Source organism: Chenopodium album, chromosome 23, assembly GCF_948465745.1.
Source record: "Chenopodium album chromosome 23, dcCheAlbu1.1, whole genome shotgun sequence".
In the NCBI taxonomy this organism is placed as follows: Eukaryota; Viridiplantae; Streptophyta; class Magnoliopsida; order Caryophyllales; family Amaranthaceae; genus Chenopodium; species Chenopodium album.
Window position 1 is genome coordinate 22036445 of NC_137856.1, and position 72089 is coordinate 22108533.

The 72089-nt window shown below is 34.6% G+C and overlaps 4 protein-coding genes and 1 pseudogene across 4 annotated transcripts; 2 read left to right on the top strand and 3 right to left on the bottom strand.

The window, feature by feature from the left end:
- The first annotated feature begins 15019 nt into the window (after positions 1-15019).
- On the top strand, positions 15020-21525 carry LOC145606819 (putative 1-deoxy-D-xylulose-5-phosphate synthase, chloroplastic). Its single transcript, XM_081662659.1, has 10 exons — positions 15020-15495; positions 16340-16468; positions 16556-16720; positions 17105-17255; positions 18684-18955; positions 19065-19338; positions 19590-19897; positions 20000-20281; positions 20390-20674; positions 20853-21525. Exons 1-10 carry the CDS (start codon positions 15382-15384, stop codon positions 21000-21002), a joined length of 2130 nt encoding a protein of 709 aa, XP_081518785.1. The 5' UTR covers positions 15020-15381; the 3' UTR covers positions 21003-21525.
- Positions 21526-21714: 189 nt separating this feature from the next.
- LOC145606820 (albumin-2-like) lies at positions 21715-23442 on the bottom strand. Its single transcript, XM_081662660.1, has 2 exons — positions 23304-23442; positions 21715-22989 (listed from the first exon to the last, which is right to left on the bottom strand). Exon 2 carries the CDS (start codon positions 22986-22988, stop codon positions 21975-21977), a length of 1014 nt encoding a protein of 337 aa, XP_081518786.1. The 5' UTR covers position 22989; positions 23304-23442; the 3' UTR covers positions 21715-21974.
- Positions 23443-32463: 9021 nt separating this feature from the next.
- LOC145607134 (protein FAR1-RELATED SEQUENCE 5 pseudogene) lies at positions 32464-32946 on the top strand (annotated as a pseudogene).
- Positions 32947-35404: 2458 nt separating this feature from the next.
- Positions 35405-50730, bottom strand: LOC145608462 (uncharacterized). Its single transcript, XM_081664077.1, has 8 exons — positions 50582-50730; positions 46927-47331; positions 46450-46570; positions 36526-36841; positions 36238-36310; positions 36076-36166; positions 35916-35995; positions 35405-35755 (listed from the first exon to the last, which is right to left on the bottom strand). The coding sequence occupies exons 1-8, from the start codon at positions 50636-50638 to the stop codon at positions 35621-35623; spliced, it is 1278 nt and encodes a 425-aa protein (XP_081520203.1). The 5' UTR covers positions 50639-50730; the 3' UTR covers positions 35405-35620.
- An 8014-nt stretch (positions 50731-58744) lies between these two features.
- LOC145608235 (uncharacterized) lies at positions 58745-68221 on the bottom strand. The gene is made up of 8 exons (XM_081663847.1): positions 68054-68221; positions 67358-67792; positions 64704-66907; positions 64358-64627; positions 64188-64268; positions 59682-59781; positions 59517-59583; positions 58745-59240 (listed from the first exon to the last, which is right to left on the bottom strand). The coding sequence occupies exons 2-8, from the start codon at positions 67767-67769 to the stop codon at positions 59147-59149; spliced, it is 3228 nt and encodes a 1075-aa protein (XP_081519973.1). The 5' UTR covers positions 67770-67792; positions 68054-68221; the 3' UTR covers positions 58745-59146.
- Positions 68222-72089: the final 3868 nt, after the last annotated feature.

Here is a 72089-nt window from a genome sequence, read left to right on the forward strand (position 1 = left end):
GAAGTAGCCGAGAAATGAATAAAATAATAAGAAAAAATTAAAAGTACGCATTTCTCTAAAATAATACAAAAGCACGCAAATCAAACTTTATTAGGTAAAAACACGAAATAAAAGGCTAAAAACATGCGTAAAAATATAAAGAAAACATAGCCTAAAGGTGCCATAAATGGCACGGATCAAATTCCCCCAAGCTAAACTTTTGCTCGTCCTCGAGCAAACCAAAATCTAACCCAAGGGAAATGATGACATTATTCAACCAAATAAAGAAACAAGAGAACTAGAGAAGAAGGGAATATACACTAACTCACTTTCGTAGGAATCACGGTCAATTTTAGCAACTAAAGACAAGCCATTTAAACCCCTAGATCGCCCTAGAGGACGAGTGATGCTCTCGTAAGGGTATCCTATGAGTTTACCCATAACTCTCATAATAATACAAACAAGGCAAAGCATGAAAAAGAAAACAAAATACAAGAAAAACAAACAAATGTTCATGAGAGGAATTTTGCAAATGCACAAGCACAAGAGGATGCAAATCTTCCTAAACAAGTAAGGGAGTGCACGTTCCAAGATACCCAAGGTTAATTGAAACATAAATATGCTAAGCATAGAAACTAGCTTTTACAATCCACTTTCATCCCAAACGATCTTACCGCGTTCTTCCTAATAGCTTAAAATCGACCTCAAATGAGCATCCCAATGATTCCACGAAGGAACCGGAAAAAGAGAACTTTTAGGCTACTCGACATCTTGACTTTTGCATTCCCTCTCCCTATTCCTAAAACTCACATTCCTCTCCACCGATGAGTGACTCAACCATTTAGGTCAAAAGGTCTTTCCCCAAGGTTGTAACGTAAGGCAATAAGGGTGAAGGTAGGCTAAAAATTTGAAATTTGGTGGTTTTCCTAAAAGTGAAGCAAAGAACGGCCAATTCTTAGAATCACAATCAAGTAGACACCAATCCAAACAAAAATACTCACACCCCCAAGCTTATTCAAAGCTATAAATCACAAACATATACACAAAAAGCGTGAGAACGCTTCCCCCCAAGCTTAAATGGAGCATTGTCCTTAATGCTCAAAAAGGGAGAAAACTCACATCAAAATATTTTTTTGAATTTTTTTCATTTTTCACTTTTTTTTTTCTTTTTTTTATAGTGCTTTGTCCTCGCCTCTTTTAACTTTGGACGGCTTTTTCAATTTTGCACTTATTTGTCCATGCCTTTTATAATGTAGGACGGCTTTTACTCATACTCATTTGCCATTATTCACAAAGAAGATATAACACAATCTTGCTTTCATTAGAACCAAACATTTCAACTTCTCCACCACAAACTCCATCAAGAATGATTAATTGCTTCACAAAAACCAAGAAAAGAAAGAAAATGAAACAAAAGGCCAAAGATCTAAAGATGTGGCTTGAAAAGAAGGGATAAGGCTCAAATGGTTGCAAGGAGGAAAATATAAACCCAAAAATAACAAAAATAAAACAAACTATCCTAAAAATGAAAAATACCACCCCGAAAAAGGTGCCTTTGTCCTCCCTAAATGGTTCGGTCTCGGATTCAAGATCTATGAGTCAAGTTTCAAGATTAGGTTTGCAAGAAGTCAAGGATCCATGCCGCTCATACAAATATAGGTAGAAGGCTTGAAAAACAAAGAACTCACATGGATGTAGCAAAAACTCACTATTGGCGTCAAATCGACTATAGGAAGCAACTACCAAACATGCCACAAACAAGTAGAATCCGGCTTCATGTTCCCACTAGTTCTAACCAACTACCTTAGCATGCTTTATCCTAGAATCAACCAAGCGTACTCTCAAACCGTGCACACCGTTACCATTTAGGAAGAAAAGCATTCAATTATACAAGTCCAAATGTTATTATGTCCAAAACAAGAACAAAACAAAACACATTGCAAATTTACCTTGATAAAAACAAAAATCTTTTTGGAGTTTTTCAAAATAAGAAACATGGAAAAGCATATACAAAGGTGCAAAACACATAAGAATCAACATTCCACCAAACATGAAAGAATACCCTCCCCCAAGCTTGAATGAGACAATACACTCAAACATAAATCATATAATCCATGGGAGGGGAAAACAAGGAGATTAATCCAACAAACCAACATATGTCCTACAAATTATCATCCACTAGAGAAAGAGCAAGGAAAGATATTACCGGATATTAGGTGGGTGTAAATACCCGCAAATGACCCAATTTAAACCTTTCAAATCTAATTTCTCAAGAATTAAACCTTGTCTCCATATGCTCGCAAAGATAGGAGTCAACCTTCCTTGATTCTTGATCCAAATCGAAGCACCAAAGTATATCAAGTCATGTACCTAGCAAAAGGCACACAAAAATTTCCATGAGAGAAAAATCTATTCTAAAAAGAAAAGGAAAATCTAATCTAAAACACGGGTTACTTCCCGAGAAAGGCTTGCTTAAGGTCCAAGCTTGACCGCTCTAGTAAAATAATATTGCAACGATCGCAAGAGCTTGTCAAATGCACTACTACACATTTCATAAGATAGAATGTAGGCAAATGACGGAAGAAAAACGTGCAACAAGATCATTGCACGCAAGTGAGAAGGGAGATGCCACAAGAAAGAAGAAGAGGGATCAAAAAGAAAAACAAGAAAATAAGAAGAAGGAGGGGGAATAAAAAAATGGAAAGAAAAAGAAAAAGGCAAATCCTCCTCACTAGAATATTTTTGGGTGACAATATCACCCCTTTCCTCAATCGGGGACAAATAAGCCACATAAAAACTGTCATAGACAAGAGGGTCCCCAATAGGCTCATTAACAAAGGAAGGGAGGGACATAGGAGTGTAGGGGATATGGTTGAAATTCCTCGAAAAAGGGACATGCGAGGAGGGAATAGGAGCTATGGTCTCGCAAATGAACTCTTCCTCACCACCATGCCTCAAATCACCAATTAGAGCATAAAAATCAATCATAGAATCCTCAAAAGAAGAACACTCATGATCAACATCTCCCTCAAACATCCAACTTCCAAGAGGAACTACATAATCCCCTCCATCACAACCATGAACAACAACTCCCTCAACTTCCTTAAAGCCTAAAGTCTCAAAGCCATGCATGAATGGATGTAAATTCATTTCAAACTCATCTCTCTCACATGAAGCATTCTTAATAAACTCACTCAAAAGGCTATAGGTTTTCATTTGACACTCAAAAAACATATTAGACATAACCTCAAGTGAATTCAAATACTCATGGATAGAAGAATCACAATCATGCACTAGAGACTCGTCAAGATGAGAAAGAGGGGTAGGATTTTCAAAATAAACACTCTCTTCATTCTCAACTCCTTCACCATCACTCAAATGCTCACAAAAGGGATCCTCACACTCTCTTGGTTGCTCAAAATCATCATCATCATCATCCTCAATACACACATTAAATTGGGATTTTTCACAAATAAGCATCAAGGATGACAATTGGCTTTTTAACTCTTCTTTTCTTCTCTTTCCTTCCTCAAGACGCTCCTCACTCTTTTTCATTATCTCTAATTGACCTCTCATAGAATTAAGAATCATCTCCTTACTAGGCCCAAACTCATTATCAAGCTCAATGTGCCTAATTTGAGATTCAAATATATCAACAAGAGATTCAAAAGATGTAGAAGATTGAGGCTCAACAAGAAGAGAAGAAATACAACCAAGATTGGAAGAATCAACATTAAGATCATGAGCATATACATCACATTGGGGAGTGGGGGCAAAATCAAGAACATGAGATTCATCATCAAGGGAACGAAGCACATCACAAGACGGCATGGTAAATAATGAAGAATATTGAAACACACCATTAGCATCAACTTGAGCATGTACTTCATCATTATGAACAAAAGGGGAAATAGAGTTGAAATCATGTGTTCTAGGTTCACCAATAGGATCATGTGACAAATCATGGGAATTCATGCTAATATTAGAAGAATCAACACATTGCATATCAATATTAGGATCATGATTACCCCTATTATAAACATCCCTAGCAAACCAAACATAGAAATCCCAAGCATCATCAATTGACAATGCTCTAAATTCACCATTATACATGCATTCAACTTCTTCCCTAGTTTGCTCATTCAAACCAAAATAACAAATCTCACAAGCCTCCCAAATATTACAACAATTACAATAAAGAAATTCCTCTAGTCTATTAAAATATTCACAAAAAGGCTCATTGTCAAATTGAGGAAATGCGAGACATGCCATTTTTTTCCAATGCAAACAAAAAGAAATAAAAGAAAAGTATACACAAAGACCTAGACTCAAGCAATCAAAAACACTCAAACATAGACACCGTTCCCCGGCAACGGCGCCATTTTGACGTGGGGAAAACTATGTCGTTGAACTAATCTTCCCTACGGTCAAACAAATTTATAATCACTCAACTACCTAAATACAAGTATAGAGGTAAGTCAAGGGTCGAACCACTAGGAACGGTTATGTTCAAGTATTTCTAATTAACGCCTAAGCTAGGTCGAAGTCCAAGGTGAAAGTTAACGCTATTCTACTTTCTAATCAAGAACCAAACAAATGAAACACTAGGGAATGGGGATCAACATGCATTCATGATAACCAAGGTAATTAGGGAGTCAAGCAATCCAAGCTATGCAAAGACAAATAGTAGGAGCAATTAGGGGCATTCAACTAATCATCCTCACACTCTCTAACATAGATTTCTCTAGTGCTAAACAATATGAAGAAACATAATCAAATACTCAACTAATTATTATCAAATCGATATCAAGTGGTCATGTCGATCAATTCAATCATGCAATCAATGCTAGCAATCATGGTTAGCTACTCCAATCAAACTTATGCAACATGCAAACCTCTATGAATCAATTTAATCACAACACAAGAACTACTCAAATTCCCAAATCAAACTCAATCCATCAATCATACATGTTTACCCAAACCCTAGCAAGTAAACTACTCAAGAAACATGATCAAATCTACTATCAACTATAGAAAACAAGAATTAACAAAATATCAAGAACAATTACTCTAATCAAACATCAAATATCAAAATCAAACCAAACAAACATCAAATTAAACAAAGCAATTAAATGAGATAAAGTTTAGAAATGCTCATTGATAATAGAGAAAATCTCAAACACAATTGTCACACTTGCATCTTCAATCTCTCAATTACCATTGAAATCTCTCACTTTCTCTCTCTAAAACTACTCCTAAAATAGCCTAATCTAGAGAGAGAAGCTCTCAACCTAAGAGAGAGAAAACTAAGCTAATTCAGAAAATAGAATAAAAGTTGGATCTAATAATCCCCAAAAAATGGGTATTTAAACTAAGCTAAGAAAAATAATAAAAGAAGGGAAATAAAATAAAATAAACTAAGAAAAGGAAAAATAGAAATAAGAAAGGAAAAATAAATCAAGAAAAGAAAATAAGAAAAGAGAAATAAAAATAAAAGAAAAAGGAAAAATAAAAATAACAAAAGATAAAAGAAAAAGAAAACAAAAAAGAAATAAAAGAAGTCAGCTTGATAATTCGCTGCTCATCCTCCATTGAAGGTCATCACCACCATCACCGTCCATCAATCATCATCAACTTCAATCACCGCCACTCATCTTCATCATCTATCATCAAGCATCAATCAAGGCCGTTGGATTTTCATTATAGTCACGTGAGGAGCTTGAGATACGGTTCAAATTGAACCCACAAAGCCGCGCCCGCGGTGGTCTAAGCCGCGCCTTCTCCATAGCCACCGCGTCCGCAGGAAGACCTCGGGACAACCGCGGCTACTTACTGCCTGATTTGTGACATCGAGCCCGCGTCCGCTCCTCTCACACCCGCGTCCTCGGGGAATTTCAATTGAATTGGGGGAAATGAAGGAGGTTGCGAGAGTGGTGGTTGAATGTGTTGCTGCAGTTGGTGGCGTGATGGTGGCGGATTTAGGCTGGTGCGAAGGTGGTAATTGGTGGTGGCAGGTGCTGGCGGTTTGGGCTGGTGGTTTCGGTGATGATTGGAGCTGGAAGCTACGGCTGGTGGTAAGGGAATTACGTGAGGTAGCAGGGGAGTTGTTGATGAATTTGGGGGAAATAAGGGAATGCGTGAATGGTGGTTGGTGATTGCTGGCGTTTGAATTGGGGAAATAAGGGGGTTGCGGTGGCAGGGAGAACAGGGGAAGTGGTGGTTGTTGGTGGCTGTTGGTGTGGTTGCAATAGTAGGGGCTGCTTGCGGTTGTTGGTGTGGCGGAATTGGAGGTGTGTTGGTGGCTGATTAAAGGGGCAGCAGGTGGTGATTACACTTGGGTGCTGCTGCTATAGTTAGTGAATTGGGGTAATGGAGGAGCAGGGGAGATGTGGGCTTGGTGGTTGTTGGGTGGTGCATGGTGGCAGCAGCTATGAGGAGGAGGTCGGTGCGAAGTTGTTGTGGCTACTGCTTTGGGACTCGTGCTTCCGAAATTAGCTTGATTGGCGTGACTTTGCATGTTTGGCTTCCTTATTTGGCTCCGTTAACTTCCTTGAATGCACATGAGCTTCTTTCTTGATAATTAAATCCCGAGAAGCTCGACATACCTACAAAACAAGTCAAACAAACGGAGAGGCGAAGGAAGTAGTCGAGAAATGAATAAAATAATAAGAAAAAATTAAAAGTACGCATTTCTCTAAAATAATACAAAAGCACGCAAATCAAACTTTATTAGGTAAAAACACGAAATAAAAGGCTAAAAACATGCGTAAAAATATAAAGAAAACATAGCCTAAAGGTGCCATAAATGGCACGGATCAAATACGAAGTTCGATAATACAAAAAGAATACAATAGTGTAGAATGTAAATATGTAATCATGTAATTATTATTGGTCGTCTTCGCCTTCGTCTTCATCTTCGTCTTCGTCTCCTAGAGGTTCAAGTTCATCCGCCAATTGAGTGGATTGAGAACTAAAAGAAGTCGACGTTCCTTCATCGTCGTCGTTTTGTGCATAAGTACGATCTTGAGAACGAGTTTCGGCATCCAACCAATCCTTGAAGCAAACACACATTTCAAGTGTTTCGGGTTTTAGTCTTGTTCTTCTATCGTCTAGAACTCTTCCCGACGCACTAAAAGCTCTTTCGGAAGCAACGGAGAAGACTTGGATAGCAAAAATATCACGAGCCATTGCCGACAAAATTGGATGTTTCACGGCTTGTGATTTCCACCAATCGAGGATGTCGAGGCCAAACTTCTCTTCATCGTCCATGCCTTTCATGAAGTCGTAACTTAAGTACATTTGCAACTCCGAAACATCGCTTTGAGTTCTCCTAGATGATGATGATTCTGTCCTGAATACTTAGACATCAAGTTAGCAGCTTGAGCAAATAAACCTTTGGCCCGTTTACTTACATTTTTGGATGTTTGAGAAGGGGCAAATCGAGACACGGTTCCATATTTACTTTCATAAACATTATATAAATTAAAAAACTCATCCGTCACCTTATTCTTAAAAGTTTCAACATCATCTTCAAAATTCATGTTACTATAATAAATATCAATTAATAAAAAGGTGCCATCATATTTTTGTCTAGGATCTAAAATGGAAGCAAAAATATAAATCATAGGAATATCGGTGTAATATTTACGCCATTTATCCTCCATGGATGGAAGATATCCACGATAAACATGTTGTGATCGGTGTTCCGCAAAAATTTGTGCAAGTAAACATGCATTGCTAAGAAAAGAATGAGCACAAGGATTATATACAGAAGAAAAACAATGTGTCATACCATATAGTAATTGTAAAAACTGCATATATTTTTCACAATTAGCCCAATCATCTTCAAGTAAAGCATTTTGTGGATATTTCATATTATAAAAAAGTGTTAAATGAACCTTGTACTCGATTGCCTGACTCAACATTTCATAGGTGGAGTTCCACCTAGTTGGACAATCCGGTGCTATTTTTATGGTTTTAATCCGTTGTTGCCTGCAAAAACCTTTCCATTCTTGATATCTCATGTTAGAGCTATTAATAGTGCAAATAGCACTCCGTATTTTGTGATAAAATGGACCAATTGCTTGTGTTCCATCCTTCACACACAAGTTAAGAACATGACAAATGCATCTAACATGAAGTGCATCTCCATCTAATATAACATCGCTCAATTGGGATTTGACCAAATTCGCACTATATGTCATAGAAGTTGCATTATCGAAAGTCATAGACATGATTTTATCCCTAAGACTATATGCATCAATGGCTTCCATTAAATGATGTGAAATGTTAAGACCGGTATGAGGGTATTCAAGCATTTTGAAATGAATGATGCGTTTTTGTAACATCCACTCATTATCTAACCAATGACAAGTAACACATAAATAGTGAAGTCCGTACCCACCATCCCATGCATCGGCGGGTAAAGAAACTCTACTAGGAAGATTAGCTAATTCATTTACTAATCTCAATTTGTACTCTAGATAAGTCTTCATGGCAGCAGATCGAACGGTTTTTCGGGAGATTTTTTTGTGTTTTGGTTGTAGTGCTCGGTTAATATAGTTGTTGAAGGCATCATTTTCGGCGAAAAGAAAAGGTTGTTCTGCATGTACAATCATTCTCCCAAGTTCATCCCTATCTCTCTCGTAATTGTAAATGAAACCTTGTGGATGGAATTGAGAAATTTTAGGTTGGGTTGGATCACTAGATGGTCCACCACATTTTTTTGTATGTCTACTAAGGTGTCCCGTCCCTCCCTTGGTATCGGCCGAGAAAATTTTACCACAAGTCCGACACTTGCATTTTTTTCCATCTTTACTTAATTGATAATGTGCCCAAACTTCACTCTTTCTTTTGGTTTGAGCAAAATCCTCTTCGGTACACCACTCTAATATGTTAACAACAATGAGATCAATGAGAATTAATTAGTAAGTAGTTTTTATATAAATTAAATTTTCAAAAATAATTATAATAATAGTATATTATCTAAATCAATGAGATCCCAGGTAGGAGAGGTTAGGAGCGACGTTGTCCAGAGCCCAAATCCCGCCTTAGACAGATTTCAACAATCCAAATAACCCACAATTAAAATAGAAAGTAGTTTTTATATAATTAAGTAGTTCCAAGTATACAATAATAATAATAATAATAATAATAATAATAATAATAATAATAATAATAATAATAATAATAATAATAATAATAACAATAATAATAACAATAACAATAACAATAACAAATTAAAATAAAGTTGAGTTAGATCTTACAATGACGCTTCAATGCTTTCCCAAATTTATAATTTCTCGAACTTATAATTTCCCGAATGTAAATATAACAATTTTTTTTTTTTTTTTTTTTTTTTTTTGTTTTGGTAGTAGACTAATAATATTAAAAATGTAAAATTTATAAGAGAGTAGGAATTTTTTTTTTCTTTTCACAAAAGAGAGGAAGATTGTATGATTTGTAGGAATTTGAGAATTGAGAATTTGGGAGTAAGAAAATTAGAGAATAAGAGAGAAGAGATGAGTTGTGAAAATTTTGGAGGAAAATATGAGGTATTTATAGGGGATTTGGGTGGGAAATTGGGTGGAAATTGGAGGAAAATATGGCCGTTTATAGCTGTTGGAAAACGGCCATAAACGGCTATATTTCCAACAGCTAGTACAAGGCACGGGCCGTGCCGTGCCACGTGCCGTGCAGGCGGGTCGTGCCAGCGTGCCGGCCGTCGTGCCGGCCACCGTGCCGCCCGCCGTGCCCGTGCCAAACCCAGAACTTTTGTTCACGGCACGGCCCACGGCCCACAGGCGGGCCGCCGTGCCGTGCCGTGCCGGTGGCCGTGCCCATGCCGGCCCGTGCCGCCCGCGTGCCGGCGCGGCCCGTGCCCACCTTTAACCACACCACAATCCTTAACAAAGGATCCTAAGTCCCTCTGCACACAACCATCCAAAATACTATAGTCAAAACAACTTAATAGCCCGGGAAACAACCAAAGGAGGCTAAAAATTACCATAAAGCAAACTAAAACAAGTAAAGTCTGATAAATACCAAGAATAAACATACTTAGGAAAGAGAAACAATTACCAGAGGAGAGCACTGTTCAAACCAAGAAACCCGAGACCACGAACACAAGGAACCTCGAAACCTTAGACCTAACTTCACCGTTTCCGTCATGAACTTCTCTTGACGGTGACGTTAGGCCTAGCCCTCCAGCACAAGGACCCACGAAACCCTAACCCTAACTTTACCGTTTCCGTCACGGTCAAAATTACCGATGACTCATGACGGCGGCGTAGCTTAGTCCTTAGGACTTGTTTCACCGACGGGGAGCACTAACCTTCCACGCAAAGGTTGGAAACGGCATTAATCACGAATAGAAAAACTCCCTCAAAACCTTCGAAAACTAGGCTCACACAAACACCTCACAAAGGATTAAAAATCCTCAATCAAGAAGGTGAATCTTTGATTTTCGAGTGTGAGAAAGGTGAAAGCAGACAAGAAGGGAAAAATTGAGAATAAAGGAAAAGAAATAAAAAGGAGATGAGGTGGCTCACCGGAGTATGGCCGCGGCGCCGGAGCTCTGGCGAGCTCCTAGGGTTTAAAAGGGGGAAACTTGAAACAGAGGAGAGAGAAGAGAGGATTTAAATGCTCTACTTATTGTACCCATGGAAACTGTATCAATGTAAGTATAATACTATAATTTTAGTAATTTTTATTCTAAAACTAGTAAATTAAACCAATACGTTTTTTTTCTTTTCTTTTTTTTTTTTTTTTTTTTTTTTTTTTTTGTTTTTGCAGAATGTAGGAAACACTTTTAGAGTAGAAAAACAAAGATTCTAGAGGCATATAAGTATTAACAAATTTGGTTCGTAGTGAATTTATTTTTATAATTTTTTTTACGCATGTTCATTTATATATTAGTATACTATCATATCATAGTTTGGAATGGATAAATATATTGATAAATGTTTATTTTTTATTTTGGTAGATGTTCAATCATATAATAGTATATAGTCATTCACAATTTCACATATTAACATACTATTATTAAAATTTTGATAAATATTCATGTCTTCTTCAAATATTTATATTTCAGGTTCATTTTAAATTTTACTTTTAATTTATGTCTTTTCTCATATGGATATATAGTCAATCACATATTGATAGCTTCAAGAGTGTTTATATATATACGTATATTTTTTATGTATATGTTCATTGATCATTATCTTTTATGGTCATTTTCAAACTAATATATGTTCATTTATATATTAATAAATGTTCATATTCATGTGGAATTATGTAAATATGTTCATTCTTGTATTAATAGTTGTTCATTTTAATATTAATAGATGATCATTTCCACACTAATACATGTTCATTTATAATTTTATATATATTCATTTATAAATTAATATATATTCATTTATATACTAATAGATGTTAATTTTTATATCGATCATGTCAATTGAAATTGTTTCATTTTAACATTTATTCTTGCTCAAATCTAATACAGTATTATTATTATTTTTTTTTTGCTAAAAAAGAATCGTACACATAGTGAGTTAGACCACACAATAGCAAGGAAAAAAGGAAGATGACAAAAAGAAGGAAACCAAGAAGGTGTGGAATCACCGCAACATGAACCTATAACACAATCTTGGATTTTTTCGAATTTGGATTGAGAAGTTTATTGTGTTTAATTGATAATATAAGTGGAATTGTATTGTATAGTTCATATCCAATTGTTCAATTTTTGGTGGTATACATTGATTTTATTAAGAAGGAAATGAACTTTTTCTTTGTCCTTGAGTACTAATATAAATAGTCATCTAAAAACACAAATACAAAACTACAATTATTTAAAATATTTCATGAAGTATCAGCATAATTGAACAATTAATAATTATTCTATAGATTTGAACATTTAATAATACAAGAGTGAACATTTACAGTGATGAAAATGAACATTTTATAGGTAATTTAGAACGGAAAAAACAACCCAGATGACGTCATTAGGAAGGAGTGGGGGTGCAGCCATCACTGCATGCTTCGGGGTGTAGGCAAAAATTTTCAATACAAATTTTTGCCTACACTCAGGGGTAGGCAGAGCTGCCTGCACCCCCACTCATTCCTAATGACGTCATCTTGGTTGTTTCTTCAGTTCCGAATTTCCTATGAAATGTTCATTTTCATCATTGTAAATGTTCACTTTTGTATTATTAAATGTTCAATTCTATAGAATAATTATTAAATGTTTAGCTATGCTAGTACGACATGAAGTATTCAAATTATTATAATTTTGTAATCGTATTTCTAGATGACTATTTATAATAGTACTCAAGGGGGGAAAATTTCATTTCCTTCTAAAAAAAAATCAAATGAAATTGTATACCACCAAAAAGTTGAACAAATGGATATTAAGTTAATGTAAAATAGAATTCCACATATATTATTAAACACGATAAACTTCTTGGTCCAAATCAAAAAATTCAAGCTAGTGATATTGGTTCATGTTGCATGGGGACTCAATGCCATCTTGGTTTCCTTCTTTTTTCCATCTACCCTTTTTCCTTACTATTGTGCGATCTAACTCACTTTATGCACGATTATCTTAAATGTATTGGATTTGAGCAAAAATAAATGTTGAAAATGAACGATATGAGTATAAACATGGATGAATATAAAACATGGTCGATATGAAAACTAACATCTATTAGAATATAAATGAACATATATTAATTAATATATTAATGAACATATATCAGTGTGGAAATGATCATCTATTAATATAAAAATGAACAACTATTAATACAAAATAAATATATGTTTACGTAATTCAACATGGATATGAACAACTATTGATATATACATGAACATATATTAGTTTGAAAATGACCATGAAATATTATAATCGATGAACATATGCATAAAATATATATGTAAATAACTTGAAGCTATGAATATGTATGTGCTTGACCATATGTCCACATGAGAAAAGACATATATTGAAATTCAAAATTGAAATGAACATGGAATATTTGAAGAAGATGACAAAAACATGAACATACATTTATCAAAATTTTAATAATTGTATGCTAGTATGTGAAATTGTGAATGGCCATATACTATTATGTAATTGAACATCTAGCAAAATAAAAATAAACATTTATCAAATAATTTACCACTCCAAACTATGATAAACAATGACCGTAATTACGTGAATGACTATGTACTAATATATGAGTAAACATTTATATATAAATGAACTTTTATATTTATATAAACTTTTATATATAATAAATGAACATTTATATACATTATTTATCTATTTAATATGTTAATGACTATATACTAATATATAAATGAACATTTATCAAAATTAAAATGAAAAATTTATTAATGCTTGCATTTCTCCAGAATCGTCGTTTTTCTTCTTTGAAACTTTTTCCTTTGTTTTGCAAATAAATAAATAAATAAATAAAGAATATTCTGGTTTAATTTAATTGTTTTTTACTAGAACTATTTTATTATACTTACCTTGATACATTTTCCAAGGTTGATTTTTCAATTATATTATTGAATTACAATCGCAACAAAAAGTTGGTGAAACCTAGGGTTTATACTCTTTTTCGTTCCAAACTTGAACAAAATAACTTACTCTTTTTAAATTTCGCCTTTATTTTGATGAATTTCGAAGTGAGTGAAAAAATTCTTGTGATAATTTTGTAACAGTTTTGCTATTAAAGCTTTTGATGAGAGAGAATATGACTGAAAAATGGGTGAGGAGAGAGAAAATGCAAAATGAGGTTTTGATTTTTTTTTCTTTGTATATATAGGGGTAAAATCAGTTTGTGTGTAGTGGGTATGGAGGTAGGTTGATTAAGCCTAACGTTTTAATAGAGGGTGTAGGTAGAGCTCCCGATTCTAGGAGGTAGGGATAGATAATTACTCATTGGAATTAGGCTTATAATATATTGTTGGAAAAATCTTTTCGAGCCCAATCCAACTACACTATTATTGGACCAAACTAAATTGGACGGACTATTTTCATAAATAGAATAGATTTTCAAAAACGGAAAGAAAGATATTTATTTAAAACAACCGCATCACTAGACTTTTCACACATTTGAGTGTCTATAAGTGTACATTAGTACAAAAATGAAAATGACACCTTTATTTTGAAACGGAGGGAAAATCAAAAGCAGATTCTCTCTTTCAAAAAAAAAAAAAAAAAAAATTCTCCCACGTTTCAAAATTAATGCCCTATTTTATTTTTGCACTTCACTTGACGCTTTTTTTTTTAATCCGTGGGGAGCGTAGCAACCAACTCGGAGTCAGGTAATGGCAGAAATTATTGATAATTAAAGATATATATTACGAAATAGTCAAAGTTTTACATTGATAAATGTGTACAACATTGTTGTTAAAATCGCGAGCCGAATCGTAGGATCGCACACTGTACAGTTTGATCGAGACATTTCTTTTGAAACAAAGTAGCTATGAAAACCCATATGGAGAGTTCAGTTGACAAGATTATCCAATGAGACAATTATTACTCACTATTTTATTTTTGCACTTCACTTAATGCTTTCTTTTTTTACCTGTGGGAAGTGTAGCAACCAACTCGGAGTCAGTTAATAGCAGAAATTATTGATAAATAAAGATATATATTACGAAATAGTCAAAGTTTTACATTGATAAATGTGTACAACATTGTTGTTAAAATCGCATTCCGAATTATAGGATCGCACACGGTATTGCTTGAATAAGACATTCTTTTTAAAACAAAGGGACTATGAAAACGCATGTGGAGAGTTGAGTTGACAAGATTATCCAATGAGACAATCACTAGTCACTATTCATTCCAACAAGGTAAGCTATCTTTTGGTTTTAAAAAAAAAAAAAAAAAGGTAAGCTATCTTCTCTCTCTATCCACTTAAAGATTTCTGATGACGTGGTCCAATCAAATGATCCCAAATCACCTCCTAATAAAATCTTGAGTTTTTAGGTGCATTGTATAAAAAACAAAACAAGGTAAACAAACATGGGCAATTTGGCAAATACTCAGTGCTCACTTTTAAGTGGTAACGCCTATGACAGCATTTCATTCATTGTTAGTGCACATTCTCCATTGCCTACCGCACAAATCATCCTCTCTTTTTTTCTCTTTTTACTTCAAATTTTAACTTCATTACCAAAGAACAACCAATAATAATAGTTTTATTTCAATTGGGTATTACAATAGTTCCCATTTTGTGAAGATTTTGTTACTTTAATTTTCTGGGTTATTTGATTATTGGTTGATTTTTGATCAAGAATTTAGATTGATTTCTGGGTTTGATTCAAATTGGAAATTTGTTTCTGGGTTTTGGTTGAATTTGCATTTAGAAGTTTTGAGTGTAAAAAATGGCGTTTTGTTTGAGTTCAATGGCTGTACATTTTGGTCCTGTAGTTAGTTCAGATCTGCTCAAGCCTCAATTATCAAGGAGCAAAAATCTGCAAAATCTACCTAAACAGCAGGTTGATTTTTTTATGTTTTCAAATTATGCTTGGATAATTTTGGAATTTATTGGTTGTTGCACGGCTTTTTCTTCTGAATTTCATAAAAGTCAAATAAATGATTAAAATTTTGTTATCATATCATTTTGCATGTGTTGGAAATTTGATATGCTTTGCTTTGTAATTTGTACTCCTTTAGTTTCTTTTTTGTTGTCCTAGTTAAAATCTTCGGTTTGAGGAGGGAGATTTGAATAAATATGGAGTATATTTATAGTACTGTAATATTTTATAATGAAGGTATCAATGCTCATTGCTCAAACATGTGTATTGAAAATTGTGAAAAAATAAATGTGATAAATAAAAAGGAATGGAGTAATTATGAATTATGGATAGTTTTGTAACAAAAATTGGGTTAATTCACTCAATTACATCAAACGAATGAATAAAAAGTATAACCCTTTTGCATGCATTGGATAAAACTTAGATTCTTTGTTTCAATGACGTGGAAGAGAAAAAAAAAAAAAAAAAATCATTTTTGCTTGGAATCAATGAATAATTTGGTGAAAGTAAGTGAAATTCATTGATTTGCATCAAATAATAATACGAGTTAAAAGTCTGCTCTTTTGGCTAGAATTAGTACATTGATGATTCACCCAATTTAATTCAATCTTGGTAGAATTAGATGAGTGGTTTTGTGACAAATGTGGGTTGATTCATTAATTTATGTTAGAAAACGAGGTTAAAATAATCTATTCATTAATTTGTTATAACGATTTGGGTGGTAATTAAATTTATTCTTGAGAAGTGATGAGTAATTAGTTTACAAAGTATTGTTTTTTCTATTCAACATTTCAACTTGGTTCAGGTGAAAAGAAGACCTGGTAATGTAAGAGCATCATTGACAGAAAGTGGAGATTATTACTCAGAAAGACCACCTACTCCCCTTTTGGACACAATCAACTATCCCATTCATATGAAAAACTTATCTGTTAAGGTAAATTATTCTGTGTGTATGTTTCTGGAATTAACTAAATTAAGTTGATTTAATTCAGTATAATTTGATGATTACTCGTCAATGCAGGAGCTTAAACAATTAGCAGATGAGTTACGGTCTGATGTGATCTTCAATGTGTCTAAAACTGGCGGTCACCTTGGTTCCAGCCTCGGGGTTGTGGAGCTCACCATAGCTCTTCATTATGTCTTTAATGCACCTCAAGATAGGATATTGTGGGATGTTGGTCATCAGGTATTGATCTGAACTTATCTAGTCATCTTTTGTTTTCGAATGACAAGCAACGTTGATTCCGACACTTTTACTCAAAAAATTTGTAGTGGCTACATGAATATTTTGAAACGAAAGATCTACTCTAATGATCCTCTGTAGTGTTTCATTATGCCTTGACAATCATTTATTACTTTGATTACAATAATTTTGTAGCCATTGTAAAAGCTTACATAGAAAATCCTTAATTCTAGTAAATGTGGCTAGCAGCTGAGTTCTATTTTTAAAAGCCCATTAAATGCATACTTATTATGGATGAAGTTTAAAACATGCTTTTAGAGGGTGTGATGTGAGAGGGGTTTTTCTTGATAATTACATCCGGTAATACGTGCTTTTCATTATTTGCAGTCTTACCCACACAAGATCCTCACTGGAAGAAGAGATAGGATGAGAACATTGAGACAGACAAATGGATTGTCAGGATTTACAAAGCGAGGGGAGAGTGAATTTGATGCCTTTGGTGCAGGTCATAGTTCCAACAGCATTTCTGCTGGCTTAGGTAAATTCCTATTCTTAACATCACATTTTTCTTTACTTGGATAATTGGTTTCAACAATCAAGGACGTAGGTTACATTCTCTTCAACTAAATAAGGTGTTGTAAATTGTAATATGAATTATCTAATCTTTGGTTTGGTCTGTATTATACTGGTTATATCTGATTTTTTGGTTTGACTGAAAATTGACTGTCATAATTTCATACTCGAATGCTTTAGAAAAATAATTTATAAGGATGTAGATTCTTAGATTTGTTTAAATATGTACTTTCGAAATATCTATTTGTTTCGTTATTTTTATTAAAAATGAATTGAATTTATTTTGCTTTGCAATAGGCAGATGTCAATCAATCAATCAATCAATCAAAGCCTTAATCCCAAAAGTGGGGTCGGCTAACATGAACCAAATTTGATTATTCCGTGTAGTCATCAACATAAATCTTTCTCCTCCATCCCTTACGATCCAAAACTTCATCCTCACGTAAATCCATGCACTTCATATCCTTCCTCACTCCTTCCAACCAAGTCATCTTTGGTCTCCCTCTTCCTCGTTTAATCCCTCCATGGTCCCACTCTTCCACTCTTCGCACCGGTGCACCCTCGGGTCTCCGTCTTACATGTCCAAACCAACGCAGACGATTTTCCCTTAATTTATCTACAATGCCCGCCACACCTACTTTCTTGCGAATAACCTCATTTCTGATTCTATCTCTTAAAGTGTTTCCACACATCCACCTTAACATGCGCATTTCCGTAACCTCCATCTTTTTAATATGCTCTTTCTTAGAAGCCCAACATTCTGTACCATAGAGCAACACTGGTCTTATGGCAGTCCTGTAGAATTTTCCCTTCAACTTTAAGGGAATGCTGCGGTCGCATAACACTCCCGTGGCCGCTCTCCATTTAAGCCACCCTGACTTAATCCTGTGGGTCACGTCTTGATCAATGTCACCATTCTGATACTTGTGAGAATAATGAATGTAATTCTTATTAAACTTAACTTTGATGTTATTTACACCAATCCTTAAGAAAAAGAATTGTCAAATAAGATGTCATTAGATTAGTATTCACGTGTATTTTTCAAATATGAAATGATCGTAATTAATTTTAATACAAAAAAAAAAAAATCTGGACTCGTGTATAGCTAATGATGCAATGCTGTATATGTTTATATTGCTTTCGAAACATCCTTTGATGCCTAGCTGAGTCATTGGACTCTGGCACTTTCTAAAAATATTTAAAATTTTCTATATCTTTGTCAATAGTGATGGGAGCATTTGACTGAAATAAAGTCTAATTGACAGTTGCTTTATACTTCGTACATTATTAACTTCTATTGCAGGTTAATAGAATTTGACCTCATTTAACTTGATATTTTGCTAGTTCTTGCTCGTTTACTAAAAAGATTGTCGGTTTGTTATCATTTGTATAGGTATGGCCGTAGGAAGGGATCTAAAGGGTAGACAGAACAACGTAGTTTCCATTATAGGCGATGGTGCCATGACTGCTGGCCAAGCCTTTGAGGCAATGAATAATGCAGGATACCTGGACTCTGACATGATTGTCATTCTCAATGACAATAAGCAGGTCTCTTTACCCACTGCCAGTTTGGATGGGCCTATTCCTCCAGTTGGAGCTCTTAGCAGTGCATTGAGTCGATTGCAGTCGAACAAGCCTCTTCGAGAATTAAGAGAAGTTGCCAAGGTATTGTATGAAATAGAGTACATGTTTAAACAAAAACTCAAACTTAGGGAGTAAACAAGGTATTGACTGGCATGATTGATGATTTTTGTCATCATTGACTTTATTGCAGGGAGTAACCAAGCAAATAGGAGGGCCCATGTATCAGCTAGCTGCCAAAGTTGATGAATATGCCCGAGGCATGATCAGTGGTACAGGATCAACTTTGTTTGAAGAGCTTGGACTCTACTACATTGGTCCTGTTGATGGTCATAATGTAGATGATCTTGTAGCTATACTTAAAGAGGTTAAGAGTACAAAATCCACAGGTCCAGTGCTTATCCATGTCGTGACAGAAAAAGGAAGAGGTTACCCTTATGCCGAGAAAGCTGCAGACAAATACCATGGTATACATATCTTTCCAAATGTCAGTTTTAGGCCACAGCACTAATAATAATGAATGAAAGGCTGGCCATTAAATTAACTATTTTTTTTTTTATCAAATTTTGATGTTGTCGTACTTTAAATTTTTGTACATTTTGTATTTTCATGGAATTTTTTAATGAATTTGTTATTAGAATGATGAAGAAACTAAATCTAATAATTCACTTGGATAATGTGCATGACTGTTGTTTAAAACATATTTCTCATCGTGTAGGGGTGACCAAATTTGATCCAGCCACTGGCAAGCAGTTCAAAGGCCAATCACCTACTCAGTCTTATACAACATACTTTGCCGATGCATTAGTTGCAGAGGCAGAGGTGGACAAAGATATAGTTGCTATTCATGCTGCCATGGGTGGTGGAACAGGCTTAAATCACTTTCTACGACGCTTCCCTTCACGCTGCTTTGATGTTGGAATAGCTGAGCAACATGCTGTTACTTTTGCTGCTGGATTGGCTTGTGAAGGTCTCAAACCTTTTTGCGCAATTTACTCATCTTTCATGCAAAGGGCATATGATCAGGTAAAACTTCTTGTCATCTTCATCGCATTCTTTAAAGATCACTTTATTTACTGTTCCTCTGGTAAAGCTTTTTGCTAAAAGTCACGTTGATTTTATGTACAGGTAGTTCATGATGTGGACTTACAAAAGATACCAGTGAGGTTTGCTATGGACAGAGCAGGCCTTGTAGGATCTGATGGCCCTACACATTGTGGCGCTTTTGATGTAACATTTATGGCTTGCCTCCCCAATATGATAGTAATGGCGCCATCAGATGAGACAGAACTATTCCACATGGTTGCCACTGCTGCTGCTATTGATGATAGACCTTCTTGCTTTCGTTACCCCAGGGGAAATGGAATCGGTACAGAGTTGCCACCAGGCAATAAAGGCATTCCACTTGAGGTGAGCCTTGGCTTTAATTTTGTACTCCTACTGTCCTACATGCTGATTGATAACGTTTTTTTCCTTTACATTAAGTATTCTCATTGGAGTTAAAATCTTATGTGACAGATTGGACGAGGCAGGATATTGAAAGAAGGCGATAGAGTAGCACTCCTAGGTTATGGTACAGCAGTTCAGTACTGCATGGCTGCAGCAGCTTTGGTTGAATCTCGTGGCTTGAATTTGACCGTAGCAGATGCCCGCTTTTGCAAACCACTAGACCATGCACTAATCCGTAGTCTAGCAAAATCCCATGAAATTCTAATCACTGTTGAGGAAGGATCTATTGGAGGTTTTGGATCTCATGTTGCCCAATTTATGGCTCTTGATGGCCTTCTTGATGGAAAACTAAAGGTACATATATGGTCAACATATTTTTTTTAATTTAAAAGGTGTAAACCAGTAAATTCATCTATAAAAAGATTTGAATAGCTGCATGTGGTAATTTACATACTAAAACTCTTGATAAGATGTAGAAGTAGTTATATTAATTCCCTGTGTTCTTACTTGCATCTTTTTAATTTGTGTGCAGTGGCGGCCTTTGGTCCTCCCAGATCGATACATTGAACATGGCGCACCAGGAGACCAGTTGGCTGAAGCAGGGCTTACGCCATCACATATTGCTGCGACAGTATTCAATATTCTTGGAAAAACAAGGGAGGCTCTTGAAGTCATGACATAGAATGAAAAACTTTCAAGCCATTATTTACAAGTGACGTACAAGTTGCACCGCTATGTTTTATCGCTTGTGATTGAATAGGTGACTGTTAGATTGGTACATAAGTAGTGAGTTTGTAGCATGGAAACCACAGATGATGTAGCATGGTAGCTATTTCGATATTTAGCACCTTCAGAAAGTTTATAGATGTCCCTAGTCGACGTAATACATGGAAAATATGTCGCAGCTAGTGGAGATGTACATAGTTTTATTGATGTAGCAATTGGGCAAAGTTATAACCTGCCTTTACATTAGCAAAGAAAGCGGAAACTATTTCAAGGTGGTTGAAGATTGTAAGTGCATATATGCTGACAGATAAATCAAATGAGCTTTGAATGAAGTTGTAAAACAGGAAGTTGGGGTTATTACTAAATGGTAGAGTTTGTAAAGACTGATTTGCCCATGAAACGTACGATTCAGAGGCTCTGGATTCGAATGAAGCTTTTGTATTGCATCGGAAAGCTGCAGGCTTTGATTTTTTATCCTACTTGTTAGACTCTTACAAGTACTTAGATAGAACAGATAAACAAGCTGGCGATAATTGAATTAGATCCAAGGAGGAAGAGTTACCTCCATAAATCACAATCGGAGATTTGCTACTCACTCCAAGAGTTCACATTATTCTATCGCTATTGCTAAACTAATCTAGGCTACAAGGGTAAGAAACTAAGAAAGCTTAAAGAAACATAAAGTACAGTTCGATTATATAGACATCTCAAAATTAAACTTAAATAATCCTCAAGGTTACATCAAAGATCACTAGTAGTAGCAGCTAACAACCCATTCATGAAGCACTATCGCTACAAGAAGAGAAGCACCTACACTAAATAGAAAGCTAAACAAAAGTATAAAGAACATATCTGAGCAAAAGAACCCAGAATAGTAACCCTGTAATCACAACGAACCCTCCAAACTCCGATACAACTATACAAGCATTCAATCAACATTAATTGCAAAAGGACCATACTTTTCGAGTATTTCCTCAGAGACATCACCCCCAAGCGGGGCTTTGATGTAACCGTATGACCCCCAAAGTGGAGTCCACGTTCTGGGCTCTGCAGAGTTAAATCCTATATTTTTGTAAGGCACAAAGTCACTTAAAGAAGGCCAGTTGGTGGGAACAACTTCTTCAGGGCCGAAAATTATCTTACTGTCGTCAGCATTGGCAGGGTTGTACTGAATGAGCACATAAGAATTACCTTTGAAAAGGTAAACTTGATTACGCTCATGCGAGGCAAAGGCAGCTTCAATGTCACTTGTGAAGAAGATTTTATGCAAACAAGGAAACAGTTCTGTTATGAGACCAGTGGCAATGAGTTTCTTCTCGGAATAGTTGAATAGGACATAGTTTGAGCCGTATAATATGTAAGCTTGATTGGTGACAGCGGATTCAAAAGCAGCAGTGTAAAGAGGATCCCCAAACTTAATCTCTTGTAGACAGGGAAACATCTCTTTGTAGCTTATACTTTCTATAATCACTTCACCAGTAAAGATTATTGGTGAATACTTTATCTTGGTGCACTTAAGACTTGAAAATAAAAATGCTTCATCAACATCATGACAGCCAAAAGCAAAGTCTACACCTCTTTCACTAAAATGAGTATTGTAAAGGTCCGGGAAACCGTCGCAAATCATGAGAGGACCACAGACAAGCTGATCCTTTGAAGGTGATTTCGGATCATAACTGATTACAACGTACTCATTTTGAATGAACATAAAGACACGGTTGGTGCACGATGAGCGGAATGGTGAATATCTATAACAATCCACATTAATTTCCTGATTGAACCGTTCCATAAACTTGTTTGCTTTTATTTGTTGTGTGGGTGAATCTGGATTTTTCATAAATGGAATAACTTCCAACAATTCATAATCATCAGCATGTCTAATATGTTTATTATCATCAACTGGTGCCTCACTCTTCCTCTTCAGCTTAACGTGGTACGGCATCCTACAAGATTAGATATATAAAATAAGAATATATCAAATTACAAACACAAACAATACATTAGCAACCAAGTATCAAATTAGGCTCATAATTTTATGGAGAAAAGGTACAATCACATAATTCCATCCAGAGAATATGATTCAATTATCAAATTGGGCTGATGAATTTTCTTCAAATCGAGTTTAGTAATCATAAACAATAGTTCAATAATCTCGACACTAAATTTACTATGCTGAGAATTGAAATAACAATTACCGTAGAATATGTAGCTGATATCCGATAATTACAAAAAACATAAAAAGAAGGCAGCATCTTACCTAACAAGCTGCTTCAATGGAAGATAGAAATTTCAATGGAGATGGTGAAGTGCGCTTCCGCGGAATTGAGAGAGAGAGAGAGAGAGAGGGCAAATCTATGTTTTTGGGAGGCGTAGCTTTATTATAAAGGTTAACAAAGATACACGGTGCACAAAGTTGGAAATATTATAGCCCACTACCTGATATAGGAGGCCCATGTCGAATAAAATAATACGTATAATATACTCCCTATGTCCCCAAAGTTTATAGGGCAAACATTACGGAAATTAAGAAACTTAAATAAAAATACTCCATATTAAAATTACATTGAAAAGATAAAATAGTAGAGAGATAAAGTAATAAAAGTACAATTGAAAAACAAAATTTACATGGGTAAGATAAATTTACACAAAAATCTAATCTAATCTAATATATCTAATATATATAAATAAACTAGGCATTTTTGGAGAGCATTCGGCGCGCCACATAAGCAAAGGTATATTTTTGACCAATTAAAAATTAGAATTCTATTTTATTTTAGAATTAAAAAATTCACTTGCCACCTAACTAAAAGCGACGAATGAGATTTAAGAAATTTGCCACTTAGGTAAAAACAACGAATAATGATTTATGAGGATTTAATTTATTTAAAAAACTAAAATTTATCTCTTAAAAAAATCACCTTAAGATAATCTTTATAGTGTTTATGATAAAAATTATTATTTAATTATAATTAAATTAAAATTTGTGATCCCTACCACTATAAATTGGCGCATTCTACGACACTCATAAAATCTCATATCAATACAAAACCAAATCAAGCGAATTTTGTGTCCGTTTTAGGTCATCAATGGTTGCGTAATTCTGTTTAATTTTTCAAATTCCATGTGTTAAATGTATATATTTGTGATTATTGCTTACATTGTGTTTATTTGGAAAACTTAATGATTATATGTTTATGTTTTGTTTATTGAATTTTGTTTTTACATGTAGATCTAATTAAATCAGAGAATTAAATTCAATCAAAAATAATTGGAAAATCAAAGTACGAAGTGGTATTATATCTTTATAAATCGTTTACATTTTTTAATTTTTTTATAGACCTTTTTAGTTTTTATTAATTAATTTATGGTTAAAACAATTTTTTGTGCTTTTGGTAGCATAATCAAGCCTTCAAATTAACTTAATTTTATTTTTAATTACATTGCGTTCATGCCTCAATTAAAGCCAACTTTATACAATTTCGTCCAAAATAAATTGAAAGAAAAGTTTAGGCCATTAGATATTTTTCAATCGTTACAAATAAGAAGCAATATCGCACACATTGTTAGTGACAACAAAATAATCTTAATTTTTTAAAATATTATTGTTCGGGCGATTGAGTATGATGATAAAATTCAATGTATAGATCTAGATTTGATTTTGTACAATTAAAATTTTTAGATGAATTTCACAACAATTTTTCACTTCCCGGTAGATATATATATTGATTTATTTTATAAGACTATAAAGATTAATTTTATATGAATTTTATTTTTGCTGACATGTTTCATTTATCCATTTTGATTATATGGAAGCGATATGGGTGTGAACGAAGGTGGTTATTTTATCTAAATAGAAGATAAATAGTATACATGATTTTATTATTTTTTAATATTTTATCTTTTAAAAACAACGAATAATGAATTGGGATTTTTATATTTAAAAATAAAAAAATAACTTTTCATATTAAAGATTTTATCCCAATATGTAATAGATAAAATATCACATTTACAAAAAAAATTTTGAAAGATATCATATTTACAATTATTCATATTTTTAAATTCAGTGGTCATATAATTAACAACTACAATAATATACAAAACAACAATAAAAAAAAAAAAAAGTCAAATTATAAATTACATTAAAAAAAAAAAAAAAAAACTTTTGTAATAGGCAATAACACTTTAATTAAAATATTATGTGTTTTTTGTCTGAAATTATTAGATAGTAAAATAATCAAATAATGAAAAAATAACATTAGAATCTATTCGAAAATATATTTTCTTGAGATTTATATATAAAAAAACCGTGCATCGCACGGGCTTTCATCTAGTCTAATATATATAAATAAAGTAGGCATTTTTGGAGAACATTCGGCGCGCCACATAAGCAAAGGTATTATTTCGACAAATTAGAAATTAGAATTGAATTTTATTTTAGAATTAAAAAATTCACTTGCCACCTAAGAAAAAGTAACGAATGATAAAAAATTATATTGACACCGAGATAAAAGTAACGAATTATATTTGACATCTAGAATTTTAATGCCACGTGGATTAAAACCACAAATCAAATTTTTGTATAAATTTTTTTGAAAGAAATTTATCTTATATAGTAATGGTAAAAAAAAATTAAAGATATGCGCATAAGTTTATAAGATAAAATATGATATGTTATGATTAAAATAAAAATTATTCTTTAATCATGATTTAAATTTTTTTTAAAAAATTAAAATTTGGAACACCTATCATTATAAATACGCATCATACGATACCAACAAAATTTTATATCAATACAAATCCACATCAAGTGAATTTTGTGTTAGTTTTAGGTCATGATTTAATTCTTAGCTTGATATTTAAAATTCATGTTTATATTTACATTTTTAAGTATTACTTAAATTGTGTTTATTGGGATACGTTACATACGAGTTTCTAGCCTGTTTGACATATTAAACTTCTGCAAATAAGATAACTTAATATGTTTCGATATAGTCCTATTAAACGAGAAGATATTTTTTATGAACTATTTACATTAATTAAATTTTTCCTTAACCTCTTTAGTTTTTTTTATTAATTTATTTTGTAAACAAAAATAGAATTTGTGATTTAAGTGGCTTCATCAAGATATTAAATTAATTAAATTATTTTACTAATAAATTTGTTTATATAAGTGTTAATTTTTGTATATAGTTAAACTTTAATCATAAATTACTTTTTTTTTTGTAGGTAAAATATTTTAAATGAAATGAGAATTATTTCCCTAATATAGTTCACAATCCTATCCCAATATCTCAACATGAGGCAAAAAAAAAATAAATAAAATAAATTAAAATAAAAAAACTGATTTACTGTTTTACATTAAAATCAATTGGAGTGTCGCCCAAAACAGAAAAATACACTACTCTTGATTATTTATACACCACATTAAGTTGTATCTATCATTGATGAAATAAAGTAAGAAATCGGATAGAAAAACACAAGTTTTATAACTTATTTAATTTAAAAATAACTAAATCCCGTGCATCACATAGGCAGCTTCAATTACATAAATTAGTAAAAAATATCTTTTTTAACAGTCAAAAAATAATTTTATCAAAATATTTATTTTTTAATTAATTAAAATAAAGACACATTATTACATAAAAATAATAATATCTTTTCTAATATAATATACAATAGTATTTTAATTAAAATATTATATGATTTAACTAAGAAAGTTATCTTTTCTTAGAAATGTATAAAATAACCGTGCATCGCAAGGGCTTACATCTAGTATATAAATAAAGTAGGCATTTTTGAAGAGCATTTGGAGCGCCACATAATCAAAAGTATCTTTTTGACCAATTAAAAATTAGATTTCTATTTTATTTCTGAATTAAAAAATTCACTTGCCACCTAAACAAAAGTGACGAATGAGATTTAAGAATTTTGCCACGTAGGTAAAAACAACGAATAATGATTTTTTAGGATTTGATTTATTTAATAAACTAACTATTATCTTTAAAAAAAAAAAATCATCTTTAGATATAGGATTTATATCTACCATTGTAAGATAAATTTTGATGGTGTTTGTGATAGTAAATAAAAATTATTCTTTAATTATAATTAAATCAAAATTTGTGATATTTATCACTATAAATTGACGCATCATACTCCATTAACAAAATTTGATATCAATACAAAACAACATCAAATGAATTTTGTGTCAGTTTTATTAGGTCATCAATGAATGGGTTATTTTTTAGCTTAATTTTTAAAATTCATGTTTAAATGTATATTTCTGATTATTGTTTACATTGTGTTTATTTGAAAAATACTTAATGATTAAATGTGTAATTACAAAAATTATTTTTTGTGTGATTTTTAATATTTAAAATCATGGGATATAAAAATTATCTTATAAAATTAATGGTTTTATCTAAATATTCGATTAATCTAATATCAAATATATGTAAATAAAGCAGACATTTTTTGGGAGCATTTGGCGTGCCACATAAGCAAAGGTCGTATCTCGACCAATTAAAAATTAGATTTCTATTTTATTTTAGATTTTAAAATTCACTTGCCATCTAAGTAAAACTGACGAATGAGATTTAAGAATTTTGCCACGTTGATATAAATAAATGAATAGTGATTTATTTTTGAAAACTATCTTTTTTAAAAAAAAAATTAAAATCATCTTTTGTTATTTTTCTTTTGGAGAAAACTAAAAATCAACTTTAGATATAAGGATTTAAATAAATTTTTTTTTAAAACATAGGATAAAATAATTTAAAAAGAACTCATGAATAATTTATATTTTGATATTAGAATTTAAATTATCAATTAAATAATACTTCGTATATACTTATAACAAAAAAATTTAAGTTTTATCAAAAAAAAAAAAAAAAAAAAAAAAGATTGAAAGATAATAAACATAAACTACATTCAAGTTAAAAATTGTGAGAGATAAAATGTTCAATTATCATATTTGAAAAGTTATAAAATACAATAATGATGGTAATAAAATTAAATTTATATAAGAAAGATAATTTCAAGTTAAAAAAGTAAAATTGTAATAAAAATCATGTTCAATTACTATAAAAAATTTTCAATTTTAGATTAGATAAAATAATATTGTAATAAGAAAAGTGATATTCTTTAAAAAAAAAAAAGTGATATAAAAAATATAAATTAAAAATAAAAATAAAATAAAAATTCAATTTTGGATTAGCTAAAAAAACTAATAAATCATTAAAATAAAAAATAATCCTTTCTTTTTATCTTGCAAATAAGATTAAGTATGCGCTTAACATTTATCATTTATTCTATTAACAAATAAAATATATTATATTAACAAAATTTATCATATTCAATGCTAATAATTTATCAGTACTTTAAATTTAGAAAAAAACATAAAATTTTATGGGAATCCCAAGTACCAACAATATTTATATGCAAAGAAGCGTATTTCAGAAGTTAAAACAACATAAAATTCTTGGTTTAGAACTCAATAACGGACACAATAAGTGATTCATTATATTTTATTTTAGTATTATAAGATTTAATATTGCCACTTAACTAACATAAACCGATAAGGTCACATTATAAATTACTATCATTAAAATATTATATGGTTTAAGTAAGAAAATTATCTTTTCTTGAGATAAAGCCACATTTTTACATAAAAATAATAAAAATTATCCTATTTGATAGACAATAGTAATTAAATTATACTCCGTGTTGTTTAACTAAGAAAGATAACTTTTCTTGAGATTTATATATGAAAAAAACACCTGTAAAAAAATGTATGAAAAAACCGTGCATCGCACGGGCTTTCATCTAGTATATATAAATAAAGTAGGCATTTTTGAAGAGCATTCGGCGCGCCACATAAGCAAAGGTATATTTTTTACCAATTAAAAATTAGAATTCTATTTTATTTTAGAATTAAAAAATTCACTTGCCACCTAAATAAAAGCGACGAATGAGATTTAAGAAATTTTCCACTTAGGTAAAAACAACGAATAATGATTTATGAGGATTGAATTTATTTAAAAAACTAAAATTTATCGCTTAAAGAAATCATATTTTAGAACGCCACGTAGGATTTTTATTTTTAAAAAATTATTAGAGCGCCATATAGGATTAATATTTTTAAAACACTACAATAGGATTATGCCACCTAAGATTAGTTAACGTGCCACGTAAGATTATAAATTATAGTTATATCCAATAAATAATTCAAGTGCTACATAAGCATAATTGACCAATGAGATTTAATGGTTGCATTAATTAAATACGAAATATTATCTTTCGAGATTAGGAATTTTATCTAATATTTTAAAACAAATACGGAAAAAATGATATATTATGTAAAACTAATAAAATAACAAATGTAATCACATAAATATGATTTTTTTTTAAAAAAAAAAATAATAAATCGACCCGTGCATCGCACGGGCTTCATCTAGTATTGTTGTAATTGGAGGGAAATTTGATAAAAAAAAAATTTGATAATAATGGTACTTGATAAAAGCAAATGGGACTTTGGGACTAAAAATAGGTTAATATGGGAGCAAGTAAGGGTTCACTAAGTGTACAAAGGTAGAGGAAGTAGTAATGCAGTTTTGTTATGTATATAGCCATACATAACGAACGGAATGGAGGAAAATATGCAACGGCTTGGTCCCACAGGCTAGGCTATACTGCATCACTTTCTCAAATAAAAAGGGAAATACAAGGTATAATACAAGTATATAATACAAGTGTACAAGACAACTTTTCCCTTTTTACTTTTTATCTCTTTTGACTTTGCAATTTTTACTTTTTATATCTTTTACTTTTTACTCCTTTTAGTTTTTACTCCTCTTTGTCTTCAACCTCACCTTCGCCATTTCAAGGTGAAAACAATCTGGTTAGGAGGGTGAAAACCTCGAGGCTGAAATGGCGAGGAAGAAGTTGGTGATGGAGGACTCGCTTTTTACAGACGGTTTTGACTTATCTGATGGTGACACATTTTTCATTGAAGACCCATTCAACGCCAATGCAGTGTACGAAACCGCCATTGAAAAAGCAGTGAATGAAATGTACATTGAAGACCATGCAACCGCCAATGAAGAAGTAGAAGATGACGAAGATCAGACGACTGTTCGTTAGCTCTTGAAGCTTTGTTGAAGGAGGTAATGTCCCAAGTAACCTTTTGAATTCAGGGTAGAAATCGCTGTTTTTATCAGGGTTTTGATTAATTAATCTCAAAATAATAACATTTGATATTAAATTGATTAAATTAAATTGATGAATTGTGACTGTTTAGTTTAAATGTGTGTTAGTTTAAATTGATGAAATGTGTTTGTTTTGTTAGTTGTTTAGTTTGACTCGCTCTGTTATTGTTGTTGTTTTATGTAAATAATGAGAATATGAGATGAAATGTGCTCTGAGATTAGTTGCTGCTGTTTGAATTTTGATATACTTTGAATAATGTTGGAAAAGGTGACTGTTGGTGAAGAGCCATACAAGACTCCAACCAAAGAAAAGAGTCGTGTGGCTATAAGCTTCGAGATCGAAGAGTTTGCAAATTGTTTCCCTTGATGTTTTGATGATAACACAAGTCAAATAAGTGGACTAATGCTTCTATAAGTCTTGCAGTTTGTTTGTATTAAGTTGCAGGATTAACTCGAGGCAAAGGAACAAGAGCTGAAAGAATAAAGAGATCAATAGCAGAGTTCCTGTGAAGGAACTAAAGCTTTGGAGTAGAAGCTAAGGAAAGAAGACTCGGAGCAGAGACTTCTTAGAGAAAATAAAGTCTGAAATATTTTCTATTTTAGGTTTCATGTAAGTGAAGATTAATGAGGGATTAATACTTAGTGGAATGCGTTTAAAAAGATAAGTATTATTGGCTTGCTAAAAATATAGGATAGTTTGTTTGGAAAAATATCTTTTCTGATTTTATCTTTTAAAGTTAATATTTTTATTTTCAAAAAAATATCTTTGAAAACTAACTCCCTAAACTTATGCAACTAATTATTGATTAAGTCTTCACCACTTATGCATAAGCTGCTTCCTTAAGAATCAACGTGCCCTGGTTTTTAGGATACGATTGAAAGGTTTGGAAGTGGTGGAAAGTAGTGGCGTTGATATGCAGCAGTGGTGGTGTAAGTGGTGGGAAATGTGGCGTTTTCATCAAGCAACGTTGTCTTATAAATATAAGAGTTATTCTTGGAATAACTTCACCTTGCTTAAATACATTTATCTTTCTTTCTTGTTTTCAATAGAGTCAAGAGTCGCATTCCACTTAAGTGTTTTTCTTAATTACTTTCACTAGAGTTTTATCTACTTGAGTTGTATTTTGGGAATTGGGAGTTTGAGTGAACTCTAAGAGAATTCAGTAGGGAAAGAGAGAGAAGAGAATAGAGAAACGAAGAGTGTCAAGTAGTGGGACTTGCTGTTGGAAACTTCAAGTTCATAGAGAAATTTGAAGATTGATTCTTTAGTTTGTAATAGGTTGTTTGCCTTGTTATAGTGAAGAATCTTTCCTAAAATCCCAAGTGGTCGTGGTTTTTCCTCTTGTTAGGGCCAAGAGGTTTTCCACGTAAAATCTCTCTGTGTTAACTTTGAGTTCCTGTAGCTTAGTTTTATCAATTCCGCAAATATTTCAATCAACTCTTTTAAACTACAATTCACCCCCCCCCCCTTGTAGTATTCTTCTAAAGTAACACAAATGTAGAGGTTTCCCTTCCTCCACCTGAACCAAGAATGGTCTTTGATAGTTGGCAAAAAATTGACTCATATTTTAGGGACTATGGGAAACAGGAAGGTTTCGGTGTAGGCCGTTCAAGTGGAGCCTCAATAGGGAAAGGTTCTAATGCTAAGGACAAGCGGAGTTTGACATGGACGTGTGAATGTTACGATATGCCTACCAGGAGGGGCAAGAAAACTGATGCCACGCTTGTTTCGGATTCACAAATATGTGACGAAGTTTGTGTAAAACGAAAGAGCAAAAAAGTGCAATGCTCGGTGAAATTATATGCAAAGGTGAACGAAGGTGGTGATTGGGTAATTGATAAAGCCATTCTAGAACATAAACGTCACTTACCAACCCCGGGGAAGTCCGAGAACATCACTAAATTTAGGAAGAAGTTCTTGATGGACAACCCGCACATTCTTAAACAAGTATTCAATGACCGTAGGGCGGGTATTTAAGTTGCATCAATATTCAATTGTATGGCCCGTCAAAGGAATGGCCGAGAGCATATGCAATTTACTCAAAGGAATTTGCATGATGAGGTTGCGAAGCAAAGGAGAATCATATTTGAAGAAGGTGATGCAAAAGCAATGTTTGCTTACTTGAAAAGGATAGTGGATTTTTTTTCCATACCCATCGAGTGGATGACTTGGGTAGGCTCCAAGATGTGTTGTGGGTTGATGCTAGGAGCCGGATGGCGTACGAGGAGTTTGGAGATGTTGTATGCTTTGATTCAATTTACTTGACAAATGAGTTTAAGCTCCCATTTTGTAATTTTGTCGGGGTTAACCATCACGGTCAAACCATCTTGTTCGGATGTGCACTAGTGTCTCGCGAGACCGCGGAAACGTTTGAATGGGTCTTCTCCAATTGGTTGAGGTGTATGGGTGAAAAACAGCCTATTGGGATCCTAACGGATCAAGATCCGGCGATGAGGAAAGCGTTGAAAGTGACTATGAAAGGAACCATTTATCGATGGTGTATTTGGCATATTACCCAAAAATTTGGCATGAAGCTTGGGAAGCTTAAAAATTACACTGAAATTGAAACCGATCTTGAGAGTGAAATTTATGATAGTCTTGATTGTGAAAAGTGTGAGGCTAATTGGCCTGAGGCAATCAAGAAGCATGAACTTGAAGATGATGAATGGCTTCAAGGTATCTTCATTACTCATTAATCAAAAATAGAATCACAGTTGTTCTTTGTTGCTGTTATAATGTTATGCTAGTGGATATTGTTATGATGTTGGTGTAAACCCTATTCAGTGCTATCTAGGAATTCATGATATATTCTGAAATTGGCCTTTTGTTTAATTTTGGGGAAATTCTCAATGGTACTCTTGAAGTTTCATTTTTTTTCAATGGCAAACACTAAAAAATTAAATTATCATTGGTAATCTTAAAATACTAAAACTAATTCAGTGGTGACATTAGTTAACAAATTTAAGTTAATATTAACATGGTTAATATTTTAAAGGGGAGGGGAAATGAAATGGCTAAAATACCCTATTCAAATAATAAAAAAACACCCACTTCTTCCCCCTCCCCAACCCAGCCCTGCCATTGCTTACCCATGACCCCGACGCCGGCGTTGACCCCGCCGGTCATTTCTTCTCTCTCTATCACTACCTTGACCACCACCCATAAAACCTTAAGAAACTAATGCGTATGTTGCTACAGTTTCGACGAGCAAACCTTGGTGCTTAACTAGAGAGTGAATCGGGGAATGGAGAGTGAATCGGGGGAAAGAGAGGGAATAGGGGAAGGAGATTTGATCCAACCAGCTGCAGTAGAAGGCGCTTTTTGCGGAGAAGACGAAGAAACTTCAAAGCCGAAGAACTTGTAGAGAAAAGCAGGAAACGCGAGGGAGAAGAAATGGTGATTTAAGTCGAGTAGTGAACGCGATTTTGGTCGGGAGTGTGAACGGAGAGGTGCGATTCAAAGGTGATGAATACGGTGGCGATTTGCGCAGGATTATTGGCAGAGAAGAATTTTCCGGTGAGGTCCGAGGATTTGGATTGGGAATCGAGAGAGTAGGAATGTGGAGTCATTGAGGAGAGAGAAAGAGATGAAAATGGTGATTTTCCTGGAAATTTTGAGATAGTGAAGAAGAAGGGAGGGTTCTAGGGCCCAGAAATTGGCCGCCGCTGCCATGGTGAGGGTCGTCGGCCGCCGCTAGGGAGTTGGGGGCTGGAGTGGGTTGGGGTTGGTGTTGGGTGGCTGGGGTTCTTAATTTTTTTAAAATAATTAATAGGGTCATATTAGTTATTTTGCCTTTAGTTAACTAGGGTTAGGCTAATAATTATGTATTAATATTATTATATTACCTCTGAATAAGTTTTAGTATTTTAAGATTACCATTGATAATATAATTTTTTAGTGTTTACCATTGAGAAAAAATGAAACTTCAAGAGTACCATTGAGAATTTCCCTAATTTCTTTTATCTTACCTAAGAGCATAATTCATTCAATGAAATAAGAAATACGGTGAAACATCATTTATGCATTTTTTTTTATATAAATTTATTTGTGTTATTATTCTAGGTTACATAATTTATCTGTTGTTGAGGAAAAAAAGTGATATTACATGTTTGTTGATACCAAATACCCTTATAATTTAGGTAGCTACAACTTATGTTTTATTCATAGCTGACTTAAATTTGAGGAAGAAATGGGAAAACGTAAAGCTCAACACCTGGGATCATATTAGTTGGGAAAATCCAAGTTACTCAATATGAGTAACAATAAAAGTTATTCAAGGGTTAAAATTGTCTTTTTAATCAATTTAGTTTGGGATAATGATGTAATTTCATTTCTCTTTTCCTCTTTACAAATTTTTACAATTTTCATCCTAATTTCTCACCCCTCATCTTGCCATTAAAGTGCAATGAGAATTCTCCATTGAAGCATGAAGTTTGCTCTCCACCATTACACTAGCTACTGAGTAAGATGATTTTAATTTTCTCATAAAAAATTTCAAACGGTGTTTGTTAACAATCGAGTTTCAATTTGACAATCTGGTGTTAATTGTTGGTCCAAAAACGTTATAATAAGGTTGCAGAGCTCTTCAGTTATTAGGTTTGTTTTTACTAGTAACTTAATGATATTCTTTACATAAAATACTCTCCCTAAAAAAAATTCCAGTATCTCTCACCATTAGAGATGGTCATAGGTGAAACTCCCCAATGCAAACTCTAGGTAAGAAACCCACATTCCTAATACATAAGAGCTTTTTTACAATTTCTTTCTGTTTAAGAACCCATTACTATACAAAAACAAGCGTTGCACGTGCTTGGATAGTTAACCACAACTCTTCATCCTCATTTTAAGTACTACCTCTTTTTATAGGCAGAAATGTGTATTTTATATGAGACAAAAAAATTCATTTGTTACAAGTAAAAAGAAACAGAGGTAGTATATCTAAAATTTATAAGTGTCTACAATATATAATAGATACAGTTCGAAAATCAAGGTTGGCTTGTAAATATGGACTAAAAATGAACAATTAAATTCTCTATATTAAAAGGAATATTTAAAATTTACAGACCATGCTTAATAAAGAAATCACAAGTAGGTCAGAAATATTGTACTGAGGCAAGCTCTCAAGTAAAACATTAAACAATGATATCATTTATAACCTTGTTGCACCCTTCTTTTATTCAATAATTTTGCCAATAATTCCTAGAGTTTTAGTACAGATCCAAAGATTAAGGAATGTTGGATTTTTACTGTATAAAAAAAGGTTAATCTCAAAAAATTATAATACACCACCATCCCTCAAAATAATTGTTTTTCTTTTTTTTTTTTTACAAAAATAAATACTTTACATTTCATCAATTTACTAACTTAAAATCATACATTGGTGGAGCTCTCAGCAGCACGAATCCTCCAATAAAAAAAATGAATATACAAAGCGTTAAGGCTCAAGGCGAATGAAAATCCCAACACTGATGAAAGCAGTACAGCATAGACTGCATTCAGATGAAGCTGCAACAGAGAAAGATATCAATTAGCAGCCTGTCCAATTTTTTCTGAGTAGTGGCTAAATGTAGTTGGAACAATGCATTTTCCATAAAAATTCAAGTAATATAGTGGTTAAGAAATACTTTTAGGTCAAAAGAGAAACCCAAAACTTTATAACACTCACCACACTGTAGAAAATACAAAGAATTACGGCCACAAATGCAAACTCTACAGCTGCATATGTCCATACATACTCTCTAATTGCTGAATCAAAGGAAGATTACATTAATAAGTTTATTGATAAATAAGTCTATTGTCATTCGCATTCAATAGGAATGTCTTACCTAGGAAGACAGCCAGCGTTGATGCCACAAGGCCCAATGCAAATGCAAATGGTGCTGCAATCACAACTGCTCGAGTCTTTAAATCTTGGATCTGCATTTGGACACGAAATTAGAGAGGCAGATGAGCATGGGAGTATCGTTTGTGTAGCAATAATGTCTTACCAACAGCTGTTCAATGAAGAAAAAATAGCATATTATGCTAATTATGGCCAGCACCACGAAATCTTGCCAAGCGCTGCAGAAAATGTCAAAAATATTACCAACATTTGCAAAAGTAGCATTATTATATAAACAGCAAAATGACTGCTTGATTCATACCTCTTGACACAAAATTCACATGTTAACTCATAAGAAATAAAGTTTTAGCCGAGCAGATCCATACAAAGACAATAACTGAACCAGCCAGCTAGGTAATACATGCTATGTTATACCCATCAAAAATATACTCACCTAAATGATCGAGAAGTTACAGCCTGGTGACTTTGGACTGGTCCATTGTTCCTCTGCACATCAGAGGAAATTCTAAGCAAGGTCACTGGTAAGTTAAGAACCTCTTGCCCACATACATCACATATCTTATTTCTCTTAATACTAAACCATTTCACTGCACAATCTTCATGTATTAACTGTAGGGCACCTTTACAACTACACTCCATCTTAAGAGTATTTTCTTCTTCACAAGCCTCGAAGCAAATCCTGCAAATTGCTTCATCTTCAGGAATCTCTTCATCATTATCACAAGCAGGTGAGGCAAGAGTTATTTGGTCTGACCACGGAGACAAAAATGAGCTGGTGTTATAGCATAAATAGAAAAATTAAAATTAAAAAATATATATATTACCAAACACTAATAAATCTATACTATACAATCTTAAAGCATTCCTAGGCAAGTCCATACACCGCCACTCTTCCTCCTTAGTTGATTATCATTCCACATCATCATACAATTAAATCAATAAACTATGTCATATTACACTTCATTTATTGTAAACAAAATTAATAAATGACCATATGATAAACAAAATTTGAAAAAAGTATTTACGCATATTTATTATTAAACATGATATAACTCAGGGCGTCACCTGGACCCAAAAATTAGTTATTACATTTAAAAACTTGTACCAGTCATAAATTCATAATTCTTACCCGGCAACAGGGAGCGAAATACTTATCGGTTGAAAATAGTATGCCAAATGGACATGTAAGTATGTAACCCATTACCCAAACAACAACAACAAAACACTAGGCTCTAAGTGATTAGGGTAGGCTAAAATAAATCATTATAAGGAACCGTCCAAGAATGAGAGTGGAAGATAACGAGAGAAAACACAGGGCGCTAATGGCGGTGTAATTGGAAATAAAAAAATAAGTATAATGTTAAAATTTGAGGAAATTTCAAAGGCTAAGAAGAGATGTTAATGAAGGAAATGTGGCCTCAACCTTTCCTACAATTACTAAATAAAGGATCATTATGGGGATAACAGGATAATAGTTCGGATATTTTGGTGGGCATAATGTCTTGCTAGATACCAATTATATCTGTGGACGATTAGCCCACTAATAATTAACTGGATCCTATATGAGTCACACAATAAGTGACGGGTCAAAGAAAACACATCAAGCCCATGTTTGGGCTTAGTGGTCGGTTGAGAGGAGTAAACCAAGGGAGTTAGTTCGAAATATATAATAAGATTGCATATATTGATGGATAAAAATGAGAGATATTGTAGAATTATTCCACAACACAAAGAATGTTATTCACTCTCTCTCTCTCTCTCTCACCCATAACCAGCGCTCCCTTTCTCCCTAAACGCAAGGTAGATTCATTGATCCGTGCGTGTGGAACAACAACAGAGGAGCAATGTGTAAGGCTCTAATCTCCAAGCAAGAGCTCGAACGTAACATTGGAAACATGCATCAAAGGTTGTATTCCTAATTTGTTTTATGATCCATGTTATTTATATGCATGCTGCAATGAACCCGCAACCTCCACCGATTACTCTGACTTACAGCAGGAGACACAAGCAGCAGGTGCAGAACAACACCAACAACAACCCTCCACTACATGCTCAAGCAACGGCTCTAAGGTTGGCAGACTTGGCCTATTGGCCTTAGTTACTATGGTAACTTAGAGTGAAGACAAGTTGTAGTAAAACGAGCAAATATTGTAATGTAGTGGTAGCATAAATAGTAGTTGTTCCTAAGTTAGAAGGCATCTTGAAATATTGTAATGACATTGGAGAGTCATGGTCTAAAGCCATGTTCGTTTTGACGCAAGCTTTAAGCTAATACGATACAATCTTCTTTCTATTTCTATCCTTATTTTTGAGTGAGCACACTAGTCTGTCCGCTGATGGTGACTTAGGAGAGGGGAAAAGATCGGGGATGGAGAAAACTCTATCCAAAACATCCTGATGTAGAGCCAAGCAGAGGAAGCCCACAAGAACCGTGACGCCATAGACGATGTGAGATAGAAATTCAAGGCTCGTGTTGACAGATTCCGGGATGAGTAAGGCCAATAGAACGCGGTGTTGACAAAGAACCAGGACAAATTCTTTGAGGAGATGAGAGCAATGATGGCAGCGCTACAGAACAAGGGAAAAAGGTCTGATTGGGGCGGAGGAGGAAGTGGACCAGCCGCTTGGAGAGGGAAACTTCAACGAAACACCACTGATCAATGAGATTTGGCAACTGGGATCCTGGTGCCGAAGGTGGGATTCGAAACTTGAACCACGAACCTCGAGATGGTGGCGGAAATTGGAAGTATAGAAAGCTAAAAATGCCAACCTTCAACGGCTATGACCCCGACGGTTGGATTCTCTGGGGAGAATAGTTTTTCCAGTTTTATCGGTTGTCGGAAACAGAGAGGTTCCAAGCCGCGGTTGTTGCAATGGACAGAGACGCTCTTCAATGGTATCAATGGGAAAGTAGACGGGGACCACTAATTGGGTGGGAATACCTCAAAGCCCAGATCTTAAACCAATTCCGACCGGTGAACGCGAGAAGTTTACACGAGCAATTCGGTGAGCCAGACCACCACCGTCGTGGAGTATCGAAGGATTTTTATCGAAAAGGCATTGCCACTGACAGATATCCCAGAGAGTATCATGAAGGGTCAGTTTATCCATAGATTGAAAGAGGAAGTTAGGTCGGAAATTCGAATAATAAACCCATTAACGCTCGAAGATGCCATGGATTTAGCAATTCGGTTTGAGGAGAGAAATCGGGTCGGCCAACTCAAGAAAACGGGTGGGGCGTTCTCAAGACCCGGACCCTATTCTTATTTCTATCGGAGCCCCACTACAACATTAAGAATTGGGCCAGCCTAAAATTCAGCCCCATTCCAGCCAACCTTTAACCCCTCAAAATTAAACCACAAAATACCAACCATCAAACACCAACCCACCTACCAGCCATACCCCTCAAACCTCAGTAGCATCTGTCATCCACCCCCTGCGAGTTATCAAACTCGAACCAACCCGAGTTCAACCCGGTTCAATGGTGAAGTAAGGAGACCGACCGAGAAATTCAGGAAAAGAAGGCAAGGGGACTGTGCTTTAGGTGCGACAGTAGGTGGACGGGCCCCACCCACGTTTGCACCGCTAAAGGACCGAGCGTTTTGTTGGTGGAGGAAGACGAAGAAGGCGAGATAGGGGAGTTCGCAGCTGGAAGCTCCGGCGATAGTGGAGGAGCAAATTCCGGCCAACATCTTCATGTGTTCCATTGTGGGATTAACTAATCAGAAAACAATGAAATTGACCGGAAAAATTATAGGGAAGTCGGTGGTAGTGATGATTGATCCCGGCGTCACTCATAATTTCATCATACTTAGGGCGGTAGAGGAGCTGAAGATTCCGGTGACCGGAGACAATTAATTTCGAGGTATCCTTGGGCAACGGGGAGACCATTAAGGGGCAGGGCCAATGTTTCGGTGTCAAGCTAAAAATTAATGAGGAACTGACCATTGAGGAGGAGTTCCTACCCCTGCAATTGGGCAATTCAGATGTGATACTCGGCATTTAGTGGCTAGAAAAGCTCGGACCGATGGTGACAAACTGGAAACTTCAAGAGATGAGTTTTATGGAAGGAGGGAGGTAGATTAAAATCAAGGGGGATCCTAGTTTGATTCGTATGGGAATCACACTCAAAGCTATGATCCGTACTTTAAAGAAAGAAAAAGAAGGGCTATTGATTGAGATGAATCAGCTTGAGGGTGAAGCGGAACAAGCAAGCAGTGAGCCTCCCAAGTTTCCATTGGAAGTATTAGGGGAGTTCAGTGGGGTGTTTGAGGACCCAAAGGGGCTGCCACCCGTGAGAGGTCACGAACACAGTATTATAATCAAGGAAGGGAGCAACCTCATGAGTGTTCGGTCGTATCGCTATCCGCAATTTCAAAAGGACGAGATCGAAAGGTTGATTGGGGAAATGTTAGCGGCGGGAATTATCTGACCATCCACGAGTCCATTCTCGAGTCCAATTCTCCTTGTAAAAAAGGACGGGTCATGGCGTTATTGCGCAGACTATCGGGCACTCAACAAGGAAACCGTCCCGGATAAATACCCCATACCGGTGATCGACGAATTACATGGGGCTCGAATTTTTTTCCAAGCTCGATTTAAAGGCCGGCTACCATCAAATATTGGTGAGGCCGGAAAACACTCATAAAACCGCGTTTCGGACACACGAAGGTCATTACGAATTCTTAGTAATGCCTTTCGGGTTAACAAACGCCCCGGCCACGTTCACGTTCCAGTCATTGATGAACGATGTTTTTCGCCCTTATTTACGCAAGTTCGATGATATACTTCTGTACTCTTCTAGTAAGGAGGAACACACTCAACATTTGAAGCAAGTTTTGGCTACGTTGAAGGAACACACTTTGTTTGCCAACATGAAAAAATGTGAGTTTGGGAAAAAGGTAGTGGCCTACTTGGGCCATGCCATATCCAAGGATGGAGTGGCTGTTGACCAAGAAAAAGTTAAGTCAATGACTACTTGGCCCACTCCCAAATACTTAATTAAGGGGCTTTTTGGGCCTCACGGGCTATTATCGAAAATTCATGTCATTATGCCCACATTGCCCAATCCTTAACCAATCAGTTGAGAAAGGACAACTTCGGTTGGTCTAAAGAAGCAGATTTTGCCTTTGCGAAATTGAAGAATGCTATGACCTCGGCCCCGGTTTTGGTGATGCCGGATTTCAAGAAACCCTTCGTGGTGGAGTCCGATGCCTCCGGCTATGGCCTTGGGGCGGTGTTGATGCAAGAAGGAAGACTGGTGGCTTATTTTAGCAAGGTTTTAGGGCCCGAAGGAAGGAGCAAATCAATTTATGAGAAGGAATTGATGGCGGTTTGCTTACCCGTCCAAAAGTGGAAGCACTACCTTTTAGGGAGGAGGTTCATAGTTAGGAGTGATCAACAAAGCTTGAAGTATATTGCCCAACAACGAGAGGTCGGATCGGAGTATCAAAAGTGGGTGAGAAAGTTGATTGGTTTCGATTTTAACTTACAATACAAGCCCGGGGTTTTAAATAGAGTGGCCGACGCTCTATCTCGAGGAGGGGAAGATACAAAGGAGTTGGAATTAGGGGCAATTGTGGCAGTTCAGGGCGTGAACTGGGCTGATTTGGAGCAGGAAATTCGAGGGGATCGAGTGCTGCAAAAATTGAAAGAAGAGACCGAAAGAGGTGAAAGTGGTCTGAGCTATACCGTGGAGGAAGGGCAACTACTCAACAAGGGGAGGTTGGTAAATCCACGAAATTCTAAGTGGAAGGCAGCCTTAATCAAGGTATACCACGACTCCCCGGAAGGAGGCCACACCACACCAGAGACACCAAGACATACTTGAGGATGGCCGGGGAGGGGGGAGTGGTCCTGGGCTTGTATGCGCAAGGATGTTGCAGAGTATGTCAGAAATTGTGTGGTTTGCCAGAGAAACAAACAGTCGCAACAATCCCCGGCGGGACTCTCACAGTGTGTTTGGATCGAAGGAAATGGAGGGAAAGAAAGAGAAGGGAAATGAAGAGATGAGGTATCTGGGAAATGAAGAGATGAGGTATCTTTCATTTGGATAGCAAATGAGGAAGGAAGGAATTGGAGGAGAGAGAAATGGAGGGATTGAATTGTAGGAAATTGATCCCTCCAACAATGGAGAGATTTGGAAGTAAAACTTAGCATTCTTCCCACCCCTCCCTTTCCCTCCCCTCCTCTTCTCCTCCCTCCCTTTCTTTTCCTTCCCCTTTCTTTATCCAAACACACCGCTACAACCGCTTCCTATTCCCGAGAGAATTTGGGAAGAAATTTCCATGGACTTCATCGAAGGGCTGCCAAAATCAAAGGGGATAGATACGATCTTGGTGGTGGTGGATAGGCTGCCAAAGTATGCCCATTTCATAGGGTTAAATCATCCCTTTACTGCTTATCGGGTGGCAGAGGTATTTGTAAGGGAATTTGTGAGGTTGCATGGCATTCCTAGTAGTATTGTTACGGATAAGGATCGCATCTTCGTGAGCAAATTTTGGCGAGAACTCTTTCGTTTGCAGGGCACTGATCTTAAGAAAAGCACATCGTATCACCCCCAAACCGACGGCCAAACCGAAGTGGTTACAAGCGGTTGGAGACTTATTTAAGGTGCTTTGCGGGGGAACAACCCAAGGCGTGGGCTATATGGTTACCTAAGGCAGAATATTCATATAATACAACCACCCACGCATCCACCCAAGTCTCTCCGTTCAAGGTAGTGTACGGGCGAGATCCTCCTAGACTCATGAGAATGGGATTGGGTCAAACAACTGTGGATACCGTGGAAGAGCTATTGCAAGAACGAGATGTGATGTTGGATGAACTCAAGCTCAATTCAGCTCGTGCACAGCAGATTATGAAAGCAAATTCTGATTCGAGAAAGAGAGAAGTAGAATTTCAGGTGGGGGATATCGTATTTCTTAAACTACGGCCCTATCGACAACGGTCTCACGCAAGGAGGCCTTTTGAGAAGCTTGCCGCGCGTTTCTATGGTCCTTTTGAGATAATTCAGAGGGTAGGGAAGGTCGCATATAAGCTAGCCTTGCCCGAGCAATGTAAGTTACACCCGGTATTTCATGTTTCTCAACTCAAGCAAGCATTGGGAAACCACTTCAGCACTCCAAATTACCCCCGAATTGGAGTTAGTCGTGGAGCCAGGGGAGGTGCTTGACAGCAGACCGAAGTTGGGTGGAAAGGAGGGGATTGATGTCCTCATTCAATGGCAAGGAATCCCTGTTTTTGAGCCTACATGGGAAGATGCCGCGGCAATACAGGAACAGTTCCCAGCCTTCCAACTTGAGGACAAGGTGGCGCTTTTGGGAGGGGGGGGGGTATTGCAATGAACCGGCAACCTCCACCGATTACTCTGACTAACAGCAGGAGACACAAGCGGCAGGTGCAGAACAACACCAACAACAACCCTCCACTACATGCTCAAGCAACGACTACTCTAAGGTTGCAGGAGACAGAGTTGGCAGACTTGGCCTATTGGCCTTAGATACTGTGGTAACTTAGAAAGAAAACAAGTTGTAGTAAAACTAGCAATTAAGGCTTCCTGCCAAAAATATTGTAATGTAGTGGTAGTATAAATAGTAGTTGTTCCTAAGTTAGAAGGCATCCAGAAATATTGTAATGACATTGGAGAGTCATGGCCTAAAGCCATGTTCGTTTTGACGCAAGCTTACGATTACAATCTTCCTTGTATTTCTATCCTTATTTTTAAGTGAACACGCTAGTCCGTTGCACATGCGTTCCGTTCAGGTGTTACAGATATGAATATTGAAATTACACTAATAACACCTAAACCCACATAATAATGGGAATAAATAACATTTAAAATAAAAATGTGGGGCGGTAAAAATTAGAAAGGTTTGGGAATACCTTAAGAAAGTAAATTATGCTTACAGGAGAAAGTTTGCACAGCAAACTAAAGATGGGAAACAGAATGTATATATATAAAGTTAAGAAGAAAGTATAATAAATTAAAGTAAAATAAAATAAACATATATAATTTACAATAAATCAAGACAGATATAAATGAGACCAGAATCCTAGTACAACAAGAATTTTAACAATAGCCGAATTCATACAATATAAAGTAGAATCTACAGTAGGATAAATGAGCGATTGACAGTGAGCTCTCTACACAGAAAAATATTTCAGATAATCATCAAACATTGGAATTATGAAAACAGTCCTTTTCTTTAAGAAAAATTAACTCGTATAAATCCTCCATTTACAATATTAAATTTTCACTAGAAAATTCAACCAACTACAACGAAGACTTCCTGAAATCACTTCCCTGAGTCCCTCTATCAATATAATGAATAGGATAAAGCCCCTTAACTCACATTGTTATAGACTCTTTTCTATCCTATATTACATTTTCCATTCTTTTTTTGTTGCTTAGCCCTGAATATTGTATCTTTTGGTAGTCTTCCGTTACTATTTGGTAAGAATTTGGTTCTGTTTAGGTTTCTGATGTGAAAACAGGGGATCCCATCCAGTCACACCACGAAAGTCAACTGCTTTAGGGGGAACAAGGGGTGTTCCCAATGATGCCCCTCCAACGGTCAAGTCAGTAAATGACTTTAGAGAGAGAGAGTTTTGAGAGAATGACTTTAGAGAGAGAGAGTTTTGAGAGAGAGAAAAAGTAGAAGATTAATTTTAGTAGACCCCTAAGTCAACATGTGATTAACCACATATACTTGGGTAATTTACTACTTTTGTGGTAAAATTCTTCTTTACACTCGTAATTCTTATGTAAGGTATATTATTAAAGGTGATACAGAGAGTACTTGTTTTGAAAGGTATATTATGTGATGATTAATGTATACTGTATGAGGCATGTGAAAGTGCCTAGAAAGTTGTTAATTAAGTTAAATATAATTGTGATATGTATCTTAGTAGCTTTAGGATGGCGATTTTCTTACTCACAGAGTTCAGATATTTGAAATGGAGATATTCATATTTCCCTTGCATACTGGATCTTTTTTTGGGAAATTCTCAACGGTAACCCCCAACTTTTGCTACGCACCAATGGTAACCTCCCTTTTTTTTAATTATACAAAATGACCCCAATTAACAACTTTATCTCACATATGACATTAATGAGAGTTAATTAATTAAAAAAAACTTACTATGGTTAGCTTTGGAAAACAAAAAAACAAAAAAAAATAAAAACAAAAAAAAATAAAAAAATAAAAAAAAAGACTAAAAAGAAAAACCACCACTTCTACCCTCATCCCCCCCAGATCTAGCCAGCACCACCACCTCCACCCTCATTGGAGCCACCTCCCACCCAACCCCCTCGTCTGAAACACCGACCTCACACCCAAACCGCCGAACCCCCTCGCACAGCAGCCCGCGACCAACCCAACTCCCTACCTCCACCGTTAGCCACCGAATTAACCACCAGCACCTCCAATTTGACCACAACAGCCACCATCACACTCAGTCCACATCAGAGCCACTACAAGACCCTTCAGAGCGGGCGCTAATTCCATTGAAGCGGTCGCTCCTAGTTCGATCTACAAAATCCAATTCGTGTTTGGGGTTCAGCGGTGTGGGGTTGTCGGGGTTCTGAGATTGGCGCTCTAGTGAGATGACGGTGAGAAGGAGGAAAGGGAAGGAGGGTTGTGGCAGGGGATTTGGGAATCTGGCTTGGCAGGGTTTAAGGTGGAGTTGGCGCACCGGCGGTCGGAGGAGTCTGGGTAGCATCGCCGGCGATCGGAGGAACTTGGGGTGGTGTGCCGGAAGGGAGATGGTGGCTGGGTAGTTTGTGGGTGGTTTTTGGTGGTTAGGGTTAATTTTTTTAATTTTTCTTTTTTTTTTTTTAAATATAAATCTAACTGTAGTTAATATTTAATGAAATTAGGTTATGAGTGAGATGAAATTTTTGACTAAGGTCATTTTGTATAATAAAAAAAAGGGGAGGTTACCATTGATGCGTAGCAAAAGTTGGGGGTTACCGTTGAGAAATTCCCATCTTTTTTTCTCTTACTTATCCCAATGAAGTGAAACCTAATGTATTTGAACGTAAACCAGCGCAATTTGCGCAATATTTTTCTTAAATTCAAGAATTGAGAAAATGTATTTCAGAAATCTATGAACTTTAGTTCTATAGAGCAGAAATTGTTAATTAATGTAGTTTACAAAGAAAATTATTGAGAATACGGGATATAAAGGCCCAGAATCTATATACTCCCCCATTTGCACATTTTTTATGTTAAAATCATGTTCCGAAGAGATAAAATTCATCAAGTGTTGTCTTTTGAAACCTGTTACTACTGCTAAAAACAAAGGACTCACAAAAAAAATTAAATTAAAAACAGTACAAAAAAAAATTACTTACCATCAGGATCATTAGGCTGATTCTGCACAATACTTGCCGCAAATGATGGGGACCTCACGATAACAATATTTCTGCCAGGTACTGACAATGACCTTGTAACGTTTTTATGAACAGCCCCTTTCTGCTAGTCCAAAACTGAATTAGAAATTCATCTCTATCACCGTAACTTTAAAATCAAGCTAGTTAGAGGAACATGAAGAAGAATCATTAATTTTTTGTAAAAAATTCCATGGTAGTGGCATAAGAACCAAAAGAAAATCTCAGAACCTAAGGGTGCAACCATGTAAATCATTAATTCTAATAGACAAAGACTTAAGTGTATCATTTTCATGAATTGTACATTATGTCTAGAGTAAGTGACCAACATGAGATGGAGAAGCTTGATCATACGGTCAAAAATTGCATACAGATGTTACATACTTTAAAAGCAGATAAAAAAAAAACACTTCGTAAAAGGGAAAGAAATTAATAACCTACATATGATCTCTGATTTTCACGTGCAGTTCTTGCAGAAGCAGGGGTAGTAACTGAAGGGGATGATTCAAATGCAGGGCCTGAAAGGGAATAACATCTTGTCCCCCACATTGCCCTGGACAAAGATGAACTTCCTGCGACTGCTTGTGGATTTGAATTTAAGAGGCGGCTTTTCTCACCATCAGGAGGATTACTTTTCTTCTTGAAGCTTAAACCACGTAGGATACTTCCTGGAGATGATGCGCCACATTTTGATGAAATTTGAGGCTGAAGTGAACCTTCACCACCTTGAAAATTTGTATATATCAGAGGCTTTATAGGAATTTCAAGAGAAAGTTTTGGGATTTCCCGTTTTGAATCTGAAGTTGACTGTTCTTCACCAACTGTATGCAAATCATAAGAATTCACCTACATGTAACACCCCTTTCAGTGAAATTCCTCTGATCTCATCATTATCTAATCAAAAACTGATTCTGAATTGAACTAAGCATTATCAAACTTTGATCATAGTAATTGCAAATCTTTAGTTGACTTTTACAGCCCAAATATCAGGTACACTATGTATATTGATAGAAGTTCATTCTTGAACCATTATCTATAGACCATATACAACACATTTCAAGTGCAAAGAACTATAAAGGGGTGTATATTGATAAAATTTCACTCCTGCACCAAAATCTGTGACTTAATCAACAAAGTTCATGCAAAAAGAACAAGGGTTATTTTGGGCTGATTGGTTTTTATGTTATTCTAATACTATTCAGTTTCCTTGAAAGTGGGCTGATTACTGCTACCAATTATCATAGACTAGCTAATTAATTGTGGATTTACATTTGTCTAGATAGGGGAATCCGGAGGGATCTATATCCCCTTGTTTGGAGATGATTACTGGGAAGGAAAGGGAAATAATCAGTGTAGGATTCACTTTCCTCTCCCTTTTAAATTAACGAAATCCTTCCAACGTCAAAAAGATATGAAATCCGTCATACTACAAATCTGCTCAATTGTGCTAGCTTATGGGCCATTTTGTTACCATCCCTCTCTGCATGACAGTACTTAATAGAGCATCACAGCTTTGCTAACTTAAAATATCACAAACAATAAGACCAAAACAACTGTTTTCATATTTCTTCTGGTCAAGGTGATGAAACAGTTTAAGACTGTCAGTCTCCAATTCCACGGGTGTAAGACCAGCCTCAACAGCAATTTGCAATGCATGTCTAGCTGCTATGGCCTCAGCAATTTTGACAACACCCCCACCCTTCACCACATAGCACATAGCAGCCATGATATCATCCACACAGTCCCTCATGACTCCTCCCAGACCAATCTTCCCATCCTTGAATTAGCATAATAAAAGGACTAAACTTGTTTTAAATCAGCAAAATCAACTTTTACTGGCCATTGGCTGTTTAGTTCCTATTTATTATTCCTCGTGTTTTAGATGTTTTACTTGTTTTATTTTTGTTGATTTGGCTATTAAGTTCTAGGTTGGTGCTTGATTTCTTAAACGAAATTTTGTTGACATGTTGCATATTTATTCTATTTGATTATTGTATCTTGGAGGCTGGAGCTTATGCTTTTGACATTACTAGTTGTTAGTTGAGGGCTTGAGGGTATTGGTTCACTTTTACAGAAGAGTAGTTGTTGTACCGAAAGTCCGAAACAACTCATCAACATTTTAGGCTGAGTACTGGTTATGGTAGTCGATAACATCAAAATAATAACGGTTATTTAAAGATTCACTAGTCATAGAATTTTAGTCAAATAATTAATTAAGTGATTAATAAAACCTAATTACTTCGTTCGTCCTTAAATAAAAGCCACATTTCTCTTGAGCACAAGATTAGAAGAGAAATTCTAGTAAATATTATTAATTAGTAGTTGAATTTTAAAATTAAAAAAAAAAAAAAAGGTATTCCCCTAGCTTCTAATTTTAAGGGTAAGTGAGAGAAAGTCCAGTGGGGGTTGAAAGGGGTTTGTTGATAAAAAGTGTAAAAGTGATAGCTTCCACCCAAATGAGGAAGGGAGCTTTTAATAAGGTTCAATAATTTGGGAGAAATAGAGCTTCGATTTAGGGAAGGAGAGATCAGTTACAACAGTGAGAAAATTTATTTTGACATGATATCACCGCCCATCTTAAGATACAAATAATACAAACGGATTGAATGATGTAGAAAGAGATTCCCAAGTTAATGAAGGTCTCTAAAATAGTATATATCTAATGGAGGAGAGCTAGGGAAGTATTTCATAACAAGGGGAATAGTTTCAAAGATCATTACAGCAACATGTATTTACATGTATCTAGGACTCTCCTGCTTTCTAGTTTTCTAAACAATTAGAAACACATATATATAATACACCTGACACCAATACACCCATCACAAAATCCAGCTTCTTCACCATCACCAACTTAAAATCTCAAAAAATTTCAAATCAGTAAAGCAATCAATGATACTTATATAAATTCCCTTCTTTTGTTTTATCCCAGTATCACGCCATATGTTCATGTGAGGTACGAGTCGTTCAAAATTAGCTTTTACATCCTCAAGCTTACCTACCTTCTAATTATATCCATCTCATATCAAAATAATGAGCTCCAATGATTGCTCCATTTAAACCTATCAGCCTAAACCATTCTTCAAGAAGCACAAAAATTAGCTACGCTATAATGTCGACTGTAAAAGAGATAAATAAAGGTCTGATATTGAAGGCGTCTATACCCTTTTTTAGCTTCAACTCTTAGCTTAAAACATCATGTTTAACAAAAAAACAAACCCCTCACAAAGAAGAATGGAAATTTCTCGAGCTTTCAGCTTTCCCACATTTTGTTAAATAAGAACGAATACTAATAAAATTTACAATTTGCCACATTTTTAAAACTAATCTTCAATAATCATAGCATACAACACAATAACACATATTATTGCAAGGTATGTTGCTCGGACACTTCATCTTACCTCAAATATTTTGTCAGATCCTGAACACTCAGGAGAGTACGACACTTAGACCCATTACTTTGGACCAAAATCATGAAATGTTTTCACTACATAGTCAAATTGAACATTTGGACACGTACCCATGTCTGACACGAGTGTCCAAATCCAAGCAACATAGTGTGTTCACACATCATGATCTTGTAAACAATAAGAATCACAAATATAACCAAAGTTTTAAGAATCAACAAGAATTTGATCCTTGCAAAATTCAGTGAAGCTATCAAGGAAATCACATGATTATCACTTAATACAAAATCAATTCCACAACATTGAATAAGTATTATTTCAAGCTTTTGATGGGAAAAAAATAATAATAAAATCAAACACAGAAGAACAAAAGCAAAATTAAAATTAAAAATTAAAAAAAAAAAAAAAAAAAAAAAAAAAACCCTCAAATAAGATTTCAGCAAAAATCATCAGTTGTTATCAGAATCGAAACATACCTAAAAAACTTCAAGCAATTATCAATAAAACAAATTAAATCAACTTTTTATTAAAAAAAATAATAACAAAAAAAAATAAATTCAAAAATAAATTTAAAAAAAAAAAAAAAAAAAAAAAAAAAAAAACAGAATTCAAGCAATCACAAAATTGATGAGCAATTAGATATCGATTTAAAAAAATGAAAAACCAATATAGATTAAATCAATAGAGATAACCTGTTCGGAATCATTCTCGGTTTTCGAAACGCAAAGATCATGAGATTGTTGTTGCATTATTTGCTCTGAATATAAAACGAAAAGGAAGAGAGACAAAGCTTGAAGTTGGATGTTTGTCGGAAGTCAAAAGTGTAGATCATAAAGAGTAAACATTAGTCGCCCCAAGTCAAAAGTGTAGAGCACAACAACTGCGGCCTACGGGGCTTTTGGAATGTTGGAATGCGAGTTTGGGATTAAAACTAGAGTGCGGTCCGCGCGTTGCACCGGGTTATCACTTTGATTAAATTGTTTTTTTTTTTATGAAATATATTATCATCACTTTTGACAAAATGAAATACATTATCATCGATTATGTATATTATGCATAAATGTTAAAAATAATGTTACTAATTGATAAACAGTATAGAAAAATAATTTTTAACACTATTGTATGTGAAATGTTGATTTTATTCCTCTTATTTTTTTTTAAACTGCTTATTTCGTATTTCCTTATCAATTGATGCATGTCATTTATAGTTATATTTATATGCATAGGTGACATCAATTGTTATTGGCTATGATGGATTGATGGTAAGGATGTATATCTTGTTTCCTTAAGGTCTAGTGTTCGAAACCCATCAAAAATCATAAAATGAAAAAATAAAAATAAAGTTGGAAATGTATCAACAATCACGAGTAAATTGGTGTAATAAATATTTACTTATTGTCGATTCTTTTCATTTTTAAGCTTCTTATATTTTTTTCCATAATACATTGGCCTTGTTTGGAGAATAACTTAAAGCTGAAAGTTGAAATTGATTATGTTAGCTGATTTTGACTAGCTGATTGTATTAATTGATTTGACTAACTTATTTTATTAGCTGCTAACATAAAAGCGTTTGCTAAATAGCTGATAGCTTAAAGAAAGGTGATTGAGTATGTGAAATGACCATTAAGCTAATTGTGGGGTAGGTAGTTTAGGTAGGATTTTAAATTAAATGGGGGTATAAGTGTTATTGCACCATAAATTAATGAATAAGCTGATTGAAAAAGCTCCTAAAGCCTTTTCAAAAAAACTTATTTAGTGAAATAAGCTATTCAATTAAGCTTCCCACCAAACATCTTGAATTAGCTAATTTAATAGTCAATAAGCTAATATTAGTCAAATAAGCTTATTTTACTCAAATTAGATGTTTACCAAACACAACCATTGTTTGGGTGATAGATGAGATATGTAAGGATTAAATAACGAATATATAAAACTACCCTTACTAATATTTCTCCTTCATTCTTTTCATTGTTGGCAAAAATGTCATTTTCCACTTATTCTCATTCCCACTATTTTATTACCTTGGTAATAAAGTGGTGGGAATTCACCCTATATATTCCCAATTTCATTCCCTTCTTTATTCCTAATCACATCTAACAAATAAGAGATCTTTTTTTTGAATTGGGATTAAAATTCTCATTCCCACCCTTAATTCCCATGTCCAAACACCACCCTAATGATTTTTTCCTAGGTTCTTATTTGGTGGGAGTAAATCAATGAAATCTTGGGGCTAATTGACCTTATTGGTAAAAGAATACCATAAACTTTTACTACTCCCTCCGTCCCTTTATTACATGTCTATTTCTCATTTTGCATGGGAATAAGAAAGTTAAAGATTCCTTAAAACTAATAATTTGGAGTATAAATATGCATGTGGGGTTAAAGGGAGATAGAGAGAAAGAAAAGGTGGTTGGGAATTAGGAGAGAGAAAGTATTGGGAATTGATGTTAAAGTACAAAAAAAGAAAAAGAAAAAGGATGACAAATCATCAAAAAGAGAATAATTATGTAAAAAGGTACAACCTATTAATGGAAACAGACACTTAATTTTGGTCACCCCAAAAAAGAAATATAGGCATCTAATAAAGGGACGGAGGGAATACGTAATTAATTTGGGGTAGAATAAATATAATGAATGAAATGCAAAGTTGAATAATCCAAAATTACATTGAGATGAAATAAATTATTCCCTCCGTGTTTTAATAAGTGTTACAATTTAACCGACACATAGTTTTAGGCAATCTAATTGAGTTAAATATAAGAGGTAAGTGAGGTAGTTGAAGTATTAAAAAAATTATAAAAGAAAAATAGTGAGGGTTAATAGTTCATTGAAAAGTAATGAATGTGAGATGAAAGATATCCCTACCTTATAAAAAGTAGAAAACTACTCTTATGAATAGTGTAATACCAATTATACCCTTCAAAATGTGTATTTACATACATACCTTCTGTAACACCCCAATAATTCTCCCTTTTCCAAACCACTTACTTTAAATAAAATAGTGGAGAACTATTGACATGTTACCGCCACGTGTTAAAACGTTAAGGCTCTATCAAAGTATCGCAGCGGAAAATCAAACTTGGGTTTTTTAAATAACATAGTTTAGAAAACGAATAAGTAAAAGCTTACAAATTGGAACCATATAAGGCCCTTATTTAAAACCATACCTATAATTAAAATCCCAAAACATAATTAAAATAGCCAAGCATAAATAAGTTTGACATAAAGAACAAATACACTCAATCACACCATCCCTTGACAATGCGATTGTCAAATCCCGAACTTCACATCATCAAGCTAACCTGTGCAATACTGCTCCCCAATAATACAAGTGTAATAATTGGATCATCACAGGGTCATTGAAAGGCGAAGGCCATGACCAAAAGAAAGACACACACAAAAGCACGCAATCAGCAAAGCTGAGTACATACAAGCTACAACGCACAAAACCTGGCACGCTCAACCAATTGAAGTAAATAAACATACAACTCGAATTCATTAATCAAGACTCTACACTTAAACAATTCAACTGACTTAACATACTTACTAACCAATTCCTAACACGTAACTCTTTATATTTAATTTAATTAATTTAGGCCTCGAAAGCCTTTGGTATTTCGGTAGAGCGAGCAGCCCTTTGGAGTAAGCAATAGACCAGGTTGTCCAATCCAGGTCCCAAATGACCATTTGAAATAAAAGTTTAGCGCGATGCAAGAATGGGCGCGACTCCATTCTCACAAAGTTAGTCTAGGATCCCATCTAACTTTCATTATAAAATAAAATGTAAATACCAAAAGAGAAGAGGACATGTTGATCAAACAAGCCTCGAAAAGCCACGGGCTACCACCGTGTACCCCAACCCATAATTGTCAATACTCTAGAAGTGCACGCTTTCCAGAATTTTATTGCTCATCCATGTTTCACTTTACGTGATTACAATTTTAATTAATAGCCGACTCAATCAAGAAGACCATACATAACAATCATACATCAATTCATTTTTAATCTTATTTAGGACAATGGTGATCACATCACAAATTGACCTTTAATTCTATTAAACTTCCAAATTATCCAAAATTGTTGAACATAGTCAACTCACCTAGCCATTTCGGCTTAATCCACCTTTACTCAACATACTAACAAGTTATGATTGAGTAATAAATAAATAATAACCTTGTGGAATAATTAATAAATTCATTCCACTTAAATCATTCAATTCCAATCCTTTAATAATCCAAATGTGGTTAACAAACCAATCCAATAAAATTATGCTTGTATCAACATTCCATACAAACATTTTATCCAATATAATTCAACATGCTTGCATCCATAATTCCATACAAACATAATCAATTCACCAAAACATGTTTCATAAACATAAGCACATGAATTAAATCAATGTGTAACCAAACAATTTCCATCCAAGTGTTCCCTAATCATGAAACTAAGTTCTTTCCTTTTGGTACCTAAACATGATACTACTTATAACGAAGTACACATGTACGTACCTCGTACAAACAATCCTTTGAGCCACTTTTAATCACCTAAAATTCTCCTAGGGAATAATTACTTCCTAGAAAACAACCAACAATTAATATTACTATCCCAAGTAATTTCCAAAAATATAATATGATGAAAAACTTATTAAAATAAAAAAAAAACATATTTATATGCTTAATTAACTTTAAACATAATTAATTATATTAATCAAACTCAAGGATAAAATTTTAAGCATAAAAAACTTCGTTAAAAATGAAAAATTGCCCGAAAATCATATTTAGAGGCAGAATTTGGCCACGAGAGGGTGGTGCTCAGTACTAGAGGTAGTGAGTCTTTCTTAAAACATCGTTTCCACATGGAAAACACTACTTTTTTGTCAAAATCGGATGAGTTCAGAACCTGATCGGGATTAAAACGGGATTAATATTAACGAACCGAAATCTAAACATTAAAACACGAATTTACGTGTTCAAAATAATCTGGAAACTAATTAGTAGTATAATCACCAAAATTTCAAAACATCATTACTATAAAAGCCCTAAATCAATTGTTCATAAAAACCCTAAAATCATGATTTTTAATAATTAAAAACCCTAGGTTATTAAATTTACAAAATCTGAAAATTATAACATTTATAAAATCTGAAATTATAAAGTTTAATCATCAAAATATAATTTGATACTAATTAAATTAATTTCAAACAATAAAATCAAAATCCATAATCAATAATTATAATTACACAAATTAATAAAACAAAAGAGAAAGAAAATAAGACTAACCTTTTGTGTGGAGAAATTTTGGGGATGTATGGGGTATTTATAAGAGAGAGAGTGGTGTAGGGTTAGTTTTAAGGTTGGGCTTCATAAAATTAATGGGCCAATTAAGAAAGTAAAGTGGGTTTGGTTTGTTTGTTGGACTTAAAATTATAGAAGAAAGGTTCATAAAAAGTTCTTTGTAATAAAATCGTTCATCAAACCCAAAAATAATTTGAAACTTTTGAAATTAAATCCGAAAAAAATACAAATAAATATTATGAATAAAATATAATTTCATTAATAATATATTTAAAAATACGGAGGATTACACCCTCATTAATATGTACAAGCTATTTTTAATGAATAATGTTTAGACAACTATACCCTCGTACTTACTAATTTACTTTTATGTTTTCATTAATGTTAGTTATCATGAACATTTATACCTCCTAAATATAGTTGTTTATATATTTTCTCTTATTGATAATTAAACTAAATTTGTGATTTAAAAGCCAAACAAAAAAACCTTCTAGAAATGACTAGCTTTGACGCGCGCATCGCACGCGTTACCTGCCCTAGTTATAAATAAAAGTATTAGTAGGTTTAGGTGGGGAACATGAGAGGAGAGATATATAATATTTAAATGTAATTTTTTACCAAAAAAGGGAGTGTAACACTTATTAAAACACGGCCGGATTCGATAAGTGTAACACTTATTAAAGATTTACCTAATTTATAAGAAACTAGTCGTATTTACATGGGATGTGCACATGGTTATTGTAATTTTTTGGGTGTGTCTAATCCACAATTAGGATACACACACGAACAAATTAGAATATTGTAAAGGAAATAATAAAATCTCACCTTTGTCATTTTTACTCAAAAAATATCCCATATTTGCATAATATGGAAATAATCCCACCTTAAACACCCATCTACTCAAAATATTCTCTTTACCTATTTGTAAAATTGGTAACCAGTTTTAGAAGGTGACTTATCACATGTCACCTTCTAATTGTTTTTGTTTTTTTTTTTTTTAAAAAAAAAATAATTTAAAAAAAAAGGAAAATAAAAAATCAGCGAAAGTCTAATTTTATTCTTCTTTTCTAAAGAAAATTAAGAACATGATGATTAACAATATTTAACTAAGTTATCAATCATTAGTTCAAGGATTTATAATCTTAAATACAATGCTAATTCTAATATAAGTACTCCCTCCATTTTAAAAATACTTGTTCCACTTTCCAATTTTGGTCGTTTTTAAATATTTGCTCAATTTCCTTTTTTTGGAAAACTTTTACAATACTTAATTCATTTCTCTCAACTAGTGAACCTAACATAAATCATATTTTATTATTTTCATATTTCCTCTCCTTCAATTCTCTCAACTAATATTGTATTTTACAATTTTTTTATTCTTCCACCAATCCCACTACCTCCATATTTTATTATTTTCTCTAATTTCTCCTAAAACTCCGCGCATGGAGAAATGGAACAAGCATTTTAAAATGGAGGGAGTATAAAATTTCTTTGTGTCAAACTGTCAAAGTAGGGTTTTTCTTTATAATAAGAGTTAGGTGATAGAATAAATGCGAACCCCCAACGTCTGTCATAAATGGTTGCTGACGTAGGTTACCGCATAGTTACTAACTGTGCTTTCGACTTACAATGTAGAAAGTCATATATGCAAGGGCACAATATAGAAAAGTGAAAGTTGGAAGGTCACTATATAGAAAAACCCTACTTTTTATTATGCTTTGTAATCATGAGAGTAAGTTTAATTTCATGATTCAAGTTATCCTTTCTAGCTTGATAAAGTAGTTAAGTGCCTTAGATAATTTCACCTTATCTATCCCCCATAATGCTTTGTTTTGCATGCTTGTTAAACATGGGCATTGTGTTGTGCCGGGCCGTGCCTGGGTGGGGCTCGTGCCTTGTCGTGCCAAATTTTGGCACACCCCAGCCCACGGCACAGCACGGACCACGTGCCTGGCGGGCTGTGCCGGGCAACGGGCCAACCTGTAACTTTTTTTATAATTATATATATATATAGAAATAATCAGAATATATATTTTTTTTGAACAACTTAAGTTTATATACTAGTAAATAAAGTTTTAATTTATGTTTATGTTAATATATATTTTTTTAGAACAACTTTAATTTAATTAAGTTTATATAAATAATAAATAAACTTTTCATTAAATCGGGTGTTCAATGTTTTAGTGAAAATCAAAAGGACGCGTGAGTTTGGTGGCCCAATTTTGGCAAGGAAAAAATGAAATCTTATTTTCACTCTCCTCTTTATTCAACAGATTTTCTTTCTTCTTCAATCTACTTTTTCTCTGTTTTTTCTCTCTCCTCTAGTTCTCATCTTCTTTTGTTTTTCTCTCTCCTCTACTTCTCATCTTCTTTTATTTTTCCTTTCTCCTCTAGTTTCTGGTGATAATTGATGATGTTGATGTTTCTACTCTAGGTTAGTGTTTGTACTTTTTTTTTTGTAAATTTTCGTCGCTTTGCTCGGTGAGATGGTCGGAAATGGTGGAATCAGCAATGGTTTCAACGCGATCGGCGTCGCTAACGGTGGTTCCGGCAGTGACTTTTGATTTGTTTCAGTGATTGTATAGTTTTTTCATGACTATTATTAATTTTTGTGTTTGTTTCGTTAATTTTGATACTCTGTTTTGCATATGTAGTTTAATTACTTTTGTGAAAAAAGGTCACTTTTATGAAGAAAAAGGGTTACTTTTGTGAAAAAACAAAATCACTTTTGTGAAAAAAGGGTTATTTTTATGTAAAAAAAGGGGTCACTTTTGTGAAAAAAAAGCCACTTTTGTGAAATAAAAGGGTCACTTTTGTGAAAATATGGAGCGCTCTTGTATAAGAAAAAGGGTCACTTTTGTACAAAAAAAGGGTCACTTTTCGCAAAATGTTCGATGTACAGTAAAAATACTGTACACCGGGTTCATGCAAAAGGGATTGTAAATAATATATGTTTAAGTTTATACATAAACTTAAAAAGATAAATTATTTTATATAAACTTAATCAAAAAAGTTTATATAAATAAACATATTTATTTGTTAATTAAATAAGTTTATATAAATAAACTTAATAAACTTTATTAAATAAGTTTATAAAATCCTAGCTTAAGGTTTGTTTTGTTCACGGCATGGCCCACCGTGTCGGTGGCCGTGCCGGCACGGCCTATGCCATTGCCTGTCGTTTGTGATGAAATTATAGTAATTCTCATCATTAGACTTTAGTTGATTAGAACTAATAATCGCTAGATAAAATCCAATCAAAATCCTTGACTTAATCTAACTTATTAAAACAATAACAGTTAGTGGTTAATTCAATGCCTCTCATGGATTCAACCTTTTTCCGCCCTTATTATTGCTTAGTGAGACCAAGATAGGTTATTTGATAGGTTGCCAATGCTTTTTCAAGTTTTCATATTAATAAAAAAAAAGAAATATTTTTAAATTAAACTAGTCTAAGATAATAACAGAATAGTGCAAAGATAACGCAATTTACTAGTAAGACTTGAATGAACATGTAACTAATGTAAAATGAACAGTCATTGGAGTACAAAATAACCCGATAACCCAAGTGTAACTAATATAATGAAATGAAGTGTTTATACATGAAGATTCACAAATGTATACATCACCATCACCATTGTAATTAAAATTTCCTACATACATCGACTCAACTACCCTCTCTGAAATTCTAAATTGTGAGCCAAGAGCAATAGAAACAACAGATATATTAAACCTACGATGGGGACGAAACACAAAGTAGACTTCACAGGTATGCTAATTGAGAATTTGTGAGCCAAGAACAAAGAATCAACAAATAGATTGAAGCTAAGATGGAGAGGAAATACAAAGGCACACTTCACAATAGAACAAATAAAGAGAATGCAACTATTTACATTAGCAGGCTGCACAAACATGAAAAGGGTACAACTCGTACAAGGATATGCAAAGTTAGTCAAGGGTATACTAAGTTCTGGTAACAGGAAGAAACTGTTGCCCACCCTTCTTTAGCCATAACGTTGAGCGAGTTTTTTTTACATTAGCCACAAAGAGACGATATCTGAAATTGAAAACACATAAATATAACCATACATTTAAATAAAAACATTCAAACTCAAGGACAATTTAGCTAAAATTTAGCATGCCAAAAATATACACTCATGTTCTTATTCAATTGACTGAGCAAAACCACCGAGTCCACATAATTACGCAATTCATTGCAGACACTAAACAAGAATAGAACCAAATTTCATAGCAGTTATGATCTTCTTTTTCTTCCTCTTTTTAACACAAACTAACTGAACTTCAGAAGAATACAATTGTATGACAAAATTACCTTTCATATTCCAGTCGCTGAGTAATTACTCCATTGAGTAGAAGCTCTGAACTATAAACAGCAAGTCCTGCAAACAAATTCCTCAACAATAGTTAGATTGGAACCTCATTTTGAAGCTCCAAACAATATTAAAATTGAAACAAAACGATACAATAAAGTTGTAACCTTTCTCCAACAATGGCACACAGTCTTCAAAATCTTCATCACAAGATAGGACCAACAGGTCATCATTATTTGATATGAATCTGCCCATCCTTTCTATAGCCTGGAAGCATTCATTGCAAAATATAGTAAATCTTATAATATGCATGTGGTATGCGACATGGGAACTGGAAAGTGGGTACAGAATAAATAAAAAAATTAAAAATAAAAGGACAGCGAGAGCTCTGAGAAGGGTGAAAAATAGTAAGAACCCTTAGATTCCTAAATTCACAACTCAGATTAAATCATGAATGTAGCGTTTCCTTTTAATTTTTCACTTTCCTTCTTCCTCAACATTCACAGTTCATTAAACTTAGTTCTTGAGTTCTTCCATGTTCCAACCTACACTTCTGGCAAGCATCTTACAAAGTTACAGAAAACCGACAAGGGCATCACAATTCTGGCATAGTTATCACATTGCTATTGAAGAATAAAAGAAAAAAACATCCCAATCTAGTGTAATCCCACTAAGGTCATCAAACCCATTATTCAATTAAACTTTTCAAACCCACAAGTTTTTTTTTTTAAATGAAATTAAACACCCATCTTCTCTATTTACCCTCCCCTCTCTCTCCTCTCCCCTGATAAATTTCAGTAGAAAATAATAATGGCAACCCTAGTCAACCTTTATTTGTTTCTTGTGAAGATGGAAAATATGGAATCCATTTTCAAATGGAGTTGATCCGAGAAAGTCACATTTGAGTCTATGAATATGCCTATGGCCATATATTAAAGGAGTTGAGCTGAGAAAGCCAGCAATTGAGGCTATGAATTTGCCAACGTCCATATTTCTGCATATGTTCTAAGATTTTCAGCATATGGAGTTGAGCTGAGAAAGTCGCAATTAAGTCATTTCTTGTGAGTTTTTTTATTCATGTGTAGCACACACACACCTCCCACTTTTTTTTTTTCCTTCTTTTTATTGTATGCTAGTCTAAACTTGGATTCATGACATCAAGCAATTTAGATGGGATTAATAAGTTCCTTAATTATAAGGCTCAACAATACACATAAGTTAAATCAGTTAAAAAAATATAATTCAGTTCAAGTGAATAGGATAAGATACTTTCCTATTTTGGAAATTGTTTATTACTTGCAAGAGTTGCAACAATTTACATTTTTGACATTTCTTTCTCTACATCTCTCCTACCCACACAAGTGCCTCTTATTTTTCTCTCTATCTCTCTCCTCTTCAAAAATTGCCTAGGAGACCGTGAAAATAAAAGTGTTACAACTAAAAAAACAGAGGAAGTAAATATATTTATAAGACCATCGTCACTCATGGTATAAATATTTATATCACCCCTCTCTCTATACAACTTTCTCACTCCTCCACATCATCTATACCACAATACAATATACTTTCTCCAAAAATCACCCCACCCATGGTATAAAAAAAGTTTACCAACACACTTTCTCTCTCCAATATGTATGAATTATACACTTAATTAAATTATAATTATATTTGGTTTTATGTTGAAAATAACTAATCACTATTTATAAAGTTAATTGAATAAAAATAAGCAATTTCGGTAGAAAAAAGTGAATTTCAAATATATATAAAACTATATCAATATGGATGTCTATGTGTATGTCTTGAAAAATTATAAACAATGGTAATTTTTTCATAATTTTTGACTTTATAATTTTTTTCTTAAAATGCAATTGAAAAAAATATTAATAAAAGATATATGACAACCACCTGGTTGGTTCATGTTTCACGTGGAACGAAGCAAAAGTTTACCATGAGATGGTATATACCATTTGATGGTATAGTTTTATGCCACCAAGGTAGTAAAAATTTGCAAGTTTTGGATGAATATTTACACCGTGATATAAAATTATACCACGAGTGTTGATGCTCTAATGCATGAACTATGTTAAAGGCGTGCACAAATTTATTCAAAATAGATGTAAAGGGGTTTTAAAATAATGAAGATTTATTTTCAACCTAACATAATATTTTATTATTGTTCCTTTAGAATATGTTGTTTTTCTACTTTCCAATCTTTGAATTAAACCATAAAATAATATCCTTAGATAAAAAAAAAGGGAATAAGGAACATAAGGAAATAGAAAAAGGTTTACTTAAACTTGTGAAATTAGACTAGATGAGCAAAAGAGGTTGAAGTTGTAGTATTAGTATACGTAGGTAAATGAAGGGAGAGAAATTAAAGGAGATATATAAAACTCAACTCAATATATACTATCCAAAGGAAGGAGGGAACATGAAAGTTCATAATTAAAGGATGTAATAAATTAAGAGAGTAATAAAGTGTAGAATTTGGAAGAGGAATCGGGGAGGAGGGAGACCAAATATCTACCAATATACGTCGCAAGAAACTTAAAATTTGTATTCAATGAAACACAAAGGTTGCAACAAAGACATTAATATGAGAGGATATGTTTCTTTCGTACAACTTTTCTATTAAGAAACTTGTGAAGCCATAAAAGAAGAGCAAGGGTGGAAAAGGATGAAGGAGTGGGATAAAGAGAGCAAGGAAAAGGGTAAGGTAGAGCACTTTAACGAAGGTGTGTTCTAAAGTATAGTTTTAATATTTGAGTATACAGAAATAAAAATAAGTAACAAATTGTTGGAGAATGAGGGAGAGAGGCAGAGGAAGGAGAAGGGAAAGAGGGTTGAACTAATGGTTTGGATGCATAAAGAGGGTTAACCTAATGGCTTGGATGCATTATAGGTTAATCTTACATAAATTATATAGAAAAGTTTAGAGAATCAACTTAAGTTTTGCTAAAAACATAAAGCAAAGAAATAGACAGCAAAGAAATAGAGAAGGAAGGGTAGGGACATTGAGAACACTTTTAAAAGACCAAGTTTGTATTAATATTGGTCACAATCATTAAATTATACTTCTTTCATTAGACTATCATTGGCACAAAATTTTCCATTAGCTTCACTAATTAAGGATTTACAAATAGGGAGGCCTTGCACATACTAAGTGATAGTTTCCATAGTTTTATTGAATCTACATGATTCTCTGACACATACTTCTTTCGTTCCAAATTAGTTGACATGTTTTACTTTTGACATTATTCACTAATTTTAATTTGACTAGAATTTGTGGTTTATAGATAAGACAATACAATCACATGGAATCTTACAAGCTTATTTTCAATGTATATTTTCAAAATATCAATTACTCATGATTTTCAATTATTGGGAACTAGACATAATTACGATTGAATTTGTGCATTAGGAATTAATGGTTTATAATTAAGGAAAAAAAAAAGCCATGTGGAATCTTAAATCTTTTCGATGTCTAATTTCAAAATATCAACTTCAATTTTAAATGTTTAATAATTAGAGATATTTATGGAATTTTTTATTTCAAAATATTATTTGATAATCATTGCAAATAATATGAAACGGAGGTAGTATTGATTATGACTAGTTTGTTAGGCATGGGTGAATCGGACTTGAATACATAACTTGAATCCAACACCCATACTCAACAAACATAGAAGTAGGTGCAGCCTCTTTAAACAACTCCTTAATTAAATAATGTCAATTGTGCGAAATAGATAGACATTAAGGATTGTGTAGTGATTGTAACGACATCTAGTGTTGAACCTCCGATTTCTTCCCTTTGTTTAGTCTAGTAACTATTAATAGAGCTACACTTTAACCTAGAGGGAGACTTGCAAGTTAGCTCACGGAGAGGAATCCTCTCAATGTCACGGAGTAAGGAACTTGGACAAGGCAAACACAAAACTGCACGAAAAGTCAGAGCACTTTGCATAATCAAATGGATGTTTTCCCTTCTGTTTTAAAATCAAATGGTTAAGAGATAAGCAAGGTTGCATCCTTTTATTTTGCCTTCAGTATAAGGGGATTGAGATGCAAAACCCTTTAGCATTGTTCATTAAATGTAGATTTCTCTCTTATCTATGTGACTAACATTTCCCTTTTGCATTGTAATTTAATTACTACTCCCTCCGTCCCTTAATACAAAAGCCTCTTTTGGTTTTTACGCGAGAATTAAGAAAGTTGTCACATCTAGTGTAAAACTATGTCACATCCCTTGGCATGAGCCATAATGATTGAGAGTAGTACTAGGATGGGTGACCTCCTGGTAAGTCCTCGTATTATTCATATAGCCGACCCCACTAATGGGATTAAGGCGTTCAAGGCGAAGAAGAAGAGAAGAATTAAGAAAGTTGTAAATTCTCTATATGTGCATGTGGGGTTAGAGAGAGATAGAGAGAGAAGCAGTTGAGAATAATTGAAGAGATAGAGAGTGTGTGTTGGAAATTTGATGTTAAAAGTACAAAAAAGTAAAGGAAAAAAGATGACAACTCATCAAAAAGAGGGTTAAAATTATCCATTGGCAAGCATGAAAGTCAAAACGTAGTGAGTAAAAGAGAACGGAGGAAGTATTGAGGGGGGGAAAAAAATTCTTTTTTGGAGAGGGGTGCAGACAAAGCAACACTAACAAATGATATCTATACCTGACCATGAACTGCCTTCACCAAGCTTGAAATTACTTCTTTCCCAGGCTTTGCATTTGGAGTGATCAGAACTCTTTTACCCTGCAGGTCAACTACTAATAAGCAAACATATCTGCTGAAAATTGTCTTTTCTGTGCAAGAAGAAAATTTAAAAATGAAACAAGACTTGCCTCCAAAAGAGGATAGCGACTTGCATGCGCCAATGACCTTGGCAAGTTGAAACCTAGCTCTTTCTCCTTCTTAGCATCACGAAGGATGTAGTTTTTCTCATCAATGAAACAGTTAGCTTGTCCGCAGCTCTCAAGCCACAAGTGTGTCACAACAGGTTTTGCATAAGCAATAGCTTCTAACATGTTTCTTGTGCGTACAAACCTATCAGCAACGAAGTGTGTGGCCTCCGAAATTAAAGATGTCACTGAAACACCGAAACGAGACAAAATCTGCAGCAAGATTGGCACACAGTTGGAGCTATTCTAACTTAACAGCATAAAGACCAGGGTCCATTAGAAAACTTACCTTCTTCTGCTGCTTAATGATATCGTCATCCAAGTGTTGGCTGAACAATACACGAACATTATGCATATCTCTTCTTTGCCTCAAACCTTTGAAGGGAGAGCTGGTTCTCTGCTCGCTGGCAATCAAACCACTGACTTCTTTCTTGAGTGATAAACTCTTTTTACAAGATGGTGTATTATACCCATCACCCATGCAAATGGGTGAAACTGAAGTTCTAGGAGTTTTTAAGTTAACAGGAGTACTATCTGTTGGTATTGATGATTTAGGCAAGTTTCCAGGTGATCCATCTATTGTGCCAGAGGCTAAGGTTCCTTTGGCAAGAGGGGATGATGCATCTTGCTTCTTGGAAGAAAATTGGCGAGTATTTAACGATGATAGCATTCCAGTAGAAAAGAGACCCATCTCATCTAGTGTACTTCCTGCACGCTGAGTAGTGCTTGACCTTGATCTTGTCCGTCGAGCAATAGACCCCATTGTGAATTCCAAGCCCCTGTCAACACTAAATGTGTACCCTTTGTCCCCGCATTGTTGGTCCTTGTTAGAGGCACGCTGAAGGCGTCCTGTTCTACAATTCAACCCATCAACCTTATTGCTGTTAGCCGAAGCACTGTCGTTTCTATTGTTCAAATTTTCAGAGACTGTGTTATTTCTTGTCTTTCGCTTTCTTTCATAAACTAAATCCAGGCAGTGCCTTTCTCCAGAATCACCAAGTGCATCATCCATATTTTCAGAGACCACATCATTTCTTGTTTTCCTCTTTTTATGATGATGCATTATACTCTGAGCAGCCTGTTGAACAACTGGTGTAATTGTACTAGCTCTCCCTCGTAAACTTCGCCTTTTTAATGGTTGAGGTGGATTATTAATTAGTTCTCCTTCAAAAGTACTCTTTGGTTGCTTGCCACCAACACTCACTGCACCTCCATCAGATGATTCCCTATCTACTGTCGAAGAGTTTTTCATACTGGACCTGTTCTGTTTCACCTTAGAGTTAACTAGGTCAACATCAAACTTTCCCATGGTAGATCGTCCACGTGTCTTGATCGTCCTTTTACTTCTGGATCTAGTTACTACTCCTGATGTAGAGAACCACGCTCTTTTCTGAAGTGAACATTGATTAGAAGGATCATTTTTCGTAGCTTCTTTTTGAGTTTGGCCTTCCTTACTATGACAACCTAGATCAGCCACGTTATTATCATTATTCACAAGTTCAGTTACTGCTGCCAGTGCCTCCATAGCTTCAGCAGCCATCTGAGTGTCAACTCCCACATTATGTATATCCGCTGATTGAGGATCATGCACTCCTGCTGATGCCTCTTGCACTCCTGCTGATTCCTCTTTACTGCAAGAACCTAAACCTAATTCCTGACCTGAGCAATTATATACTTTCTTTTCTGTATGTATCTCTTTGACTTTACCTTTCTCTCCGCCATTTACTGTTTTTAAATCAGAACTTAAAAGGGCTGTCACGGAATTATGTACACTTTGCTTCTTTTTCTCATTTCGTAACTTTCCAAGAGATTTATTTTCTCTGATTTCACGATGCCGGGAACTCTGAAGATTTGGGCAAGACTTAGGGGTCCCATAAAGCATATCTTTCTTCTTAATGAAAAACTCACCACCTCCTTCATCCTCAAGGTTGTCATCCCATTCATATACTGAAGCTTCAGCAAGTATACTTTTATGTCTAGCTTGTTGAGCAATGCTCTGTGCTCCTTTTGCGATGGCTCCAGGACTTTTTTTTTCAGCCACAGCATTTTTACGTATTAAAGATTCATCTGACTCGAACACATTAACTTTCAGGAATCTGTCAACAAATTCAAGAGCATTAGTTTGTGATAGTTCTCCAGGCTCTTGAGAATCTACATAACTCAGTCCTCCCATGTCATTATTACAGACATCATCCTTTCTATCACTATCACTGATATTATAATCAGATTCTAGATCAGCTACATCCTCTTCCCTAAACAGTTTACGCGCCAATGATCTGACAACACTGCTTTTCTCTCCACCACTTGATCCTTCCTCTTCACTAATTTCCAAATCTTTTTCTCCACCAGCTCTCTCAACATTAGAACTTCTGCCACGATCATCAAAACAATGAATCTCAGCAAACCCATTATCAGCATTCTTCTGACGTGCTGCAAGTCCAGCGGCCCGTAAAGTTGCTATACGAACAGAAGCAGATCCTCTTTTAGTAGAACCTGCAAGAAAGGCTGCTCAATCAGAGGACTAAACACATTTGAGAAAGAAGATATTAGCTATAACAATTGAAATAATTTTTTTTACAAATAAGCACTAGTATCTGTTGCAGACTTTCAGGACACCAAAATGACAAAGCTTATAACAACTGCAATCAAGGAATTGGTAATTGCAGCACCATACAAAAAAGTGAAAGTCGTAATTTTAGAAATCAATCTATACACAATTTACGAGTTGCATAACCTAACTCATAGGTAATGGGACAATGTATATACAGAAATTTAACAACCCCTCTCCAGCACCCTAACAACTGCTATAATATAAGCAAAACTACCATTTAAGCTTAGCTTAACCATGACTATGCAGGTATATACGTTGAGAAACTCAAAATCCGATAAAAACAGTAGGAAAAAAAAAGGCAGTTGGCCAACACAAACACGGTGCTACATCACCTGAAATCATTGATTCTGATCTATCTCCTCCATCCTCTCGACGACAATTAGAAGCTTCCTTTTCCACAAAGCCAGCTGTTTGGTTGCCACTTCTGTCCTGCAACTGAACATCAATTGAACCCACTGCACCACCAGAAGTTTCAGCTTTTTCAATACCTTTCCTACCACTAGTGCACTCACTACCTTCGTTATCATCCGACATTTCTAACAACTGGGTGTCCATATGATCACCAAAATCACCCCCATCATCATCAATCACATCAGTTTCACAAGAAAGTTCCATAATTTGTGTTTCATCGTCGAAAACAATTGGTTGTGTTTCATCAAAACCCGGTCCGTGAACCAAAGCCGGAGTGGCAGCCGCCTTCGGCTCAGGGGCACAAGGTACATTTTCATAGTTCTGTCCTAACATTAAAGGGTTTTATGAACAAAAGCCTGCAACAAATTCATGACTCAATTATCAAAATAACTCAAAAAATCACGTTAAATTCTTTCTGGCTAAAAGATATGAACAGAAAAATTCTACCAATAAAATCGCTCATTAAAATCTTACATAACTTCATTCAGTAATTATAATTTATAACCAATATATTAAAAAAAATCACCTTTGAAGAACCCTAAATTTACTAAATTGACAGTTAAATTTAAATGGTGTAATGAGAAATTGATAATCAATGATCAAAGAAAACATCATACCTCTGAGACGCTGATTTAATGCAGGAGAGAAAATTCAGAAGGCGCTTCAATGGAGTATTTCTCAAAGTACGCTAAAATGGAGGGGAGAGAGTGAGGGAGGGGTGCAGCACTGTTAAAGTGAAAAAGCTCCAAAGGGGTCAAAAAAAAAAAAAAAAGATATGCTTCTTCCGTTTTACTCCGTAGAATAAGGGGGTGTTAAATACCGCCAACAAAAATGATCAAAATCGCTGACATTTACGAAGTAGTATGAATGGACAACCATGCTCTTAGTCCTTCACCACTATGTTCTTTCTTGCCACTAATCACTAACAACTTGACACCACCACCCTAATCAGCAATGACCACCACCGTGACCAGCGACCCAACACATTCCCCTCTATAACGACCCACCACGTTCCCTTGCCGATAGGTTGGTGGTGGGTTTTTTTTTCGACAATCGTGGTAATCGGAGCCCAAAATCGATTCAATCCATGGTAACCGGTTTTGGGCTTCGGTTACCAGGCACGGTAACCGGAACCCAAAACCGGTTACTGTGCCTGGTAACCGGTTTCGAGCTTCAGTTACCGCTATTGCCGGAAATTAAAAAAAACACCACCTTCCCGCTGGTGAGGGCAGGTGGTGGCTTGTCATTGAGGGGATACGGTGGGTCGTCGGTTAGGGTAGTGGTGGTTGTCGCCGGTCGGAATGGGTGGTGGGTTTGCCGGGGAGGAAAAATAGGTGGTTATATAGTAAGGGCATGGTTGTTCACTCGCACCTGTTGGCGGTGGTGATCATTTTGGACGGCGTTGTTTAGCAATCCACTACTTTAAACCTTACGATTTTTTTAATTCGATATTTACAGATCAGACACTTTAAGAGTGAGGTGACAATTTTACCACTAGACCAAGCTTAAATGTACAATAACGTTATCAATATAGTATTTGTATAAGCTTATATCCACTTTGATCGGTTAATAACTACTCCGTACTACTACTCTAGTCTCTACTATATTCAACATGTTCCTTTAGTGAGAGAATAAAAACAACGTAAAAAAAAAAAGGAAAATGACGCAAAAGTAGTGCCAGGCAAGGGATTAGTGTTGCATTACCACTACACAAGTAACACAACTCCTTCTTGAACCTGACATCACATTTTTATACTCCATGTCCCACACATGCAGCTTCCCATCATATCCTTCGCTTTTTAAATTTTATTTTCTATTGAAACATCTCACCAAAAAAAAAACACATCTCACAATTTTTCTTTACTCTCATTTGTTGGAATTTCTGCAACACAAAAAGTGAACAAATACTAAAATACCCCCTTCATAACTATTCTCTGTCATTCTATCAACCCTTCAAAATTTTTTGTTTTTTTAAAAAAGGTGGAAAACCATTTACGACTATAAACAATGAAATTTCATCTTATTAACGTTTTTATAATAAAGGTTTAAATTTAAGAAAAGAACAGAAAATAAATGCTTGCAAAGTAAGTTTATTTTGGAGGAAATGTGTTTTGTTTTCCATGAAATAAGGTAGCCAAATCTTTATTGGATTGCTTAGCTTGTGATCGAGAGGAAGTAGTAATCAAGTTTCGTTATGTATATAGCCATACATAACAAACGGAACGGTTGAAAAAATGAAACGGATTGGTCCCACAGGTCGGGTATTACTGCATCACTTTATCAAATAAAAAGGGAAATACAAGGTATAATACAAGTGTATAATACAACTATACAAGTGTACAAGATAACTTGACTTTTTGTTCAAGACAACTTTGCCCTTTTTACTTTTTATCTCTTTTACTTTTTACTCATCCTTTTAGTTTTCACTCCTCCTTTCAGTTTTTACTCCTCTTTGTCTTCAACCTCACCTTCACCATTTCCAAGTGAAAACCTCGAGGCAGAAATGGCGAGGAAGATGTTGGTGATGGAGGACTCGCTTTTTACAGACGGTTTCGACTTATCTGATGGTGACATAGCCGCTATTGAAGACCAATTGAACGCGACCGCCATTGAATAAGCAATGAACAAAACCGCCATTAATAAAGCAGTGTACGAAACGGACATTGAAGACCATGCAACCGCCAATGAAGAAGCAAAAGATGACGAAGACGAATGTTCGTTAGCTCTTGAAGCTTTGTTGAAGAAGGTAATGTCGCAAGTAACCTTTTGAATTCAGGGTAGAAATCGCTGTTTTAATTAGGGTTTTGATTAATTAATCTGAAAATAATAACATTTGATAATAAAGTGATTAAATTAAATTGATGAATTGTGATTGTTTAGTTTAGATGTGTTTTAGTTTAAATTGATGAAATGTGTTTGTTTTGGTTAGTTGTTTAGTTTGACTCACTCTGTAATTGTTGTTGTTTTGTGTAAATAATGAGAATATGAGATGAAATGTGCCTTGAGATTAGTTGTTGTTGTTTGAATTTTGATATGCTCTGAATAATTTTGGAAAAGGTGACTGTTGGTGAAGAGTCATACAAGACTCCAACCAAAGGAAAGAGTCATGTGGCTATAATCTTCGAGATCGAAGAGTTTGCTAATGTAGAAGGTTTCCCTTCCTCCACTTGAACCAGGAATGGTCTTTGATAGTTGAAAAAAAAATTGACTTATATTTTAGGGACTATGGGAAACAGGAAGGTTTCAGCGTAGTTCGTTCAAGTGGAGCCTCAATAGGGAAAGGTTCTAATGTTAAGGACAAGCGGAGTTTGACATGGACATGTGAATGTTACGGTATGCCTACCAGGACGGGCAAGAAAACTGATGCCACACTTGTTTTGGATTCACAAATGTGTGACGAAGTTTGTGTAAAACGAAAGAGCAAAAAAGTGCAATGCCCGGTGAACTTATATGCAATGGTGAACGAAGGTGGGGATTAGGTAATTCATAAAGCCATTCTAGAACATAAAGGTCACTTACCAACCCCGGGGAAGTCCAAGAACATTACTAAATTTAGGAAAAAGTTCTTGACGGACAACCCGCACATTCTTAAACAAGTATTCAATGAACGTAGGGCGGGTGTTCCAGTTGCAACAATATTCAATTGTATGGCCCGTCAAAGGAATGGTCGAGAGGAGATGCAATTTCCGGGATTTGCATGATGAGGTTGCAAAGTAAAGGAAAATCATATTTGAAGAAGGTGATGCAAAAGCAATGTTTGCTTACTTCAAAAGGATGGTGGATAATAACCCACTTTTTTTCCACACCCATCGAGTGGATGATTTGGGTAGGCTCCAAGATGTGTTGTGGTCGATGCTAGGAGCCGGGTGGCATACGAGGAGTTTGGAGATATTGTATGCTTTGATTCAACTTACTTGCCAAATGAGTATAAGCTCCCATTTTGTAATTTTGTCGGGGTTAACCATCACGGTCAAACCGTCTTGTTCGGATGTGCACTAGTGTCTCGCGAGACCGTGGAAACGTTTAAATGGGTCTTCTCAAATTGGTTAAGGTGTATGGGTGAAAAACAGCCTATTAGCCTATTAGGATCCTAACGGATTAAATTTCGGCGATGAGGAAAGCGTTGAAAGTGACTATGAAAGGAACCATTCATTGATGGTGTATTTGGCACCTTACCCAAAAATTTGGCAAGAAGCTTGGGAAGCTTAAAAATTACACTGAAATTGAAACTGATCTCGAGAGTGCAATTTATGATAGTCTTGATTATGAAGAGTTTGAGGCTAATTGGCCTGAGGCAATCAAGAAGCATGAACTTGAAGATGATGAATGGCTTCAAGTTATCTTCATTACTCATGATAAAAATAGAATCACAGCTGTTCTATGTTGCTGTTATACTTTGTTTGTGTGCTATACTGTGCTTGTTTGTGTGTTCTGTTGCTGTTATAATGTTATGCTGGTGGATATTGTTATGATGCTGTTGGTGCATAAGCTCTGTGAATATTTCATAATTTCTGTGGAACTGTGTAAACCCTATTCAGTGCTATCTGAACTAGTCTGTGACTTTGATGTGATGCTCTTTGGATATTGTTATGCTTTTCAGAATATGGGAATTCATGATATATTCTGAAATTGGCCTTTTTTTTATTTTGCTTT

Excerpts from the sequence above, each read along its gene's own strand:
- LOC145606819 (XM_081662659.1), top strand. The coding sequence starts at position 15,382 with ATGGCGTTTTGTTTGAGTTCAATGGCTGTACATTTTGGTCCTGTAGTT. Across the intron at positions 16,469-16,555 it reads TGAAAAACTTATCTGTTAAG|GAGCTTAAACAATTAGCAGA; the intron begins GTAAATTATTCT and ends TCGTCAATGCAG. Across the intron at positions 20,282-20,389 it reads ATAAAGGCATTCCACTTGAG|ATTGGACGAGGCAGGATATT; the intron begins GTGAGCCTTGGC and ends CTTATGTGACAG.
- LOC145606820 (XM_081662660.1), bottom strand. The coding sequence starts at position 22,988 with ATGCCGTACCACGTTAAGCTGAAGAGGAAGAGTGAGGCACCAGTTGAT.
- LOC145608462 (XM_081664077.1), bottom strand. The coding sequence starts at position 50,638 with ATGCAACAACAATCTCATGATCTTTGCGTTTCGAAAACCGAGAATGAT. Across the intron at positions 47,332-50,581 it reads CCGAGAATGATTCCGAACAG|GTGAATTCTTATGATTTGCA; the intron begins GTTATCTCTATT and ends TGTTACATGTAG. Across the intron at positions 35,756-35,915 it reads TTTGTATTTTCTACAGTGTG|CTTCATCTGAATGCAGTCTA; the intron begins GTGAGTGTTATA and ends TCTCTGTTGCAG.
- LOC145608235 (XM_081663847.1), bottom strand. The coding sequence starts at position 67,769 with ATGTTAGGACAGAACTATGAAAATGTACCTTGTGCCCCTGAGCCGAAG. Across the intron at positions 64,628-64,703 it reads TCATTAAGCAGCAGAAGAAG|ATTTTGTCTCGTTTCGGTGT; the intron begins GTAAGTTTTCTA and ends ATCTTGCTGCAG. Across the intron at positions 59,782-64,187 it reads TGAAGGCAGTTCATGGTCAG|GCTATAGAAAGGATGGGCAG; the intron begins GTATAGATATCA and ends GAATGCTTCCAG.